The 72,089-nt window shown below is 38.8% G+C and overlaps 1 protein-coding gene across 1 annotated transcript; it reads right to left on the reverse strand.

The window, feature by feature from the left end:
• On the reverse strand, window positions 17,924-22,716 carry LOC102179815 (THO complex subunit 2). Its single transcript, XM_013965225.2, has 2 exons — window positions 18,448-22,716; window positions 17,924-18,366 (listed from the first exon to the last, which is right to left on the reverse strand). Exons 1-2 carry the CDS (start codon window positions 22,714-22,716, stop codon window positions 17,941-17,943), a joined length of 4,695 nt encoding a protein of 1,564 aa, XP_013820679.2. The 3' UTR covers window positions 17,924-17,940.

A 72,089-nucleotide genomic window follows, 5' to 3' on the forward strand; every position in this document is an offset into this window, starting at 1 on the left:
AAACATAAAAGAAAAAGTTTAATTAAAAAGCAAAGAAAATAGACTATTTAATGAAAGTCATGCAGGCTGGATGAAGCACAAACTAGAATCAAGATTACCATGAGAAATATCAATAACCTCTGATACACAGATGATACCACTCTTATGGCAGAAAGTGAAGAACTAATGAGCCTTTTGGTGAAAATGAAAGAGGAGAGTGAAAAAGTTGGCTTAAAACTCAACATTCAGAAAACTAAGATCATGACATCCGGTCCTATCACTTCATGGCAAATAGATGGGGAAACAGTGGAAACAGTGTCAGACTTTATTTTTCTGGGCTCCAAAATCACTGCATATGGTGATTGCAGCCATGAAATTAAAAGACACTTGCTCCTTGGAAGAAAAGCTATGACCCACCTAGACAGCATATTCAAAAGCAGAGACATAACTTTGTCAACAAAGGTCCATCTAGTCAAGGCTATGGTTTTTCCAGTAGTCATGTATGGATGTGAGAGTTGGACTATAAGGAAAGCTGAGCAGAGAAAAATTGATGCTTTTGAACTGTGGTGTTTCAGAAGACTCTTGAGAGTCTCTTGGACTGCAAGGAGATCCAACCAGTCCATTCTGAAGGAAATCAGTCCTGAATATTCATTGGAAGGACTGATGCTGAAGCTGACACTCCAATACTTTGGCCACCTGATGTGAAGAACTGGAAAAGACCCTGATGCTGAGAGAGACTGAAGGCAGGAAGAGAAGGGAACGACAGAGGATGAGATGGTTGGATGGTATAACCAACTCGATGAGCATGAGTTTGAGCAAGCTCCCAGTATTGGTGATGGACAGGGAAGCCTGGAGTGCCGCAGTCCATGGGGTCGCAAAGAGTTGGGCACGACTGAGCAACTGAACTGAATGAAAGTCACATAGTAAACATAATTTGATGTTACAAAGACAAAACTTTCACCATATCAATAAATGTAGATAGGCTCAACTTACCTATTAAAAAAAAAAAACAAAAAAACAAAACTTTAGATCAGTTTACAGATCAAAACCAGAAGAAGGAATATTCTTCAAGCCGCCTAATTTTATTCCTTCCTAAAGTCATTCTTTGCTCTGTGTTTTCCGGTGCTGAGCATTTGTCAATATTGACTTTGTTTATACTATAAATTGCAAAATACGTTTTCAATCCCTCAAATCTTACTGCTCCAAATTCATTTCTTCTAAAGACTGTAGCATTGGATATTTATGAGAGGAAAAAAAGGAGCAAGTGTTGGGCTTTGAGGGGGAAAAATCCAGTGTAATACATTTTATTCTTAAATGCTAAGTGTTTCCAGGCTTTCTCTTTCCATTTCTTATGGACTTGCATCATCTTTTTTAAGATTATGTGTAAAAGATTAAAGATAAATAAACAAACATGTCAGGAAAAGGTATTTCTCTAGTGAAAATTATTTTAAAGTGCTTTCATTTCCTTGCTGTGTAATCACAGGCAAATCACTAATCTTGGTCTCTTCTAGAATTCTGCATCCTTCCTACATTGCAGATAATGAAAATTAAGCTATTTTGAAAGCCAGTTAATAAGCAGTATATAGCACTGCTGCTCACAATCATATCTTACAAAATTTTCACTGACTTTTAGATTAAATAATATTACCATATGGAAAAATCAGAACATATAGATAGAGGAAAAAGCAATAATTAAATCAGTCATTCTACCACAACACTGTTGCAGATATTTCTGTGTATAACCATCTGTATTTACTCTCTCACCATCCTGGAAAAGAAATCTGTCCAACAGCCACCAAGACTGCATGCAGCCTGCTGCCCCTTCTCCATCTCTTTGATTTGTAAATGGAGATGAAAAATGGGGCTGGGGAGGACTTGAATCTCGGAGGGAAAAATCAAAGCAAAGGCTCTGGTTGTGTCATAGGCACTATCACCTGTGTATGGAGAAGGAACTGGTAGTCCATTTCAGTATGGGCTCTCTCTTCCCGGAGAATTCCATGGACAGAGGTGCCTAGTGGGCTACAGTCCATGAAGTCACAAAGAGTCAGACACAACTGAGTGACTTTCACTTCCACTTCACCTTTAGTGTAGCTCTTACCAGGCCACAAGGTTAAATGCCAAAATAAAAAGTGTTCTTAAATAAATTATAATCCCCTTGGACTTTTAATAGGGACTCATTTGTAACCCCCTAGTTTTCTATTTATATCATAGAATCAGAGACAATATATTTCTCTAAAATATTGATGCATATGATTTTTCAAATTGTGAATATATCCAATGTAAAAAATTAGATGACACAGAAAACAACAAACAAAAGGAAATTAAAACTCCCCATTTATGACCCCACACTGCCACCATATTTTACATCAACAAATCATTTTGATGTATTTTTAGTGACCAATAAAGCTTACCTTCAACTGCAAATATCAGTACATTGCCTAGAGAGGAAATAGACCATTAACCTATCAGTGTGTCTCCTCACTCTTCTCCTTAGTAAAGTCAGCTAGGATTAGTCCTTAACCACAATTAATTTTTTAATAAATGTATTTATTTATAATTAGGACTGTGCTGGGTCTTCCTTGCTGTGTGCATTTTTCTCTAGTTGCAGCAAGAAGGGTCTTCTTTCTAGTTGCAGCGTGAGGGCTCCTCATTGTGGTGGCTTCTCTTGGGTTGCTGAACATGGACTCTGGGGTTTCAGCAGTTGTGGCGCACATGCTTAGTTATTCCATGGCATATAGGATCTTTCTGGCCCAGGAATCGAACCCATGTCTCCTGCATTGACAGATAGATTCTTTACCACTGAGCTACTTGGGAAGACCCTTAGTGACAAATTATAGTGTATCATGGCTGAGTAGTAAGTATTATATGTCTAAGTGCTAATTGTTCCAGCTAACTGGAACAGTGATAAATAATTGACCAGTGATAAAAATTAATCTGGTTACTAAATATCCTTCTCTCACAATTATAACAACTTCCTTATCTCCACATACTGATATTTATTTGAATTGGACCAGATGATCCTTGAGTTTCCTTCTAGTACAAAGCTGTGGGTGTAAAATCTCTGAAAAATAATATAAAAAGAAACTAAGACATGTACTGTAAATAAGTTAGCTTTTAGTGAGATTTTTCTTAAAGTTATCAGAAAATCAATTCAAGCCTTCCCATCTAATGTGTTTTGACATTTATTCTTTTGATATAAAGTTAGTTACCATGCAAAAGCAGATTCTTAATAATTGATGTTGTTTACTTTGAATGTCATTACTCATAGAAGGCTGGAGAAATGAATCAATACTTGCTTAGCTTCTCCAAAATAAATCAGAGTTAATTGTTAAAGTAATGCACGTTAATTTAGCCTGTCAAATTAATTTCCCAGCACCTTCTTATGCTACAAGAGTCTTAATTAAGAAATAACTAACGTTACTTTCCCTTATTACAGGTATTTCTGAGCCACTGGCTCTGAACAAGGTCATTTGACTCCTTTGATGTATGTGATTTAAAGAACAACATAGAAAATCTACAAAATATTACACAGTTTGAGAGTGATTCTATTTTCTTTCTGCAAACTGTGTTCTGTTCTTCAAGATGCAATGTGGGCCTCCTATGAAGCTGTGTGGAGTTTCAGTACTGTGTGGAGTCCTTCAGAGTGTTCAGTCCCAGGTTTCACAATTTTAGCAGGTTCACTGACTCCCTTTTTCTGAAAGAGAAAAGGGAGTGATGAAGTCTATGGAAATTATAATAAGAGGAAAGTCTGAAGAAATACGGAATATTTAATCTAATAAAAGATGAAGGGATTGATACCTGTATATGTATAGCTGAGTTCCTTCACTGCTCACATGAAGCTATCACATTGTTAATTAGCTATACCCCAATACAAAATATAAGTTTAAAAAAAAAGATGAAGGGATATAACAATGAGAACATCCTCTCTTGTTTGAATGTATGTTATACACTAGAGGGCTTTATTTTACATCCGATTTCGATGGCAGAAATAGCACTGGTGATTGATAATTACAGGGAGGTATATATAAAGATTTAACATGAGAAACTTTTGATGATAGAAAGGGCTCCCTTACCCACGACTGAGCTTCCCAGAATAAGCATCCCGTGAGGGAACACTGCCGAGGGGCAGGGGCTGATGCTGAAGGACAGTTCTCTAAGGCTCACAGTCTCAGTGTTTCAAGTGTACTAAACATGGGGAAGCCTTTCCTTCTTAGTCCAGCCCGCACTTTGACTCTTGTTACCCACATTAAATGGACATTTTAAAACTCCAAAAGACAGGGACTTGTTGACAGTCCTCATAGTCCCCCATTACACGTCAAGTCATGCTTAAGAATTGCTGCTGTGTTGCCTCAGTCATGTCCGACTCTGTGCGACCTCATAGACGGCAGCCCACCAGGCTCCCCCATCCCTGGGATTCTCCAGGCAAGAACACTGGAGTGGGGTGCCATTTCCTTCTCCAATGCATGAAAGTGAAAAGTGAAAGTGAAGTCGCTGAGTCGTGTCTGACTCTTAGCGACCCCATGGACTGCAGCCCGCCAGGCTCCTCCGTCCATGGGATTTTCCAGGCAAGAGTACTGGAATGGGGTGCCATCGCCTTCTCCAGCTTAATATTTACTCATTGCTATTCTCTGTTGTTATTTGGTCACTAGGTCATGTCTGATGTTTTGCGACCCAGTGGACTGCAGCAGGCCAGGCTTCCTTGTCCTTCACCTTCTTCTGGAGTTTGTTCACACTCCTGTCTGTTGAGTCAGTGATGCTATCTAACTATCTCGTCTGCTGCCTCCACTTCTTCTCCTGCCCTCAATCTTTCCTAGCTCAGGGTCTTTTCCAATGAGTCGACTGTTTGCACCAGGTGGTCAAAGTATTGAATAGAGCTGGCCATTGCTGGGGTACAGGCCAGGTTGTTGGAAAGAAAATGTGAGACCAAGAGCATCATTCCTACTTTCCAAAGTTTACAGAGAGCACTGCAGTTCATATACAAGCGGTTGTACTCTGTCCATCCACTTGGTCTAGCACTTAACACATAATATTTAGTTAGTTTTTACAACATGATATGATCTCCTTATGACCAGAGACTCTATTTTATTTATCTTTATAACACCATAGCTTATCCAAGTGTTGGCATTTATTAGCTACTCAGTGTGTGCTTAATGGAGGAATAAATATATTCCATTCCAAGTAAACATTCCCTCAGTGCAGACACTATATCAACGGTAAAGCATAGAGAATTAAAATAAGGTTCAGTCCTTGCCTGTAAGGAGTACTAAAAAAAAAAAAAAAAAAGTCAACAGAATAAATACATGAGTGAATGAGAGCACTGTATTGGATAGAGTTTTGCCTTTTAAGATTTCTTTCAACTCCAGGGAAGCCCTCTTTCAACTCTAGGAGTCTATAAATCTGTATTCCTTTCCTCAATTAAAATAGCTTAAATGTAAGAGCAGGAAAAGTACTCATACTATATTAGGATTTTCCTAGGTTTTTAATCTAAGGTGGGTAACAGCTCAGTTCAGGTCACTCGCTCAATCGTGTCTGACTCTTTGAGACCCTATCGACTGCAGCATGCCAGGCTTCCCTGTCCATCACCAACTCCCAGAGCTTACTCAAACTCAATGTCTATCCACATCGGTGATGCCATCCAACCATCTCATCCTCTCTTGTCCCCTTCTCCTCCCTCCTTCAATCATTCCCAGGATCAGGGTCTTTTTAAATGAGTCAGTTCTTCGCAACAGGTGGCCAAAGTATTGGAATTTCAGTTTTAGCATCAGTCTTTCCAATGAATATTCAGGACTGATCTCCTTTAGGATTGACTGGTTGGATCTCCTTGCAGTCCAAGGAACTCTCAAGAGTCTTCTCCAACACCCAGTTCAAAAGCATCAATTCTTTGGTCTCAGCTTTCTTTATACTTTAATTCTCACATCCATACATGACTACTGAAAAAACCATAGCTTTGACTAGGTGGACCTTTGTTGGCAAAGCAATGCCTCTGCTTTTTAATATGCTATTAGGTTGGTCATAGCTTTTCTTCCAAGGAGTAAGCATCTTTTAATTTCATGGCTGCGGTCACCATCTGCAGTGATTTTGGAGACCCCAAAATAAAGTCTGTCACTGTTTCCACTGTTTCCCCACCTATTTCCCATGAAGTGATGGGACTGGATACCATGATCTTTGTTTTCTGAATGTTGAGTTTCAAGCCAACTTTTTCACTCTCCTCTTTCACTTTCATCAGGAGGCTCTTTAGTTCTTCTTCACATTCTGCCATAAGAGTGGTGTCATCTGCTTATCTGAGGTTATGGATATTTCTCCCAGCAGTCTTGATTCCAGTTTGTGCTTCATCCAGCCCAGTATTTTGCATGATGTACTCTTCATAGAAGTTAAATAAGCAGGGTGACAATATACAGCCTTGACATCTCCTTTCCTGATTTTGAACAAGTCTGTTGTTCCATGTCCAGTTCTAACTGTTGCTTCTTGACCTGAGAAATACAGATTTCTCAAGAGGCAGGTCAGGTGGTTTGGTATTCCCATCTCTTGAAGAATTTTCCACAGTTTGCTGTCATCCACACAGTCAAAGGCTTTGGCATAGTCAATAAAGCAAAATAGATGTTTTTCTGGAACTCTCTTGCTTTTTTGATGATCCAGCAGATGTTGGCAATTTGATCTCTGCTTCCTCAACCTTTTCTAAATCCAGCTTGAACATCTGGAAGTTCACAGTTCACATACTGTTGAAGCCTGGCTTGGAGAATTTTGAGCATTACTTTGCTAGCGTGTGAGATGAGTACAATTGTGCGGTAGTTTGAGCATTCTTTGGCATTGCCTTTCTTTGGGATTGAAATGAAAACTTACCTTTTCCAGTCCAGGCCACTGCTGAGTTTTCTAAATATGCTGGCATATTGAGTGCAACACTTTCACAGCATCATCTTTTAGGATTTGAAATAGCTCAGCTGGAGTTCCATCACCTCTACCAGCTTTGTTTATAGTGATGCTTCCTGAGGCCCACTTGACTTCATATTCCAAGATGTCTGGCTCTAGGTGAGTGATCACACCATTCTGGTTGTCTTGGTCATAAAGATCTTTTTTGTACAGTTCTGTGTATTCTTGCCACCTCTTCTTAATATCTTCTGCTTCTTTAGGTCCCTACCATTTCAGTCCTTTATCAAGCCCATCTTTGCATGAAATGTTCCCTTGGTGCCTCTGATTTTCTTGAAGCACTCTCTAGTCTTTTCCAGTCTATCATTTTCCTTTATTTCTTGGCATTGATCACTGAGGAAGTCTTTCTTATCTCTCCTTGCTAGTCTTTGGAACTCTGCATTCAAAAAGAGTATATCTTTCCTTTTCTCCTGCCTTTAATTTCTCTTCTTTTCTCAGCTATTTGTAAGGCCTCATCAGACAACAATTTTGCCTTTTTGCATTTCTTTTTCTTGGGCATGGTCTTGATCACTGACCCTTGTACAATGTCACGAACCTCTGTCCATAGTTCTTCAGGCACTCTATCAGATCTAATTCCTTGAATCTATTTGTCACTTCCACTGTATAATCATAAGGGATTTGATTTAGGTCATACCTGAATGGTTTAGGGGTTTCCCATACTTTCTTCTAGCTCAACTTCTAGCAAATCAAATGATTTGAGAAGTCAATTTACAGTTAAAGAGATGGGAAACAAAAGGTCTTGGTAGAAATTTGTGTTAAAGCCATATAAAATTTCAGTTTTCTCATATGAAGAAAAACACTTTCCAGTTCTAGAATTCAAAGTGTTTGGTAATTTTCTCTATATACTAATTGAAGAATTCAAAATATTACATATATATTAAAAATAACAAATATCATCACAATGTTCACTCTCCATTTAATTTATATTAACATGAAATTCACTCATTTATAATTCAGTTACTTTCATTTTTCCTGTTTTACAGAGGATGTAACAGGACATAGAGTTAAGGTGTTTGCCCCTAGATCATGAAATAGCAAGTAGTATCCCTCGGCAGTTGAGCACTGGAGTTTATGTTCATAATCATTTCACTATATTACCTGTCATAAATAATATTCTCCTGTAGCATGGTATGAATTTTATTTATTACATCACATTAAGATTCTTTTTACCAGCTATTGCAAAAAGCAGAATCAGTGATCCATGATTAGTCTTGCTTCTGATGCAGTCATGATCAAAGATGAGCCTAGGCTTTGAGAGGAAGTATACAAAGCAATAAAACAGAGCCCATTAGCAGGAAAACAATGGCCATTATTTTAATTCCTTATTTATTATTTATACAAACAAAGACAGTCACCACTGTCTCTGTCCCATTCCCCACCCCTGTCCAAAAGGACACAGTTATATAAAGTAATAACTGATTATTCAAACAAATAACAATGTATTACTCTACATATTCACACACACACACACAAAACCCTGCAAGTCACTGTTTTGCCAAACCATTTTGATACACTGGGGGTTAAGGTGCTTGCTCTGAAAAGCAAGGTACATTTAATTTGGGGAGTGAAAGATCTTTTTTCCCACTTAGTTTCACATATATTCTGTTTTTCACTTTGTGCTCTAAATAGTTAGTTAATTGGGACTATTTAACAGATTGCATACATGGCTGCTGAGAGTAATTGTATCTTAACAACAACTGAAGGAGTTTTTACTTAATTTGCAAGCAGTTTGGTTGAGAATGACCTTGCCCCCTATAGTTGGATTCAAAGAGTTAGGCAGAAGCTAAAGTGCTCCTGACTGCAGGAGGTGAAACTCATTCATATTCTTTTGTAAACAAATTAACAGTGAGTTGCCAATGTGTTTTCATCCTCCCCAATCACCTTAGCAACCAGGATATAGGAACAGCATGGACTTTCCTCAGAACGTGCAGTTTTTCCTAGCACAAGAAGACAGCAACAAATGGAACTGGCAAAATTCCCAATTTATTTTAATCCTTAAAATGAGTCTCAGAATTTCCATGAAACATAGATTCCCAATGTAAAAAGAAAGGGCTCATCGTCTCTTGTATATGCAATTGTTAGTTATTTCTCAGTAGGACTATACTTATTTATTTTTAAAATTTTTCTTGACATAGTTTGACCAAGTTCAAATTAATTTCAGTCCAGAAAGAAAAGGAAGACATATTTCCAAGTAATGAGGCTAGGCTCATTTGAATGGCAGGCCACTGATGGTAGTTACATTTTATTCTTCTGTGTTTGAGGAATATGAGCTCTAGGAAGTGGAGAAAGATAAAACCATATGGGAATTATGAAGTCTACTGGAGTCCTTGGGGTCAGATGGAACCTGGGATAGGACAAACCCTGCCAGAAGATTGAAGTCAGTTATCTGTAGGTAATGAGCTAGAGAGCTGTGTTTTGCGTGCTTTCCCAGCCATTCTCACCCTTCCCACATGGGAAGGTGAGAAATCTGTTCATTCGTGGATTTCTTACAGTTTTGATTGTTGCTGATCTTCTCTTAAGACAAAGAACTAGCAAAACTAAAGCACAAATGTACTTAGGAACTATCCCGTAGGACCTCAACCACCTAACCTCTCTACCTTCATCTTTAATATTTATCTTCACTCTTTGATCCCTGAAAGATTAGTTCCTCTAGTAAATGTTCCACACAGTTCAAATATCAGTAGTAAGAATTTTATGTCCACACAGTTAGCAGATGGTTTGTCCCAATATCCAAAGTTTAAAAAATAGATTATCAAAAGAAAAGGCATTTTTTAAATGTCTTCATCATTGTTGTGTTTCAATCTGGAAATACTTGTATTTTATTGCTACATTTGAACTAACTTCTAGTTAGTGTCTGTGTTTAAAAGTTGTAAAAATAGTTTTACTTTGTTTAGTGAATTGGGATAGCATGAGCTGCTTTTACGCATTTTCTGTCTTGCATTGATGTGAGGAGAATCCATGCTGGCCTTGTTCGAGAAAAGATTTTATAGCATGTATCCCTAGTACCCCCACTCCTACCTTTTAAAATAGTACAAAGTCTGGAGTTTTAAATGCTGTCATGAAATGCAAAAAATAAAAACTATTAGATGCTGCAGGTACCCTTGTAAATTTGAAAACAGCTGGTGATATAAACCAAGTCTTAAACTAGTTCTTAAACAAGTTTGTAACATGAATCCTGTATCTTAGGTTAGGTTCTCCAAGAAACAGATTGAGACAGATTTTTATGCAGGAGTTCATTAGAGAGTAACCTTGGATTAGCATCAGTAAGGAATAACAGAAGCAGGGTTGGAGAGAGGGAGAAGTTGAAAAAGATTGCATGAGAGCCTCAGCAAATCCCACACGGAACCCTGAATCTTGAATGGCTCTTCAGAGGTCACCCAAATTTACTTTTAACATACCACCACCATCACCAGCCAACATGAAGCAGTCACTAGATGTGGGTAGCCAGGGGGGATAGGTCCTAACATTGGGCAGTGCAGCTCCCTTCCATTGAGGCAATTCCTAGAAAAGAACTTAGCTCTATAACAAAATCAACCACACTCATAATAGCTAGGGAAAGGAGGGCATTGATCCTGACATGGGAATCTGGATTTCAGAGTGCAGTATCCACAGATATAGTTCAGAACTTGCAAAATTGAGATCCTCTTGTTTCACATAAGCTCACCATCTAAAATAATCTTTTCTAGGATTCTGGGTTGATGTATGTGCTTTCCTTATAGCTCAGTCAGTAAAGAGTCTGCCTGCAATGCATGAGACCTGGGTTCGATTCCCAGGTCAGGGAATCTCTTGGAGAAGGAAATGGCAACCCACTTCAGTATTCTTGCCTGGAGAATTCCATGGACAGAGGACCCTGGTGGGCTACAGTTCATGGGGTCGCAAGAGTCAGACAGGACTGATGTATAAGAGGGAGGTTAGGTGGAAACAGCTACAGCCCTCACCACTGAAGCTGGTCTTGGGAACACAACTGATACTCATCTCCTTTCTTTACTATCCCTTCTAGATTCCCTTCCATCTCAAATAGCACATCCCCTGGTCCAGTTGGTTTACGTCATGAGGAAATCCAAGCCCTCATTCCTAAAAGTTCTGATCCTCTGATCACCATGCCCTTCTCAAACTGTGGTGTCAGTACTTGACAATTTACAGTCAGAATTGGGTAAGGAATAACAAGAAACACCATGGTGGATCTCCAGGCTGCCAGAGGTATTTTTGCCTCCCCTAATATGTAATGGCAGTATCATAGACTCATCATCATCATGGTCCATTATCTCAGCCAGGATGGTAACTTGTTTTCAGGCCTTTTGGCACAAGGAATCTGAAATGCTAGTTGACTGAAAACAGAACTTAAAAGTGTTATTGGTAAAAGCATTCATCTTTGATAACAGAAATTTTAGACCTGCAAAGTTTGTCATTATAGAGTCAGAGGCACAAATTCTTCAAGGGGCTCTGTAGGACTGATAGTAAAAGGGGCTACTCACTATCTTCACATCTTTTATCCCCTAGGAACATAGCACTGTATAATGATCACTAATTTAGGATGTGTCCTATGTCCTAGAGGATGACACCCCATCTTTGAAGAGTATTATCTTCAAGCTTAGGTTTCAGCTATAACTTCAAAAGGCAGTTCTATTACTCTAAAGGTCTGGTAGCTTTTCAGTGGTATGGTCTGTTATAGGAATAGTGTATTCTTTTGTTATAAGTCCTCTGCCAAACCTCTTTTGCTTTTAAGTTGTCCTTGGTCTGAAACATTGTCAGGTGTAATACCATGTATGTGAATCAAACATTATGTAAATATTGGAGATGGCTGAGGTCCTATAAATGGAGAATTCAATCTGATACCTAGAAAATATCCTGATTCTAGTAAAGATAAATTGCTACATTTTCCAGGAGATAACTGAGTTGGCACCAAGTATCTTGTTGGTATCCCTTAGAGATGGTACCATATCAAGTCTTAGTATTGGTCTTTGTTGCTGTCTGGTTGGACATCTGACAGCAATAGGTAGAAAGGTCAGCCATAGTCATGGCAAGGCCATGACATTGGGTGGACCCATGCCTAGTGTCTATCCTGACACCATGAATACCCTGTTCATGCTCTGTTTGTGCCAGCACTGCAGCTACTGATAGCAGGCTGGCTGTCACATGTCTGCCAGTAGCAGAGAGTCATTCTGTCTGTCTAGCTGTTTGGAGCCTCTTTCACGGTAAATGCTCCCTGGTAGGCGTAACAAGTTATACATGGACCTGTCACTATGACAGGCCCATCATCAGGCCTTTTCCTCAGACTTCTGATCCCTCAAAGTTTCCATTTTTCTCCTTACAATTTCTCATCAAGAAGCCACACCAATGCCATCCAACTATCTCATCCTCTGTGGTCCCCTTCTCCTCCTACCCCCAATCCCTCCCAGCATCAGAGTCTTTTCCAATGAATCAGCTCTTCGCATCAGGTGGCCAAAGTATTGGGGTTTCATCTTCAACATCAGTCCTTCCAACAAAATGATCTTCCAATGAACTCAAGACTGATCTCCTTTAGGATGGACTGGTTGGATCTCCTTGCAGTCTAAGGGACTCTCAAGAGCCTTCTCCAACACCACAGTTTGAAAGCATCAATTCTTCAGTGCTCAGCTTTCTTCACAGTCCAACTCTCACATCCATACATGACTACTGGGAAAACCATAGCCTAGATGAACCTTTGTTGGCAAAGTAATGTCTCTGCTTTTTAATATGCTGTCTAGGTTGGTTATAACTTTCCTTCCAAGAAGTAAGCATCTTTTAATTTCATGGCTGCAGTCACCATCTGCAGTGATTTTGGAGCCTGCCCATCCAAAAAAAAGTCTGCTACTATTTCCCCATCAATTTGCCATGAAGTGATGGGACCAAATGCCATGATCTTAGTTTTCTGAATGCTGAGTTTTAAGCCAACTTTTTCACTCTCCTCTTTCACTTTTATCAAGAGGTTCTTTAGTTCTTCTTCACTTTCTGCCGTAAGAGTGGTGTCATCTACATATCTGAGGTTATTGATATTTTCCTGGCAATCTTGATTCCAGCTTGTGCTTCATCCAGCCCAGTGTTTGTCATGATGTATTCTGCATAGAAGTTAAATAAGCAGGGTGACAGTATACAGTCTTCATGTACTCCTTTTCCTATTTGGAACCAGTCTGTTGTTTCATGTCCAGTTCCAACTGTTGCTTCCTGACCTGCATACAGATTTCTCAAGAGGCAGGTCAGGTGGTCTGGTATTCCCATCTCTTTCAGAATTTTCCACAGTTTGTTGTGATCCACACAGTCAAAGACTTTGGCATAGTCAATAAAGTTTTTGGGGAACTCTATTGCTTTTTCCATGATCCAGCGGAGGTTGGCAATTTGATCTCTCATTCCTCTGCCTTTTCTAAATCCAGCTTGAACATCTGGAAGTTCACAGTTCACGTATTGTTGAAGCCTGGCATGGAGAATAATGAGCATTCTTTACTAGCATATGAGATGAGTGCAATTGTGCTGTAGCTTGTGCATTCTTTGGCATTGCCTTTCTTTGGGATTGAAATGAAAACTTACCTTTTCCAATCCTGTGGCCACTGCTGAGTTTTCCAAATTTGCTGGCATCTTGAGTGCAGCACTTTCACAACATCATCTTTCAGGATTTGAAATAGCTCAACTGGAATGCCATCACCTCCACTAGCTTTGTTCATAGTGATGCTTCCTAAGGCCCACTTGACTTCATATTCCAAGATGTCTGGATCTAGGTGGGTGATCACACCATTGTGATTATCTGGGTTGTGAAGATCTTTTTTGTATAGTTCTTCTGTGTATTCTTGCCACCTCTTCTTAATATCTTCTGCTTCTGCTAGGTCCATACCATTTCTGTCCTTTATCGAGCCCACCTTTGCATGAAATTTTCCCTTGGTATCTCTGATTTTCTTGAAGAGATCACTAGTCTTTCCCATTCTATTGTTTTCCTTTATTTTTTTGCACTGATCACTAAGGAAAGCTTTTTTATCTTTCCTTGGTATTCTTTGGAACTCTGGATTCAAATGGGTATATCTTTCCTTTTCTCCTTTGCTTTTTGCTTCTCTTTTCACAGCTATTTGTAAGGCCTCCTCAGACAGCCATTTTGCTTTTTTGCATTTCTTTTTTTGGTGATGGTCTTGATTCCTCTCTCCTGTACAATGTCATGAACCTCTGTCCATAGTTCATCAGGCACTCTGTCTATCAGAATAGTCCCTTAAATCTATTTCTCACTTCCACTGTGTAATCGTAAGGGATTTGATTTAGGTCAAAGCTGAATGATCTAGTGGTTTTCCCAACTTTCTTTAATTTTAGTCTGAATTTGGCAATAAGGAGTTCATTAGCTGAGCAACAGTCCATATATAGTCCATATATAGCATTAATTTGGGCCATTTCCCTTCATATATAAAGTAAGTCCTGGGTTGATGCCTGAAGCTCTGTCCTTGAGAGAATTTTCACTGGTCACCAGCTTTTATGGCCACAACTGAATGGGACTATAGTAAGCAGTGGTCCACTTTCAGATTAAACATAGAGATTGAAAAGTGAAACTTGCTCAGTCGTGTCCGACTCTTTGAGACCCCATGGACTGTACAGTCCTTGGAATTCTCCAGGCCAGAATACTGGAGTGGGTAGCCTTTCCCTTCTCTAGGGGATCTTCCCAACGATTACCCACCCATAAACCAAACTAAGACTTTTTCCTTCTTCATCAGCTAATCAAAATGCTGTAGGTGTGAACTGAGAGAGAGGCATGAATGTAACTGTTGTAGATGCCTATGGATCTGGGTCACCTGCTGTTTGTCTGCGTATGCTCAGTCCTGTCAGATTCTTTGAGACCCCATGGACTGTATCCCTCTAGGCTTCTCAGTCCACGGAATTTCCCAGACAAGAATACTGGAGTGAGTTGCTATTTCCTACTCCAGGGAATCTTTCTGACCCAGGAATTGAATCTGTATCTTTTGCATCTCCTGCATTGGCAGGCGGATTCTTTACCACTGCACGACCTGGGTAGCTAGGGCCACCTGCTAAAGCAGGTTATTTGTGCTGCGCAGCCCTGCATGTGCAGAATCCTGGATGGACATTCTAATAAGAGAGAGCTGCTCATGATGGAATATTGCAGGACTCTTACTCTTATGACTTTCTGAGTTCAAGAAAACCCAGCTTGGATTTCCCTGGTGGCTCAGTGGATAAGAATCTGCCTGCTATGCAGGGACACGAGTTCTAGCTCTGGTCTGAGAAGACCCCACATGCCTCGGGGCAACTAAGGCTGTGGGCCACAACCACCAAGCCTGTACTCTAGAGCCCATGAGCTGCAACTACTGAGCCTGCCTGCTGCAACTATTGTAGCCCATGAACCTAGAGCCTATGCCCCACAACAAGAAAAGCCGCAGCAATGAGAAGGCCATGCACTGCAATGAAGAATAGCCCTCACACATCGCAACTAGAGAAAGCCCACATGCAGTAACAAAGACCCAGCTCAGCCAAAAAACAAAGTTGGTTTAAAATAGAAAAACCAGCTTATCATGGACAGCCCTTTTATAAATGATGGACCATGTGGTCATGTGATATTCCATGGTCAGAGAGCCTAACTCTATCAGACCCAGTAGTAAGCCTGGAAATGTTTTGAGAAGATTGGTGATTCCCTCCTGCGAATAGCATGATCTTATTCCAAAATGCTGATGAACTTCGTTGTGATTTTTCTAGTGGAGCTTACCAGAAATTCCACATGAAATTGTTTCCCATCACAGCTACCTTTATGTCTTTAGAGTGGCACTGATCTTTGCCTTTCTTCCTGAGCTTGTTATCTTTGTTAACTTACAGTATTGGCAGATGTGGGCAATTTCAGCAGCTTTCACTTGACCTTCCCAATTAAATAACTGTTATTCTACAGGTCTAGTATTAGGGTTCTTACAATTCCTTTGTGCGTCCATTCCAATTATACATTTGGGGAACTGGTGACATCACCCATAGGTGGGTGTATAGAAAAAGGGACCTACTGTAAACCAGACCTGTGATAGGACTCCACTTATTACTGGGCTCCTCTATGCCCCTACTCTAACACAAGAGCTGTAATGGTACTTGAGGTCCCTCGGTATTAATATTAACTCAAACCCCATGTTCAAGAATCATTACAATGTCTGGATTTTCTCTTTCTCATAGTATAAGTTTACCCACGTAAAGCATCATGTCCTTTTGACAAAGAACCAGAAGAATCATCACCATGTCTACTTGCAGCAGCAATTCAAGGCACTTCCTTATGGGGACCCAGCCTCTACTTTCACCAGCGACTTCTGGGTCAGAAAACTGGCTGAGTTTGAAAATGGCAAATAACTGTGAACTTATGTTAGGACAGCGTCCTCAAGCTCCTGATCATTTAACTTTGATTTCTTCAGATTGTATACATTGAATAGTTTCTGTTGGCCCATCTCTGTTGGCTCAGATGGTAAAGATTCTGCCTGCCTCCTTGGGAGACCTGGGCTCAATCCCTGGTTCAGGATGACCCCATGGAGGAGGGCATGACAACCCACTCCAATATTCTTGCCTAGAGAATCCCCATGGACAGAGGAGCAGAGGAGCCTGGCAGGCTACAGTCCATGGGGTTGCAAAAAGTCTCACATGACTAAATGTCTAAGTACAGCACAGCCCTAGTTACGAATGTTTCATTAATCATCTCCACAGTTTGTTAATCAAGCCCCCTGGTGCCACTCCATCATGATGATTGTACCCACATTGTTTCTGACTGTTAAATGCCACCGCCTGTTTTTTTTAATCTTCTGGTCCTATCAACCCTATTGCTATGAGGAAACCTACCAGGAACACTGATCTTTTCCTGAAAGACCCTAAGTTATTCAGTGATACTGGGGTTCCTCTCACTGGTGCATTTCTTATCATATTGGTAAATAGTGTGTTCTCTGGGCCCTCCCACAGAACTTAGTCAGCTGCTAAACATTTGGACCTTATATAACATATCTATTCCTGTGCACTCACACTTCTCTAAGCCTTTTGATCTCTACTGTTCGCATGGCAGTTTGGAATTTCTAGCTTAATTAGTAAGGGTCATCCTTTTTTCCAGGATTCTAAAAACCCACAAGCCTCCTGGCACTGATTCCCAGGGTCCTGGCCAGCATATTATGTCCTGGGTCACATCCAAGTCAATACTATACCCACCAGTTCCTGATAGTATGTTTCCTAAGTCCTATGACACTCTCTTCCCTCCCTTAACAAGCCCAGCACTTCCCAGACAAGATCATCTTGTCTCTTGACTGTAGTTTTTGTTGACTGGTGGCCAAGAGAAAAGGTGTAGACAGATTGTAAGGGAGGAAGCTGCATATTTCTTTGCCAAACAATGACTTTCGAATTGTTTCTCAAGCAAAGTGAAAGTGAAGTCACTGAGTCATGTCCAACTCTTAGTGACCCCATGGACTGCAGCCCACCAGGCTCCTCCAACCATGGGATTTTCCAAGAAAAAGTACTGGAGTGGGTTGCCACTACCTTCTCTGTCTCAGTCATGAAGCTGTCATAATTACTGGGCAAGGGAAATTTTGATGACACATTTAGGGACACATTAAGAGATAAAACTGGTATCACTGTTAGAACATATGAAGATCATCTTTCCCAGGAACTGAAATTAAAAGTTTTACAAGAAACCAAAATTCTCAAGCAATAAAATCATACCAATATTGTAAAACTCATAAAAGTTAGCACACAAATACAGCCTACCTACAAAATTAAGGGACTTGTTCCAGGACGTGATGTCCTCTCCTTTCTGAGAAAGAAGGATGACTTAAAACAGTTAGTGAAATTTTTATTAGATGCTGCTTCTGGATGGCAAATCTCAGGTAAAAATTGTATACACCAGGACCTTGCTGCAAGAAACTGCCTGGAGGTGAAAATAATGTTCTGAAAACCAATGACTTTGGAATGTCTCATCAAGAGGATGGTGGTGTGTATACATCTTCTGATTTAAAGCACCAGAAGCTCTCAATCATGGGAGACATCATTCTGAGAGTGATGCATGGAGCTTTGGCATCCTTCTCTGGGAGACCTTCAGCTTAGGGGTCTGTCCACACCCTTTTTGCCACCAGAGGAGATTTTATCCATCTTTTCAGATTTAAATGAGTTGCCACCTTTTTCTTTGCCTGAAGATTTTGACTTATTTTTTTCCTTGTCTCTCTCATTTGGATAAGGAGACTCACATGGACTTCCACTTTTGTGTTTTGAAACCCCCATTGTTCCATTTTCCTCTTTCCGCCTCTTGGTTAAGTCTGGTGGCACTTCTCGGTCATTGTTTGAGTGATCCCTTTTCCGCTCTTTCCTGTCCTTTTCATCTTTTTTTTCTCTTTCTCTGGATCTTTCCCTTGACTTGTCCAAATCTTTCTTGTCCGTTTCTCTCTCCTTATTCTTGGACAGTGGTAGAGGAGTATGATTAATGTAGAGCTTTGCTGAAGACTCCTTGAGTTCGATGAGACTGTCCTGTAGACAATGAATGGAGATGACAGGTGAGCTGGCATAGTTCTCAGAACCCAGAGGAACTTTGGGAAGTATGGCTGTAACCTTTACTGTTGAGGAATGTGATGGAGAAGGATGGGTATCAATTTTGCGATGTTTCTGTTCCCTTTCAGGCTCTGCAATATCTGATCGGGGAACAGGTGACTTCAAGGACCCAGAAACTGGTGTTTTCTCTCCTCCTTTAACATTTTCCTTTGATTTCATTTCCTTTGCTATATCTCGTTCTCTGGACAGCTCCTTCTCTCTTTCCTTTTCTTGAGTTGACTTTGATTCTACATTCGGGACAGTGGTCTTGAATTTTTCATCTTTAGCTTTTTCTTCCTTCTTGAATTTTTCTTTCTCTTTGTCAGATTTAGGTGTTCTTTCCTTCATCTCTCTTGCTTTTTCATCTTTATTTGGCCGTTCTTCCTTTGGTTTTTCTTTACTATCTTTACCAAGTACTCGGGCCTCTGGAGTAGTAGCTGGAGTCTTTTCTTTTTTCTCTTTTTCTTTCTCTTTTCCTTTCTCTTTGTCATTTTCTTTAACAGCTTTGCTGCTGTTAGAGCCACTATTTCCATTACTTGAATTCCCTTTTGGTGCGGCACTAGAAGCTTTATTAACAGCTTTCACACGACACTGAGATCTCTCCCTCGATTTATCAGTGTCCTCGATACTGCTTTCGTCCAACTTAGATACACTTCTGATCAACGAAGAAGAAGGCCCACCACCAGGCCCATTTTGTACACTGGCAACTGCATTCCTCAGAGGGGGGTCTTTGTGATGAAACTCATTTTCAGGTATCATGTATGACTTTCTACTTTTCAACTGCCCAGAGTAGCCCATAGCCAATGCATATAGATCTGGCCTCTTCTCTTTTTCCTCTTGGCAGATTTTATGCACTCTTCTTTCCAAAGCCTGACCCAGATTCAAAACTTTGGGGTACCAAGGAAGTATTTTTGTTAGCACAATCAAGATATTCCTGATGTGAGTATATTCGCCTGTTTCAAGGCAATGTACTGATGCCTTGGTTAGTTTGTAATGCCATTTGTGTACAACATGTCGAAAATTTTCATAGTCTAATTGATCAGCTTTATTTCCACCATCAAATCCAGTTGCTCGTAATATAGTAAGGAATCCTGGATAATTTCCACATTCCTTTTCATATATGGCTCTATCACTGTGCCACCTGGTCACAGTCTCTAACATGCAGCAAAGGAATCTCCCATATCGACTAGCTTCGTTTTCAGTACAGCTTGCGACTGTGTAAATTATATCAGAGAAAACGCGATCATAGCAAAGAAGTGTGGAAAAATTTGGAGTTTTCTGTTGATGTACCAATTCAACAAAACGAGCACAGTAAACAGCATCAATTGCGGAAAAAATACATCGAGGAAATATACACAACTGTAGAAATTTTGTGATGGTCTCATTTTTGGTAGATTTTGCTAAAAGCCAGTTGTCCTTTTCCAGTTTCAGTCTCTGCAGAACTCGCTGTACATGTTCCATCTGTTTCTTTTCTTCTTCGAGAAGCTTGTCCTGAAGGGCAGTACATCGCTCCTTCTCTTTTTTCTTTTTATTTGGAGGCATTTCCTGATTGTCATCAATTGCTTTCATCTGGATTTTAAGTTTATTGACTTCCCGTTCATAGCTGGTATGTGGAACTGCAAGGTCATACATTGTCAATGACCAGAATGTGGCACAGAATTGAGGGCTGATGTCATCCCAGACTTTGGAAACGTGTAAGGAAACCACTGCTTCATGAACAGGAGCCATCACCATTTCACATGATGTGATGTACTTATGAACTTTATGCTGCTGTTTACTTCCCTTCTCTGATTTTTTAAGTTCATCATACTTCGATGAAATATGGTGTGCATACATTGGCCTAGACAGGAAAAATGCTGCATCATGAGGTGTGTGAAATTCATTACAGAGCACATCAATTGAAGGCACTTGCTTTATATAATCTTCTGTGCTTAGATTAGATGCTAAAAACCCACCAAATTGTACCAGGGTATCATGGCACTGATCATAGAGTTTTCCCACAAGTTTTAAATGTTTCTCTCCACCTTCCTGAAAGATTATCCCATTCCTCTGCTGAGCCATAAGCAAGCAGAGAGGAAGAGCAAGATCATGGTCTAATAGTGCATCCTTTAATCTCTGGGAGGATTTTTTAGTGTTTCTTATCTGGCCAAAATAACCACCCTCAGCTTTTAGTTGCTCTCCACCAGTCATGGCTTCTAGTTGCTCCATTGTCATTTCTTCTGTAATTTCTATTCCTGCCATTTTTTGTATCACTTCTTTCAGTATAAGCAGGTCAAAACTTTTGCCTGCCTTTAGCTGATTAGCCACATACTGAAGAAGACCAGCAAGATCAATTGGATATTTACGAAAAACTGCACCACAGAAACTAGCCAGACTCTGAAGCCAACTTGAGATTGTTGTGTCGTCATGTTTCATTTTCTCCTTTTCTGGATTAGCTAAAGCTTCAATGATACAATAGGCCAAGACATCATAATTCAACGAAGTGAGGTATTTCAATGAATCGATTACAGGTGTTATCAAGTTATCATACTTCTGTATTTGTGACAAGATATAATCAAACAAAATGGTTGGATTGCTGTGGCTCAACTTCCCAATTTGTCTTCCAGAAGGCTTCACATTTTCCTTGGTTAGACGCTTCATGATATATTTGGCTCTGTCTATTGTTTGAGCTTTAACTTTTACTAAAAGTGCATGACTGTTGTAAGTTTCATTCTTCCACTGGCCATACAGACGATATCTATGCTGGTATGGAAATATTTTAAACATTCCCCATAGTTCCTCAGACATACAAGCATTGCAGTCCATCAAAGAAAGAGATGGAAGTAATACCTGGTCAGTAATGCTAAGCAAACAGCTAAGGATAACTTCCGTTTTCTCTTTATCTTGTTTGCTTCCATCAGACTGAAACTCCTTCATAAACGACTTGCCTATCCGTACCACTTTTGCGAATAAAATGGGATCGTGAGAAAGGTGGGGACCAAGGTAACAGAACATATTGAAGACGTCTCTCCTCAAATCTTCAAAGCTCTCTGCTTGTTTTGGTGCTCTCTTATTTTGCAAAGCACTAACAGGTGAGCCTTTAGCGCCTTTAGGAACACCAACTCTTCGGTAGAGAGGCTCGATAGTTATATGAATAAGCTTGCAAATAGCAAGGGCTATTAGTTTATGTGAAGCTGCGTAGTATGGCGGCATCTGATCCATAATGCTCTGCGCATGCTGCCAATCCCCAATCTTTAACAAGGCTTCCAACAAACCAAGTTTTTGATTGTCAGGTGGTTTCTCCACTTTTTCCTCTTTTTCCTTTTCTTTCTCTCTCTCGTCAATTTTATCAGAAGACAATACAACCATTGTAAGTTTTCTAACGATCTGCTTAGCTTCTACAATTTCTTGTTTGTGTTCATCCATAATGCAATTATCAGCTGGAAGAAGATGTACATAAAGATCATCTAAATCAATAAGGTTAAACTGTAGAAGTACTGCTGCAACTCTGTATAAAGATGAAGGAGTCTCTCCAATTGGTTCCTGATAAAACTTGAATTTGAACCCAAGAATATGACACAGTGTTTGCGGTTCACACATACTCATGTAAGATTCTAATAAAGATATAAAGAAGTCATCGTGTTCTGGCCTGCATTCAAACACTTCTAAAATGACATCCAGAACTCTATTGGGATCCAGATTAAAGCATCCTATTAAAGATTTTATATTTTCTAAGATGAAATCACTAGTAATATTTCCAGATAAATCTTGCCCCAGTTCAGCAATCAGCTTGGCATAACCTTCATTTTCTTCTCTTAACAAATTAAATTTTTGCTGCTTATAAAAGAGTTTTGTCTTGATTTTAACTGACTTTTGATTGAATTGCTGTGATTGTTTGATAAGCCCTAACGATTCCAATGTTTCTGGATCCAAGCGTTCCTTTAGAACTGTGTCTGAAACTAAATACAAACATGCTAATACCAATCGTGTAAAATAGTCTCCTTTGCTTTTTTCTTCTAAACAATTTGTCTCAATATCTAATATGCAGAATACATCAGCAAGAATGGAGGGCATATCCTCACGAAATTCACTAATGTCACTAAGAACATTAGATGCCTGTTCATGCTTTAGATTTCCTTTAATGACATGGTATGATAATTCATAAAGAGCTTGCTGGAAATCTCTATAAGTTGAACTATCGTGGCTTTTATTTTCACTGAGGATCCGGCATAAACGTAAAAATTCGCCTCTCCCTGATTTCTCCCAGTTCTTTATCCACTCTACGGGAATCACCACAGTTGCGGCCGCCATCTTCCCCTCACTAGTAACAGAGGCGGAACCGGAAGTTGTACGGCGCCGGTCCGCAGCATGGCGGTGCCTGTCTCTGCAGGCCGATTGCTCCGGAGACTGCTCAAGCAAAGGGGGAATGAAAAATTTTCAATGGGGAGAATTGAGCCGTTGATGAATAACCAGATTGTCCAGAAAAAATCTAGGCCATGTTTTTTAGTGTGTAAACTCAAATATCACCATCACAGATCTCGGGGTCTCTCACTCCTGCCTAACCAACAAACTCTGACGTTAGTAAGTAGAGTTGCCTGGTAGAAGTGGAGAATGCAACTTTGTCCAGAGATCCACTACCTTTAGAATTAACTCTGCAAGTTTTTCTGCCCTTTCACAGCAGGAGGCAAATATATATATAGCCACCCAGTAAACCATCTAACTTTCATATTTTTCCCTAAATTAAGTATTAATCACTCTCAGCCTTTATTATTATTCTCTAATGAGTATGGAGAATATATTCATTTTCCTTTACCCTATTGAATTTTTGCTGAGACTTCTGTAGTAAGATTAACAAAAGAAAAACAATCAAAAGTTTAACATGCATACTTCATGGTATACATGGGAGATACTCAGGGAAAAATGAGTAATTTTCCAAGGTAGCTTAAATTTTAGAGTTAAATACCATCTTTACTGGTTTCCCTGGTGGCTTAGCAGTAAAGAATCTGTCTGCCAATGCAGGAGATGCAGATTCAGGCTGCAGGCCGGGAGGATCCCTGGAGGAGAAAATGGATACCGATTATTCTTGCCTAGGAAATCCCAAGAACAAAGGAGGCTGGTAGGTTATAGACAGTGGGGTCGCAAAGAATCAGATATGACTAAGTGACTAAACAACAACCACCATCTTAATAGAAAGGGGAGGGGAATATGGGATTCTTAGGGAAGAATAAATAATTTTTAGGATGAGTGGGCCTTTTCTGAAGACTAGATGTTTAGGAATGCATGTAAGAATTAAAGATTTTAAAATTAAAAAAATAAAAAACTAAAAAAAAAAAAAAAGACTAGATGGTAGGTATGATAGTCTGTGACAATGTTTGTCAGGTTGTCACCTTCTATTCTTCTCTCCTTTGATGAGTCAATCTCCCCTGACTGATGCAGTTCCCAGGGAGGGGATCTATGACAGTCAAGTCTCTTTTGGAGGATCTGTCTTTAGGCAAAAAAGGGAGTTCAGAGAAAACCTCTTCCTGCATTTGCTGTTTTTCAAGTACCTACAGCTCAAAATAATCAATATACCAAAGTGGCATATTTTAGGGTGGCATGCGCTGAACTTTTGCAATTGTATTTTGGAGTGACATATTCTGCTACCTTTTAAAGGCACCAAGGACCTCCCAGGTGATACAGTGATTAAAAAAAAAAAAATCTGCCTGCCAATGCTGGAGACACAGAGATGCAGATCAGTCCCTGGATGGGAAGATCCCCTGGAGCAGGGAATGGCAACCCACTCCAGTATTCTTGCTAGGAAAAAAATCCCATGGACAGAGGTGCCTGGCAGGCTACAGTCCATGGAGTTGCAGAGTTAGACATGACTACGCAACTGAGCAAACACGGCACAACAAAGGCATTACTAGAATGAATCATTTGATTCCCCTTTTCTTAATATTACTGTTCCTTCCTGAAATTTATAATACCTGGGACAGTCCCTATTCCCCTCCAAGTTTACCACCTTGAAAGTTTAACAGTTTCGCCACTACAGCAGGCCAGGGTACCCATAATCTACCAGCCAACTGGTAGGTGACCCAACTCCAAAATCTTCAGTCTCCTTTCTAGGATGACTCCTGACATTAACAACCGTAGGTTGAATCCCATTGCATCCAGGTGGGTTTTTGGAGAAACTCCTATAACTAACACCCACAAGGAAGTGAAGGAAACAGGGTCGGGTTGAGGGAGAAATTAAACTGATAACAGTTGCAAAGGAAGTCTCAGCTGATCACATGGGGAGCTCTGAAACTGGAATACTCACCCCAGTAGTATATGGGGGAGGTGAAGAAAGGGGATCAGAGGTTAGTTTTGTAACTTCCTATATTTAAGAGTCATTGGATGTGTATTGCTTAGAATATTGGGAAAAGCAGGTCTTTTCACTTAAGGGCAATTCTCGGGGAGAGACTGCTGGGAGAGCTCTCAGGCCTCTCACAGCCCTGGAGGTTAGGAAAATGAGAGTTTCTGTCTGGAAGGGGAATCTGGGCCATGCACCAGACACTTTACTTTTGGTTTTGAGAGTCCTATGTGATTTGGGGGCAACGTATTAGATAGATTAATGTTGTTAAAGCTTGTAAGCTCTTAACCACACACAAATGATATAAGGAAAGATAATCTAAAGCTATGTATGGCAAGGAGATCCAACCAGTCCATTCTGAAGGAGATCAACCCTGGGATTTCTTTGGAAGGAATGATGCTAAAGCTGAAACTCCAGTACTTTGGCCACCTCATGAGAAGAGTTGACTCATTGGAAAAACCTCTGATGCTGGGAGGGATTGGGGGCAGGAGGAGAAGGGGACGACCGAGGATGAGATGGCTGGATGGCATCACGGACTCGATGGACGTGAGTCTGAGTGCACTCCGGGAGATGGTGATGAACAGGGAGGCCTGGCGTGCTGCGATTCATGGGGTCACAAAGAGTCAGACATGACTGAGCGACTGAACTGAACTGATGGCAAAAGGGAAGATTCAACCTAGAATTATAAACTACAGAAAACTCAGAAGTACATAACTTAACACCCCTGGATAATCAAGGATGGACTGTGTTGGGGAATTATCAAGTGCCCTTGTGCTAAAGCATGGTTTCTTATTTCATAAGTCACCAGAAATTTGAATTTTGTAAGAGGAAAGGAAAGCTTGTTCTCATCTGACTTTCCTGAAGCCTTGTGGTAAAGTAAGAGTTCATGGTGAGATTCTTTGGCAGTTAAAAACAAAAAGTCAGATTTCTGAACATTTACTGAGTGGTCAGTATGGAGACCTCAGATAAGCAAATGCACCATCTGGAGGTTTGATTGTGGCTTATTTAAATCCAGAAAGGGCCTGAAAAGTCTGTATACAACTTTAGTTGTGTATTCTGTAGGCAACTGTAAGTGTTGCATAATCTTAATTTTATTCTCTATATCATGTTGGTGCATATGTTTGCCATGATTAGACAATGGCCGGCAATAAATAGACTTGAAATAGTGGATTAGGAAGTACTAGTTTTAACTCTTTGATGATTTCTATTATGATAATAGAAAAGGAAAAAAACACAAAGCATCCCAAAGAAACTGTATAAGCAGCTAAACTAAATAACCAAAGAGAAGAAGAAAGAGTAGATTTCAAAACAAGAACTTAGGTCTGTGCACAGTTGTCTTCAGATCAGTCAAGTTGTGTTAAAGGGAACCCAGGCAATAGAAAATGTGGGACTCTCCGATCATCCATTCTCAGGCTAAAAATCATCTAATTAGTTTTTTTAAAATAAACTGACTTGAGTTTGAGATGGAAATAATTATCTAAATTCACTTGGTAATAAAGCAAGTTAGAATTTATTGCATTATCGTAGCTGTACACTTAGACTTGTAACTAATTTCCTCATTTAGACATCCATTTATTAACAGTTTAATTGCACAAAAATGACTATGTCACTAAGGTATTCATTTCCTTTCCCCTTGTTCACTCACACCTACTATGTTTCAGACATTGCCTGGTATAAGGGATAAAAAATGACTAAGAAACAATTCCTGTCCTCAAGGAACTCACTGTTTAGTAAGGTAGATAGACATCAATATGATACAAGCTACAGAAAAATACAGGAAAGAGAGTGAGTCATTAAATAGAATACTTATTGACTACCTATCATGCTCCAGGTTCTAATATTGATGAAATAGGGATAAAGCATTATACGTATTCTCAGTAAACTCATGGGAGGGAATATCTTGCCTGGGCTCATTTGTCTTTGAACGGGAAGGGACAGATCATCATCAGACTGGAATGATGTGTGAGAATATGTAAGTTTTAGTAATTTCATACTTAATGATTTCAATAGTCCAACTGAAATAGATTTCTATCTTTTCATAGATAGAAATAGTGCCAAGGTGAATTTTGGCTTCCTCAGTAGTACTTATTCATCTGGTTATAGGAGCTGAGAAGAGAAAATTGTAGATGTCTAGGCTGGAATACTGCCATAGTGGTGAAGATAGAAAGGGAGTATGGGAGCTGAGGATACTGGCAAGAGAACAGTTCAGTAGATTACTGTGCTCTTTGTAGCCGAACATCAGAGATTATAGATTCTAAGCAAAGTCAGGAACAAAGTGAAGGTGACAGCTGAGATATTGGAAAAAATAAATCAAGTAAATTTAATTTGATGAGACTAATGCGTATGCTAGGGTGATGGAGTAAGAGCTGGAAAAATATGAGATTGTTCTTTGATGGCAAGTTAATGAAGCTTCATGTTTCAAAGGAGGAGACTTCCAAGTCATGATAAGAGCAAGTGAATGTGAAAGCCAGTGGAGTTACAGAGATCAAAGCACCATGAAGGGGCGAGGGCATCAGAGAACTCATCCATTTACAGCTGAGAGTAGGCAGAATGATGGTGCAAGTTGGGGTGGAGAGGAAGGAAGTGGTCCTCAGCGGAAGGATGATCACCACCCAGTAGCTCACGTCTCAGGGATCCTCAGAATTACACTGGTTGGTACATTCCCTTGCCTGGAGGAGAAGGTAAAGATGCCAGTGAGAATTCTCTCTGGGAGGCCAAGTTTTATCTTGGCCCATGCTCTTCTTGTCAGAAAGATCTAAGGTCTCTAAATAAGTATCAAGGAGAGATAACTTACTTCTCGATGCAAAACAGGAAGTTAGCAGTATAACCTGAAAGATCTCTTTACTTTATTGTGTTAATTTCCTCTTTAAAAAGTATTTTCTGCCTGGTTGCTTCCTAATTAGAAGGATGTGGGGCAACAGAAAACTCACTATCCTGGGTCTCAGAAAATCTTTATAACCCAGTTTTATCTCCTGGATGAGATATCACATAGACATTTCACGTAATATCCCTTACCCCATTCCAGAAAAAGTAACAGCATTTGGAAACTTATCTGAGGTAGGAAGAAATACACTGTATTAAAGAAACTAAAAGAAAACCACTGAGATTAAAGGGAGACAATGAGGTGGAACTCTACCTCAGAGAAGGGTGAGGACAATCAAATAAGTAGTGGGCATGAGATTGCTTTTGTATTATAATACCCAAACAGATGTTATCATTGTGCTTATTTTTTTGCAAGTGAAATGCTGAGAGTTACTTTAAGCTTTCTGTATCATTCAGGACACAGTCAGAAAAACACAAACTACTCTAAGACTTCCAAACAGAGGGGTTTAATTACACTGCTTCCTCAATTTGGGTCACCAATAAATGACAGCTTGGGACAAGGATTTGAGCACATGTGATTTTTCTAAAGGTGTGCTCTTTAAGAAAAGTGAAGGAGAGAGCAAATCAGGATAAAGAAGAAGAACCAAGCGAACATGGGACTCAAGCCATGCGCAGCCTTGGCCTGATCCACAGGGAGTGGTCTCTAGGTCATAAACCCTGCAGAAGAATTGTCCCTCCCTTGACAAAAGAGGGTCAGCATTTCATAACCATCAGCACTGGCTGCGGCGGCTCTGTCAACTCCATCAGACACGTCTCAGAGAAGGAGGCTGGCTTTGAACTCTCAGCAGTCAAAACTCATAGTAGCAGGGCAATGGGTACCTCAGGCCAGTAAGGAGACCTAGAAGGAGCTGCACTATCTCCTGAAACAGCTGGTGAAAAAACAGAGACACCTATGAGTGGATGGTGAGGCCACCCAGAGTTTGGCAAAAGCAGAAAGAAGCTATCATTCCTAGGCCTGGAGGGAAGCAGAAATGATATAAGAGCCCACAGCCAGGATGTTTTGTGGGATGCAGACACGGCAGACATTAACCAGAAGGAGCTGGGACCATAGGAAGAGGAGCTGCCTGGCAGAAGTCAGAACTAGGAAAGAGATGCTGCCACGCAGGCATGTGTGCTAAGTTGCTTCAGTCATGTCTGACTGTTTGTGACCCTATGGATGGTAGCCCATGGTTCCTCTGTCCATGGGATTTTCCAGCCAAGAATACCGGAGTGGACTGCCATGCCCTCCTCCAAGGGTTCTTCTGGAACCAGGAATCAAACCCACGTGTCTTATGTTTTGTGCATTGACAAGCAGATTCTTTACCTCCAGCACCACCTGGTGCTGCCATAAATGCCATGAAAATCAAAAGAAAAAATAAAAAAGAGGGAAAACATCACTGCCATCTTCCTTCCTCTGACCCCACTCTTGCCTCCCATTGGATGAATGAACCTACCCACAGCCTGAGGAAGGTCATTCCTTGCCATTCAAACCAGGGCAGGAGAAATTTGAGAAATAGACTCAAAGTCAACACATTAACTGGGCACCCACTAGAGAAACTGAGAGCAGCTACTGTTAGGAAGGTGAGGGCCATTATTTGAGGGCAGAGTGTTTAGATATAAGATTCTCCACATTTAGTGAATCTTTGGATTTGCATAAGGAAAGCTGGTTAAGACATGGAGTCTCTGAAGAGGCAGCTACCCAAACAAAACCTGGGGGATGCAGAGCCAATTTGCAACCCCAAAGGTTGCTCTGCATAAGGAAGTAGATTTATGAGTACAGTGCTTATTATTAATTTCTAGTGAATATTCTGAGGATATACAGGTATCCCCTCTAAATTCTTACCTTTGCTACTTTCTAAAGGAGTAAAATTCTATTTATAGGAAATTGGTTGGGGAGAGGGGTGGCAGGGAGAAAAGATGTCAGTCATCTTTGGGAAAGAAAAGAGAATTGTTAGAACCATTCCTGATCTTGAAAACCTATATCAGCAACACAGCTTTAGCAATAGCATAGAGGGTTCCTGGGGAATGGAAATCAAAAGGGCAGTTGGGTAAAAAAAAAAAAAGATATAACAAAATAAAATAGACCAAGACAGCACACAGGTTTTGGAAACTAAATAACCTATTTTTGTCATTCATTCCTCAATTAAAATTGATTTCTGCATTTCAAATCTGCCCTTTTATTTTATTGATCACATTGCCTCTTTTCATAAAAAAATATGCTATCACATTTCTCCCCAAAGTGACTCTGAAAATGTGCACTATGTGATAACTTGCAAGATACTCATTTACACTTTAGAGAAATGATCTATAGACATTTTGATGAAATGCTTTATCCCAGTCTCATGCTTGGCTGGTGATATTTTACAGGTTCTTTTGCAAGTAGGTTCATTTAAAAAAAAAAAACAACAATTTTTTTCAGGTGGTGATGAGAAATGGGTAATTTATAACTTGATAATATCATACCTAGGTGCTTCATTGTCTTGGGACTCATATATCTTGATTGAATATAAAACATCACTATTTGAGTCTTAGAAAGTATTTGCTAATAGCTATTTTTCTTCCTTATTAATGAGAATTAAAGGATTCTGGAGGCAGAAAGTTCTAATCAATTCAAGCATTACTACTTGTTTCCCTGAGGAGCCTTTCAAAGATCAAATTCATGTTTTCATGCAAGAACTTTCTGAAGAACTTGAAGCAACTGTTAAAGCATCTGAGAGTTTAAATGGTTCTTTCTGAGGAATATTAAACATTAGCTTTCTAAAATTGCATGATTATAGAAAGAATAAAATAAATTCATGTACTAGAGTGGACTGAGGGTTAGCAAACAAGTTCCATATAGGAAGAAACATGGTTAGCTTTTTAATTTTTCTGCTTTAGGATCTCCCCTTTCACATCCCTAACATCATCATTCTTTCTTTCATCTTAATGTTACACAATGGTAGGAAATGACATGAAAGAGAATGCTGAAGAAGTATCAGTAGAAAAAAGCTGCCAAGAAGAGAGTGTTGTGGGATTTTAAATAGACTAGAAAAGGGACATGGGTCTGCCTTACATGGTGTAGGGAGTAGAGTTTTGAGCAGAAAGTCATATTTTGAGGTCATCTAGTCTCTCTTACACCCTTTAAGTAAAATTGTACCTGATATAGAATAGAACATGGGAAACATAAGAAAAAGCCCCTAAAGTATTACTTAAATGTTCTCTCTGCTGGCACCCCTATTCCCATAATCATAAAAGCCCCAAATACATGGCTTGATTTCTACAAGTTACTGAAACCAATTAACCCATGAATTTTGTTACCATCTCATTAAATGGGAACACAAAGAGATTTTTTTTTTTCTTTCAAAAAGAAGCCTCATTCTTGGATCCTATGGCTTTTATCCAGTTTTCCAGAAGCTGTCCTTCCCTCACTCTGGCTTCTAAAGTCCATCACCTTCATCAGCCACATATATCTACCGGGCTTCTGCCTTGTGGGACACAAATTGACCTGTGCTATGTGCATGAGTGTGTGTGTGTGTGCTCTGTCACTTTAGTCTGTGTCTGACTCTTTGCAACCCTATGGACTGTAGCTTGCCAGGTTCCTCTGTCCACGGGATTACCCAGGCAAGAATACTGGAATGGGTTGCCATTTCCTCCTCCAGGGAATCTTCCCAACCCAGAGATCAAACCTGCATCTCCCACATCTCCTGTATTACAGGTGGATTCTTTACCCACTGATCCACCTGGGAAGCCCAACCTGAAATATGGAGGATACAAATAAAGGGGACTGGGCTCTGCCACTTAGGAACTCCAGACCTCACCACCTCAGTATGACAGCCTGGTACCCTCCTCTTACACCTTTTAGTGATTCTACCATCCTTGAAGCTTGAGACAGCTGTCCCCTTTCTATGAGTTCTCCAGTATGAATCTCCCTTACTTTCTGGAATTAGGAACTACAAAAATAGAGAAAGAGAGTTATCATAGGACAGGAGATAGAGTAGCCAGGAGATACTTTTGAAGTAAAAAGACATGAAAAGCTCAGCCTGGAAGAATCAGCCAGAATGGTTCAAGCATGGAGGGGTAGGAAGGACTGTCTAATGATGGAAATGATACATGAAAGGGGCAAAGGTGTGGAGTCAAAAATCCAGTCTGTGTTTCGGTTAAACCACTTTGAAAAAATTCTGTGTAGGAAAATAATGATGGCATAGATTAGTGGCTCTCAAATTTTAAGTCAGTGTTGTCCGAGAGAAATGTGTGTGTGTTTATGTGTGTATGCAATCGTGCACTCGGTCATGTCTAATTCTTTGTGACCCCATGGACTGTACCCTCCAGGCTCCTCTGTCCATGGGATTTCACAGGCAAGAATACTGGAGTGGGTTGCCATTTCCTTCTCCAGGGGATCTTCCCCACCCAGGAACCTGTGTTTCCTCCATTTGGCAGGCAGATTCTTTACCACTGTGCCACCCAGGAAGCCCAATGCAAGCCATATATGTAATTTCTAGCAGGCACATTAAAAAAATGAAATAGGTAAAATTCATTGTAACAATACATTTCCTTTAACCTGCCCAAAATAATTTCAACATTTTATTAATTTAGAATATCATTTACATGACTTTCATATTCTCTTTTTGTACTGGGTCTTTAAATTTTATTGTGTTCTTGATATTATAGTCCATCTCAATTTGGACTAGCCACATCTCAAGTGCTCAATTACCACAGGTAGCTACCACATTAGACAGCACAGCTTTGATATATGTCAGAATCTTATTGAAATACAGTTTTCTGGTTTCGTCCCAAGGATTTCTGATTCACGAGATCTGGGGTGAGGTCCAATAATTTGCATTTCTAGCAAGTTCTCAGGTCATGCAGATGCTCCTGGTCTGGAACCACTAGTTTGCATAAGTGGCTTTCAAACCTGGCTTCAAATTAGAAATACCTAAGTTAAGGAAATGGCAATCCACTCCAGTACTATTGCCTGGAAAATCCCATGGACAGAGGAGCATGGTAGGCTACAGCCTATGGGGTCGCAAAGAATCGGACACGACTGAGCGACTTCACTCTTCACTCACTCAAAGAGCGGAGAAGGCAATGGCACCCCACTCCAGTACTCTTACCTGGGAAATCCCATGGACGGAGGAGCCTGGTAGGCTGCAGTCCATGGGGTCACTAAGAGTCAGGCACGACTGAGCAACTTCACTTTTGCTTTTCACTTTCATGCATTGGAGAAGGAAATGGCAACCCACTCCAGTGTTCTTGCCTGGAGAATCCCAGAGACAGTGGGCCCCCGTCTATGGGGTCGCACAGAGTTGGACACAACTGAAGTGACTTAGCAGCAGCAGCAGCAGCAAGTTAAAGAGAAACGCTTATCCTCCAGTCCACACCCCAGGTCACTTAAACCATAAGCTCTAGAGGTCAGGTCAGGAAAAGTGCTCTTTCAAAACATTTCCCAGGGGATTTTAATTATCAGCCCAGTTAAAGAAATACAGAAGTGGTAGGAGAAAGTACCAGAAAGATGTATTAGGAGGGCTAAAATTTTAAAAAGAGAAATAGACTAAATCTAATAAGTAACAGGGAACCTCAGTAGGCATTTAAACAGGGCAGTGATATACAGCGAAAGCATTATTTTGTTGAGTTGCCTGCACTGGTAATGACCTGCATCAGGAAAGGGGTTAGAGCAGGATTTAAAATTGTTCAAGGGCTCCATGAGTTTGGGGCAATGGAAGGAGGACGTGGATGAGGGTCAAATAAGAGTTAGATACAGTGTGTTCAGTTATATGACTATACTACAGAGTGATGAATGAGGGGTATAATTTAAACATCAAATTGTGCAAATTGTGCAAATTATGTTCATTGTTTAATAGAGCAACAATGTAGCAGTCACACACCAAAATGCCTACAAAGGCCATGTAAGAAAGGTAAGAAAAAAAAAAAAAAAAGGAGAGGACCATTAGGAGTAAATTCATATGTATACATCCTGTGAATGATGGAAGCTGATTACATTTCTTGGGCTCTATCTCTAGAGGCCATCTGCTCATTACAGGACCCACTATATGCCCTACCTTTCTTGCCCCTAACAATTTTTTTTTCCCTTGGACCAGACTGGAAATTTCATTAGGACTCCTAGTCTCTAGGCAGTAGAGTCTTTGTCTGAGCCTCTGACTTCAGATTGAAACTTTGTGAAAATAGATTATCAAAAGTACTTAAAGTCAGTAGAAACTATAAACAAAAGCCAACAAAAGTCACCTGTTCCTTGAGAAATGATCCCCAGTTTGGGAGATGGGAGTGTGTGGGTATGGATGAACAAGTATAAATTCATGATGAAAATAAGATACCACAACCTGAAACATTATGTCTCAAATGCCACAGGCACACACTCTGGAACATTAACTGTTGCATATATGCCGCAGAATTTAGATCACAGGAAAGCACTAGGGGAAAGTCACAACAATAAATGACACTCTGGTATCACAGGGTCTACCGCATCCCCTCACTTATGCAATTTAACCTAACAGGATTGAATGCTGTTGCTGTTCAGTCACTAAGTAAGGTCTGACTCCATGGACTGGAGCACACCAGGCTCTCTGTCCTCCACTATCTCCTGGAGTCAGCTCAGATTCATGTCTATTGAGTCAGTGATGCTATCTAACCATCCCATCCTCTGCCACTCCCTTCTCCTTTTGCCTTTAATCTTTTCCAGCATCAGGGTCTTTTCCAGTGAGTCAGCTCTTCGCATCAGGTGGTCAAAGTATTGAAATGTCAGCTTCAGCATCAGTCCTTCCAATGAATATTCAGGACTGATTTCCTTTAGGATTGACTGGTTAGATTTCCTTGTAACCCAAGGGACTCTCAAGAGTCCTCCAGCACCACAGTTCAAAAGCATCAATTCTTCAGTGCTCAGCCTTCTTTGTAATCCAACTCTCACATCCATACATGTGATGAATGGGTCACATGTATGTGATTCAAAAAAAAAATAGATTTTGTTATATGGACCTTTGCTGGCAAAGTGATGTCTCTGCTTTTTAATATACTACCTAGGTTTGTCGTAGCTTTTCTTCCAAGGAGCAAGCATCTTTTAATTTAATGGGTGCAGTCATCATCCACAGTGATTTTGGAGCCCAAGAAAATAAAATCTTTCACTGTTTCCATTTTTATTTTTTCACATCGATTTGTCATGAAGTGATGGGACCATCTTAGTTTTTTGAATGTTGAGTTTTAAGCCAGCTTTTTCACACTCCCCTTTCACCTTCAACAACAGCCTCTTTAGTTCCTCTTCACTTTCTGCCATTAGGGTAGTGTCATATGCATAACCAAGGTTATTGATATTTCTCTCAGCAGTCTTGATTCCAGTGTGTGTTTTAACCAGCCTGGCATTTTTAATGATGTACTGTGCATAGTAGTTAGATAAGCAAGGTGACAATGTACAGCTCTGATGTACTCCTTTCCCAGTTTTGAACCAGTCTGCTGTTTCATGTCCAGTTCTAACTATTGCTCCTTGACCTGCATACAGGTTTCTCAGGAGGCAGATAAGGTGGTCTGGTATCCCCATCTCTTTAAAAATTTTTCACAGTTTGTTGTGATCCACACAGTCAAAGGCTTTAGCACAGTGAAGCAGAAGTAGATGTTTTTCTGGAATTCCCTTGTTTTTTTCTAATCCAATGGAGGTTGGCAATTTGATCTCTGGTTCCTCTGCCTTTTCTAAATCCAGCTTGTACATCTGGAAGTTCTTGGTTCACGAACTGTTGAAGCCTGGCTTGAAGGATTTTGAGCATTACCTTGCTAGCATGTGAGATGAGTGCCATTGTGTAGTAGTTTGCATTCTTTGGCATTGCCTTTCTTTGGAATTGGAATGAAAACTAAACTTTTCCAGTCCTATGGCCACTGCTGAGTTTTCCAAATTTGCTAGCACTTTGAGTGTAGCACTTTCACAGCATCATCTTTTAGGATTTGAAATAACTCAGCTGAAATTCTATCACCTCCACTAGCGTTGTTGGTTGTAATGCTTCCTAAGGCCCACTTGACTTCACACTCCAGGATGTCTGGCTCTAGGTGAGTGACCACACCATCATGGTTATCTGGATCATTAAGACCATTTTTTGTACAGTTCTTATGTATATTCTTGCCACCTCTTCTTAATATCTTATGCTTCTGTTAGGTCTGGTTAGGTTCAGTTGGGTATATCTTTTCCTTTTTCCCTACCCTTTAACTTCTCTTCTTTCCTCAGCTATTAATATTTGTAAAGCCTCCTCAGACAACCACTTGGCCATCTCTCATTTCTTTTTCTTTAGGATGGTTTTGGTCACTGCCTCCTGAACAAAATTATGAACCTCCATCCATAGCTTTTCAGGCACTCTGTCTACCAGATCTAATCTCTTGAGTCTATTCATCACCTCCACTGTATAATCATAAGGGATTTGATTTGGTCACATCTGAATATCTTATTGGTTTTCCCTACTTTTTTCAGTTAAGCCTGAATTTTGCAATAAGGAGCTCATGATCTGGTTGAATACATGCTTTAAAAAAATAAGTAACCAACAACAAATATCTAAAATAGTAATTATAGGTATCAGCCAACACATGTCTAAATCAGTTGCTTCATGTGAATTGTAATTTATTTCCATCCTTCCTCCTCCTTTCTGTGTAAGAATTTGGGCAGATTCTACAAAGCCTTTTAATAGGAGCTTTGATAAGATTATTAATGAGCTTTTAAGATAAGCTTCTATTACCATTACTCTGGGCTTCCCTTGTGGCTCAGTTGGTAAAGAATCTGCCTGCAATGTGGGACACCTGGGTTTGACCCCTGGGTTGGGAAGATGTCCTGGAGAAGGGAAAGGCTACCCACTCCAGTATTCTGGCCTGGAGAATTCCATGGACTGTATAGTCCATGGGGTCACAACGAGTCGAACACAACTGAATGACTTTCACTCTCACCATTCCTGAATTCTGGGTTCTCTCTTCAGCTGGTATTTTCTTTCTGTTCCCTTGGCTCCACCTTTTTCTTACCTATGTATATTTTTTGAACTTTTTATTTTGTATTAGGATGTAGCCAATTGACAATGTTATAATAGTTTCAGGTGGACAGCAGAGAGACTCAGCTATACATATACAAGGATCCATTCTTCCACAAACTCCCCTCCCATCCAGGCTGCCACATAAGATTGAGCAGAGTTCCCAGTAGGTCCTTGATGGTTATCCCCCAGCAACCATAAATGAGTTCTCTGGGTCTATGAGTCATTTTCTGCTTTGTAAGTAGGTTCATTCGTATCTCTCATTCAATTCTTAAAACATTCCCACTGGGCCTATTAACAGACTGCCAAGTCAGATTGGCAATTAAATTGAATCCTTGAACCTAAGTTTTAATCCTGAAAAAAAATTTTTTTTCTTTCTACAGCATGCCCTCTAAAATTGCTAGCTGAAATATTGCAGGGGGCCAGAGATCCTATTTTTGTGAAAGTATTTTATCACACTCTTAGACCCGTGGTTAGCTTGCTGCAGAAAACCTCCACATTCATCTAGAAATTCTTCATGCTATATTCATTTATATTGTTAATATCTAAACTTCTATTGGTGTTTACCCACAAAGTCAAAGTCACTTTTGATTTAGGGGGAAAGGATTAGTCTGAAACCTGTTAACCTCAGTTAAACATTCTGGATCCTACTAATCTCCATAGTCCCATTAGCTCTTATTTAGAAGTTTATTTCCTCCCTCTGTTTCTACATGTCCTATTTTCAATAGTGATTGAGAATGGCCAATCATTGTGGTATGAAAAATAATTTCTTATCCTTCCTACTTACTAAATTTCAGACTAAAACAAGAAGCTATTAGTTTTCACTACCACTTCAGCTTTTCAAAGTTAAAGTTAATTTGGATTATAAAGCTTAAAATACACAGATGATGAACAAGTTCACAATTTTAAATGACATTAGTAAAGATGTTTCATCAAGCCCTTGTCAAGACAGAAATGAATCAGAACATTTACACTGAAAATGAATGAAACTAAAAGAATTTTTTAAAAAAGAAAAACTAATTTCTTAGAAATTCAAAAAAGCATTAGATCTACTCTAAAGATTTCTTCAGATGTTCAAGCCTGTTATAACTCATCTAATAGTTCTAGTGCAGTGCAATTCAGTAAATATTTCCCAAAACAAAGCGAGTTTCATTGGATTTCTTCAAGGCACTGTGCTTCGTATGTCTGGAAGATGCTTTCATCAGAGCTTAAATTTTTGGAAAAGAACTGCTTCTGCTGAAACTCTGAGTAGGTGTTAGAACATTCACTCTGGGCAAACATCTTACAATGTAATCTGTCAAAAAATAGCTATAGCAGATACAATATCCCTACTTTCATGTAATTAGTATTTGGGGGAGCTTACTAAGAGAATTCATGTATAGATCAGCACTCATGAATATTAAACATAAAGGATAAAACTCTTACAAGTAATCGCTGCCCTATAAGTACTTTACTTGGTTAAGCAAATCTTGTGTATTTATCAGCCAGTTCTCAACTGGATCTTAGTTCTTTTCAAATGAGCTAGCTCCCACTTGGATAGCATGCAGATCACAGCTTGATTGTGAACCTACGCAACAAAATTAAGCTATACAAATAATAGTCCTCAATACGGTGCTGTTAGAAAGGCCTTAACTTATACTGCAGTGTGGAATAGAGCCTAGAAGGCTTGCATGGTGAATTATGCTTCAAATTTGAGCTGATTGTTAAAAAGAAGAACAAATTTTGATTCAAAGTATAGAGAACAGTTACTAATAAATGGAAAATCTACATCTAAAGCCTAGTTATGAAATATGACATTTAGGACTCCAAAACCAAAGGAAAATTAAAAGAACCCCCTTGTTAATTTTTAAATATTTATACCAGGTCTGTAATGAAGAATCTATATTAGTTACTGAGAAATAAAAATAAGCCAGGCTACAGGCAGTTGTACCTTACTAGAATTCATATTATCTGTCTTTCTTCAGTTTCTTCTTCTTCTTCTTTTTTTTTTTTTTTTTGCTTCTATATATGCCAGAACCCCTCAAAGTACCTACCTTCATTCATCTAACTGATTGTTATTGATAGGCTTAAAGCAAGATACATTCACTTATTTTTGCTAGATATTGTTGTTACCTAGCAAAATGTCTAGCACACAGTAGATGCTCAGCAAATATATGTTGTGAAAAGTTTAACAAATGGATATGTGTGTGTGTGCTAAGTTGCTTCAGTCGTGTCTGACTCTGAAACCCTATGGACTGTAGCCCGCCAGGCTCCTCTGTCCTTGGGATTCTCCAGACAAGAATACTGGAGTGGGTTGCTATGCCCTCCTCCAGGAATACAGGTGATATTATATAATCTACACAGAGTTAATGGAGATTTATAAAAGAATATCCACGATTCCATGACTTCTAAGTTGATTTGTGGGCCCTCAATGCTTGAATAATATATTTGTGCAGGAACTAAGTCTGAATATGGAGGAAAAAAATCCTAAACTGGGACTGTGACTTGACTATTAAGAAACCAGGTTATTCATAAAACTGAGGGGAAAATAGCTGTGTGCAGCATACTAGTACTGCCAAACAATATGCAAACCTATAGCAGATTGTTTTTTTTTAGCCATCCAAGCATTACCAACTGGCCTAAAATTTAAGCCTCTGAGAAGCCATAAATTCTTTTTGCATCTGTGCCCATAGAAACTGACTGGTATTATTAAATTGGCAAGTAGTTTTGAGGAGGGAGGTTGTTTCTTTTAATTTAAAATTTAACACATAGTTAATGTAGAACATTTGAAATATACAGGGATCTTTGAAAAAATCTAAGGCATTATTCTTCTATATGCAAGGGAAATATTAACATTTTAGTGATCACTTTCCTTTTCTTTTTTAATATGTGTAAGATACAACCCTCAAAGACAAGGCTCACTTCAATTAGAACTCCTACAGGGAAGCCTTCTCATACAGATCTCTCTAGGGCTTCCTTTTTATGTATTGACAGCCAAAAATACATAGGAAAAAAGAATGCAAGGACATGTATCATATGTTAAAAGTATTTTTGACAGAGAAGGAGAGTAGAATTCATATTTTATTGTACACATTTTGTTTGAATTGTTTAAATGAGATATGTTTGCAGATTGCTTGTAAGAGAAACCACTTAGAAAGAGCTAAGCAGTAATTTAAAATGAGGGTAATATCATGCAAAAAATATAAAAGTATTATATAATCTAAATTAATTTTCTTTTTGTTTTCACTACCAAAATATTCAAAATTTATTTTACATCCTATTGAGATAGTTAACCTATAGTGAAATCTCATAGATGTGTTGTGTTTTCTATTTTTTTAAGTTTATTTTTAACTGAAGGATAATTGCTTTACAATACTGTGTTGTTTTCTGCCATACATCAGCATGAATCAGCCATAGTTATGTCCCTCCCTCTTCAACCTCTCTGCCACCACCCACTCCATCCTACACCTCTAGATTGTCACAGAGCACTAGTTTGAGTTCCCTGAGTCATACAGCGAATTCACACTGGCTATCGATTTTACACTCCTTGGAAGAAAACTATGACCAACCTAGACAGCATATTAAACAGCAGAGTCCGTCTATTCAAAGCTATGGTTTTTCCAGTAGTCATGTATGGGTGTGAGAACTAGACCGTAAAGAAAACGGAGTGCTGAAGAACTGATCCTTTTGAACTGTGGTGTTGGAGAAGACTCTTGAGAGTCCCTTGGACTGCAAGGAGATCCAACCAGTCCATTCTAAAGGAATATTCATTGGAAGGACTGGTGCTGAAGCTGAAACTCTAATACTTGGGCCTCCTGATGCGAAGAACTGACTCCTTGGAAAAGACCTTGACGCTGGAAAAGATTGAAGCGGGGGGCGGAAAGGGCACAACAGAGGATGAGATGGTTGGATGGCATCACAGACTCAATGGACATGAGTCTGTGTAAGCTCTGGGAATTGGCAGTGGACAAGGAGGCCTGGTGTGCTGCAGTCCATGGGGTCGCAAAGAGTCGGATGCAACTGAGCAACTGAACTGAACTGAACTAATCTATTTTGCATATGGTAGTTTATGTTTTCATGCTACTGTCTCCATTTGTCCCACCCTCTCCTTCCTCCCACTGTGTTCACAAGTGTGTTCTCTATGTCTCCATCTCTGTTGCTGCCCTGCAAATAGGTTCATCAGTACCATCTTTCTAGATTCCATATATACGCGTTAATACACGATATTTGTTTTTCTCCTTCTGACTTATTTCACTCTGTATAATAGGCTCTAGGTTCTTCTACTTCATTAGAATTGACTTAGATGTGTTCCTTTCTATGGCTGAGTAGTATTCCACTGTATATATGTACCAAAGCTTCTTTAACTATTCATCTGTCGATGGACATTTGGGTTGCTTCCATGTCCCAGCTATTTTAAATTGTGCTGCAGTGAACACTGGGGCACATGTGTCTTTTTCAATTATGTTTTTCTCAGGGTATATGCCCAGTAGTGGGATTGTTGGGTCGTAAGATAGTTTTATTCCTAGTTTTTTGAGGAATCTCCACACTGTTCTCCATAGTGGCTGCATCAATTAACATTCCCACCAACAGTGCAAGAGGGTTCCCTTTTCTCCACACCCTCTCTAGCATTTATTGTTTGTAGATTTTTGAACAGTGTGAGGTGATATCTCATTGTAATTTGATTTCCATTTCTCTAATAATGAGCAATATTGAGCATCTTTTCATGTGTTTATTAGCCATCTGTATGTCTTCTTTGTAGAAATGTTTGTTTAGGTCTTCTGCCCACTTTTTGATTTGCGTTGTTTGTTTTCCTGGTATCAAGTTGTATGAACTGCTTGTATATTTGCAAATTGTTGCATTTTTTTGAAAAATGCAATCCTCTTTTCATTTCCTACTCAATCGTCACATTTACATTAATTTTTGGCACTTATTACTTTGTTTTTACTATAATTTACTTCAGTAATTTTTTCAAGATTTTGTTTATTTGAGAAATAGATGGACTAATAGATTAATTAAATTACGAAGCCAGAAAAAAATTCAACTTACCCTAGCTATGGAAAATCAAACCAACCAACTCATGTAATGTTTAAGACTCTATGAAGAAAGCTGCTGAGAGTACCAAGGCCTTTTTCCACTGAAGATGCCAGCCCCAAAATTGAAATTATATTTCACCAACATCAGTAAGCCACATCCACAAGAACCTGTCCCACCTGATCTTTCAGAATTTTTTTCTCCTACAAAGTTTCCCCATCCAGAAACCTACAGGAAATGAATGTCTCACCAGAGCTGAGAAGCCAACAGCCATATAGAAATTTCCCTCCCTGCTCTGCCTCCCTTTGGAGATGTTCTTCCCTTTATCCCAAGGGCTTTACTCCAGGAACCACGTCCTTCGATGAGCATATTACATTCCTACTTCCATTTCCTACGTGTGCTCCTTCTTCTGTTTCTACACTTCTGTAGAACTCCACCATTCCTTTGGGTCCTCCAGCTTTCTTTGGTGGGTACACCACTTCCCCAAAAGTCCTTCTTTCTGCCGCTTCCCGTCCTTCCCCCCACCCCTGTCCCTTGCAGCCGGGCAGAGTTGCCATCTCCAGTGGGTTGGCCAGAAACTCCTTGTGCGTTGGTTCAAGTCTTACTTACTCACTGAATCCTATGCTTAGTGCTGCACTCTGTTCTGTGGTGAAGGCTGGAGGAGCCCCCTCTCCCATTTGGGATGATAATCTATTAAAGGAGTGCCAAAGACATATGTTTGTGATCTCATGGCTGGAGCAGTTTATAGGAATACAGTATTTTCCTTTTTTGATTTCAGAGTGCTTCCTCTAGGAAATTTAGACATGAATAAGAATTGAGGGAAGGGAATGCAACTGAAACAGGAGATAAATATTGTGCTCTGTGCAGACCTCTCAGTCTTGCCTGTTCCTCACTTATGTTCAAGAATTTGATACTCATTTCACTAGTTGTCTGACACTCTGTTCCCTGAGACTTCATTTTATTCTAGCAGAAGGCTCATTCTCTCATGCAATCAAGCCTCAGGGGGAACTGCCCATTAATTTCCCAGATACACCTAAAACTGATAGAATCCAAAGGTGTACTCCATTAGGCTCAAGCCAAAAACTCCATTAGAGACAAAAATAAATGTGTTGAATAAATAAGGAGCAATGTTATATCATTGAGTGGGAAATTAAATATTATTCACAAGATCAATTTTTTTCTGAATTAAGTACTGACTTCAGTACATCTATTAAGTGTTACCAGCTTGGGGACCACAAAATAAAGTTATAGTACTTTTAATATTTAAGCTAATATGACTCTGATCCTTATCATGCTCACCTTGAAAATTCATGATTGAAAACAAATTTTTCAGCCTGAACCTAAGGCATGTGTACCTCTGAAATTCTGGCAAGTTTGATAGTGTGCCTTGATTACCTTCCCCATAAAAATTATTTGGCCAATAATTATAATTTAACCAGATTAATAGAGGGAAGATAGTCCCTTTATTCATAAACTTTTCATATGTTTGGCTTATAAACTGATTCATGATTAAAGAAATGACTATTACATCATATATAATTATTAGTCATGTAATTATTGGCCAATAAGATCAACATCATTATTAATAAAATAAATAATTTACTTCTTTCTATAAATTGCTGCATTTAGTTAACACAGTGTCATTGACTACATTTATATTTTAACCTTCTAGGAAGCCTCCTGAAAAAAATTATTTATCATATAATTGACATGATATTGTATTACTTTTAGGTGTACAACATATTGATTTGCTTTATGTATCCAGAGATTTAATTTAGTAAAATACCCTTCCTTCTTATATTTTATGGTATCTCTTAGTTGATCAGTTGATAATTAGTCATCAGCAAATGAAGACTGAAGACCCAACCCATTTAGAAAGGAAAATGAGTCAATAGCAATCTAACTCTGGAAAGCTCTTTAACAATCATCATATTCAAAAGTCAAAGAAGAAATAACATTTCAGTGAAATGAAATCTGCTTTAGCATAATTGGAAGCCTCAGGGTAAACCTTTACTTATGTATTTTACAATGAGTAGAATTTTAAAACATTACCAAGTTAATTTTAATGTTTTAAAATGCCAGGAGGGTAGGGATATAGTGGCCTTAAAAGTCCTTATGAATGGGTGGTTGATCTTTTCTAATAATTCATTAGAAAATATGCTCAATTTTTAATGGTAAGAAAATGTCATTAAAAAGAAATATCAGCTGCTCAGTTTTATGTTTAAAAAAGAAGATGTCTAATAGACTGTAAAATAAAAGCATGCATAACCTTTTAAAAAATTATCAAAAGCATTGTCCTTGATGTTAGCCTGACATTTTTTTCCCTTTGATTAGTAAAAAATAACACCATGGACCTATATAACACTCTCCTTCAAAGGGACCAAAAAACCTGCTTTAAAAAAAAAAAGTCATTATCCCATTATCTTTACAAGGATGAAAGTACAAGGGACTTGCTAATGAATAGAATTGCTATCTAAAAAAAAAGTAACAAGTCCACCTGTGATCCACCCTTCCCAGCCATCTACACTGATAGTCCTCCCCACCCAGTTCAGTGTTTCTTAACAGGCCACAGTATAACATCAAATGCAGCCTCAAATGACTACTACCAGAAAGGCATTTGGTCCTGAAACTTTATCAACCATGACTCCAAAGGAACTCTTCTTAATCGGGAACAAGGAATTTCAAGGCGTATTGGTTCTGTCTTTCATCTTTTCTCTATTTATTCAACTAAAATCTATTGAGCCCCTAGTATGTGTAAGGCTCTGTGGTAGGTACCATAAAATTAATGCTGAGTGAGATCCAGTAGGGCCCTGCTCTCATGAAGCTAACACTAGGTATTAACTAATTAATTACATATTTTTTAAGTAAAATTATGAAGAGTATTATGAATTAGAAATAGCAGGCATTATGAAAGCATAGTAAGGGTAAATCTGGAGGACCACAGATGTCTTCCTTGAGGCAAAGACATTTGACCTGGACTCTGACATAGCAGGAGTTAACTAAGTTAAAATAGAAGGAAGAGCATTCCAGCAGAGGCTACAGATTACTCCACTATCCTGTATTAGAAAGAAAAGCAAAATTGATTATTGTTGTATTGAGCAAGACCAAGAACACAATGTCTATAAGTTAGACCAGTGATCCCCAAGCTTTCTGGCACCAGGGGCTGATTTCACAAGAGACAATTTTTCCATAGACTGAGTGGAGCTGGAGATTATGCTGCCACTGATCTGACAGGAGGTGAAGCTCAGGTAGTAATGCAAGCCCGTGGGGAGTGGCTCTAAATACAGATGAAGTTTTTCACTTGCTCACCTTTTGTGCAGCCCACTTCCTAAGAAGCCACAGACCAGTAATAGTCTATGACCTGGGGACTGGGTTTCCCTGAGTTAGACAACAAGAAAGTGTTTCATAAAAGGTAAAACCCTGAAAAATAGGTTTGTAGTTACTTTTATTAATTAGTATTATTGTTGTTATTGTCTGATATTAGCGGAGAATCAGGGCTGTATTTTTCTCTCACTGTCTTTAAGCAGTAAGTTAAATCACCCTTTTCTACCTCTTGGCAATGTCGTAAACAGGTACAGTAATTGCTTAGAAAACTAGTTTAAGACTAAATCAAAATTTTCATACCATATCTAATTCAGTATTTACTCCTACAATAAAACCTCTACTCTCTTATGCCTGACTCCATCCTCTCAGGTCAGATCTGAGGCTTGAGAAAGTTTGCTGGCATTTTATTCTTTCTCTCTTATGTGATCTGGCACTGGCACTGCTGGGGTTTGGGGGTAGAAGAAAGTTGGAAGATGAGAATAGCTGATGGAGAGAGGTTTAAAGAAAAGGTCAGAATCTTGCTTGTCTAGTGCTATTATAACCCACCAATGCCCTCAGCTGTGGGAAGTTCTAAATGCAGGCTCTTTCCTAGAGAAAATTCGAGGATTGTCTGGAGAATCCCTCTACAGGGTCCCTACAGGGCACCGTCCCCTGACACAGGTCATGACCTTTCCTGCTGACCTCTCATGACTCCTCTCAGCTCTGCTGCCTTTCCCCTTCTCTCAGTGGTGAACCCACAGACTCTTTCAGCTAAGACTTTCACACTTCTTAAAACCACCTCCTTCAATAGAATTCGGCCAAGAAGGAATAAGTGGGTATTTTCACTTGACCCATAGAAATTTGCATTCAGGCTGCTGATGCCAAAACTGCCTTCTTTGTTCCTCCTGCTCTCATGGTTAGCTCTAACCTATCTCAGACTTCAGCATTCCTCAGACCAAATGCAGGTGCTAGGCTCTATGTCAATATACCTTTCTTGATGCTCTCAAGTTCAGCAAGAGAAACATAAGGCATAACAATGCATCACTTCAGTTCAGTCACTCAGTCGAGTCTGACGCTTCACAACCCCGTGAATCGCACCACACCAGGCCTCCCTGTCCATCACCAACTCCAGGAGTTCACCCAAACTCATGTGCATTGAGTCGGTGATGCCATCCAGCCATCTCACCCTCTGTCGTCCCCTTCTCCTCCTGCCCAAATCCCTCCCAGCATCAGGGTCTTTTCCAATGAGTCAACTCTCTGCATGAGGTGGCCAAAGTATTGGAGTTTCAGCTTCAACATCAGTCCTTCCAACGAACACCTAGGACTGGTCTCCTTTAGGATGGACTTGTTGAATCTCCTTGCAGTCCAAGGGACTCTCAAGAGTCTTATCCAGCACCACAGTTCAAAAGCATCAATTCTTTGGCACTCAGCTTTCCAACTCTCACATCCATACATGACCACAGGAAAAACCATAGCCTTGACTAGATGGACCATTGTTGGCAAAGTAATGTCTTTGCTTTTTAATATGCTATCTAGGTTGGTCATAACCTTCCTTCCAAAGAGCGTCTTTTAATTTCATGGCTGCAGTCACCATCTGCAGTGATTTTGGAGCCCAAAAAAAAATAAAGTCTGACCCTTTTTCCACTGTTTCCCCATCTATTTCCCATGAAGTGATGGGACCGGATGCCATGATCTTCGTTTTCTGAATGTTGAGCTTTAGGCCAACTTTTTCACTCTCCTCTTTCACTTTCATCAAGAGGCTTTTTAGTTCCTCTTCACTTTCTGCCATAAGGGTGGTGTCATCTGCATATCTGAGGTTATTGATATTTCTCCCGGCAATCTTGATTCCAGCTTGTGCTTCAACCAGCCTATGATTTCTCATGATGTACTCTGCATATAAGTTAAATAAACTGGGTGACAATGTACTCCTTTTCCTATTTGAAACCAGTCTGTTGTTCCATGTCCAGTTCTAAGTGTTGCTTCCTGACCTGCATACATGTTTCTCAAGAGACAGGTCATGTGGTCTGGTATTCCCATCTTCTGAAGAATTTTCTACAGTTTATTGTGATCCACACAGTCAAAGGCTTTGGCATAGTCAATAAAGCAGAAATAGATGTTTTTCTGGAACTCTCTTGCTTTTTTGATGATCCAGCAGATGTTGGCAATTCGATCTCTGGTTCCTCTACCTTTTCTAAAATCAGCTTGAACATCTGGAAGTTCATGGTTCACGTATTGGTGAAGCCTGGCTTGGAGAATTTTGAGCATTACTTTGCTAGCATGTGAGATGAGTATAATTGTGTGGTAGTTTGAGCATTCTATGGCATTACCTTTCTTTGGGATTGGAATGAAAACTGACCTCTTCCAGTCCAGTGGCCACTGCTGAGTTTTCCAAATTTGCTGGCATATTGAGTGCAGCCCTTTCACATCATCATTTAGGATTTGAAATAGCTCAACTGGAATTTCATCATCTCCACTAGTTTTGTTCATTGTAATGCTTTCTAAGTCTCACTTGACTTCACATTCCAGGATGTCTGGCTCTAGGTGAGTGATCACACCATCATGATTATCTGGTTCATGAAGATCTTTTTTGTACAGTTCTTCTGTATATTCTTGCCACCTCTTCTTAATATCTTCTGCTTCTGTTAGGTCCATACCATTTCTGTCCTTTACTGAGCCCATCTTTGCATGAAATGTTTCCTTTGTATCTCTAATTTTCTTGAAGAGATCTCTAGTCTTTCCCATTCTGTTGTTTTCTTCTATTTCTTTGCATTGATCACTGAGGAAGGCTTTCTTATCTCTCCTTGCTATTCTTTGGAACCCTGCATTCAAACGGGAATATCTTTCCTTTTCTCCTTTGCTTTTTGCTTCTTTTCTTTTCAGAGCCATTTGTAAGGCCTCTTCAAACAGCCCTTTTGCTTTCATGCATTTCTTTTCCATGGGGATGGTCTTGATCCCTGTCTCCTGTACAATGTCATTTTTGCTGACTGTGTAGAGCTTCTCCATCTTTGGCTGCAAAGAATATAATCAATTTGATTTTGGTGTTGACCATCTGGTGATGTCCATGTGTAGAGTCTTCTCTTGTGTTGTTGGAAGAGGGTGTTTGCTATGACCAGTGCATTCTCTTGGCAAAACTCTATTAGTCTTTGCACTGCTTCATTCTGCACTCCAAGGCCAAATTTGCCTGTTACTCCAGGTGTTTCTTGACTTCCTTCTTTTGCATTCCAGTCCTCTATAATGAAAAGGACATCTTTTTTGTGTGTTAGTTCTAAAAGGTCTTATAGGTCTTCATAGAACCGTTCAGCTTCAGCTTCCTTGGCATTACTGGATGGGGCATAGGCTTGGATCACCATGATATTGAATGGTTTGCCTTGGAAATGAACAGAGATCATTCTGTCATTTTTGAGATTGCATCCAAGTACTGCATTTCAGACTCTTTTGTTAACCATGATGGCTACTCCATTTCTTATAAGGGATTCCTGCCCACAGTAGTAGATATAATGGTCATCTGAGTTAAATTCACACTTTCCAGTCCATTTTAGTTCACTGATTCCTAGAATGTTGACGTTCACTCTTGCCATCTCCTGTTTGACCACTTCCAATTTGCCTTGATTCATGGACCTGACATTCCAGGTTCCTATGCAACATTGCTCTTTAAAGCATCAGACCTTGCTTCTATCACCAGTCATATCCACAACTGGGTATTGTTTTTGCTTTGGCTTCATCCCTTCATTCTTTCCTGAGTTATCTCTCCACTGATCACCTGTAGCATATTGGGCACCTATAGACCTGTGGAGTTCCTCTTTCAGTATCCTATCATTTTGCCTTTTCACGCTATTTATACTGTCATGTCATAACAATACATTTATGCTGTTAAATAAATGTCCAGCTGGGAAATAAGATTCAATTCTCTTCTCCTGAAACAAAATAAAAGCCAGCACAAACAAACAACATTAACAACAAAAACAAATCTCTTTAGAAAGCCCCTGGTTTTGTCTTAAGAGGGTAAAGACTGTTACACAGAAAACTTTTTCTCTTTTAAATTTCTCACATTTTATTACATAGTTTGTTTTGAAGTAATAGACACAAAATGATAGATAGACTTTTTAGCAAGCCCTCATGGAAATGTCAACTGTACCCTTCAGCTGATATTCTGAAACAATGGGAAAAGGACCTTTTTACACTCTGTTACAGAAATATCAGTTATTCTTATTTATCATTTTCTTTTTATCATCACTGTTTTTAGTGTTGTCACATTTATTGTTTAGGGAACACTAAAACACAACATTGTAAAATTAACATCTTTCCCACTGAAAGCTTATATAGTGGATGCTCGCTAGAGAGCCCTTCATAACTGAAGGACTTATTACCCCAGCCTCTGGGAGTACTTCCAGCAGGGAGCCTTTAGTTGTCCACCTCCTTCAGAAATTGTACTGACTGAAGAATCACCTCATTCAAAGGTATCACCTTCCTCACCTGGAGAGTCCTCAACCAGTCACTGGTTAATACAGAGACACAAGGCTTGGTCCTCTTCTCCCACTTGGAGGGACTTGAAAGAGATATCTCGGCTTCAGAGGTCCTCATGGGTTGCCTGAGGCATTCTCTGAGATCACATTGTAGCCCAACTCTTTTTCAATACAGTCGTCCTGTGACTTCATCCCATCTACCCAGTAGATCCCAGAACCACTCTAACACATTTTCTACACACTAATCTCCATCTCAAGATCTGTTTCTGAGGCCACCCAACTTGTGACAGATCATGATTAAATAAAAGATGTCCACTATTTCCACCTCTACTAAACATTCTGCCTGAAGGTCCTAGTCAGTGCAAAAAGACAAAAAAGAAATGAAAGATATAAATATTGCAAAGGAGAAAATAAAGTTCTCATTATCTATAGACAACATAATTGTACATAGAAGATCTGAAATAACCTTCAAATAAAGTATTAGACTAAATAAAAAATTTTAGCAAGATTGGTGAATAGTATAATGTTTATATTTCCATCAAAAATTTCAAAGTTTTAAAAATATGCCATTTGCAAAAATAAAAATAACCCAAGAATAATCAATGATTTCAAGATAATCATTCAGTAAACCATAGAGTATTATTGACAATAATTAAAGAATACCTAAGTGAACAGAAGAGTAAATCACAATTATGTATTAGAAGACTTGATACAGAGATGTCAGTCTATTTAAATTGTTATAGATTCAATACAACATCAAATGTATCCATCAGTAATTGTCATAATAAAACTGTGTAACAAGTCATCCCCAAACTCAGTGTCACTGGACAATATTTATTTCCCTCTTGTGGATCTATGGATTAGTGCTTGATCTAGGTGAGATTTAGCTGGATCAAAGTTGGCTCCAGAAGAGGGTTGGACCAGGTCTATTTCACATGTCTTTCATTGCTAGGAACCAGTGGCTACCCAAGTTCTCATATAATGGGATAAATGCAAAAGTCAAACCCAACTGTACATGCTTATTGAAGCTTCTTCTCATGTCATGTCTATAAACATCTCTTTGACTAAAACCTGTCAGATGGCCAGATCCAACATCAAAGGGCTGGGGAGTATTCTTCCCCCCATGAAGGTTGTGGGGTCGGGGTGGGGGAAGAGAAGAATGAATGCATATTTGCTAAGCAATAATTCTATTTACCACATTCATCAAGCTGAACACCTTTCAGTACTTTTCTGTTTGTATATTGTTAACAATAAAATTCGATTTTTAAAATGTCTACATGGTTATAATATTGAACAGAAAGGTCTAGAAAAGATTTTAAGGTTTAACAAATTAATGTTTTTATTTAGTGAGCTTTCACTGAATTCCTACTTTATACCAGGGCTGGAGATAGTAAGCTAGCTGGGTGACTATCTCATAGAATAAAGAGGATAATTTCCATCAAGAATCTAACAATTAGGTTGAGAAAAATAAATGTTCAGAGTAACAGGTCTGAGTGAGGAGAGGATTGTTTCCATGTGAATAAGGGAATACTTAAGAATATTTTACCTGATACATCCACAGAAAATATCCACAAATTTGAAATGTCACTACCTCATTGTTACATTTTTACATTAAAATTATTTTTAATGGGAATATGGCTATCTTCTGAAATTTTTATAACCAGAGTAAACATACTATTTTATGTTTTGCTTTTTCATATCTCACTGATGAATAATTTTCCATTTATCAGGATATTCCACATTTTTGAAATCTTAAATGACAATATAGCATCCACTGTTATTTGTGGATCACTCAGTTATGTTCAAAATTCTTCAGAGCCAATTTATTTCCAAATTTTCACTGTTGAAATTTTCCACTTCAAAAGTGTGTTTATGTGCATGTACCCCAATGTTCATCGCAGCACTGTTTACAATAGCTAGGACATGGAAACAACCTAGATGCCCATCGGCAGACAAATGGATAAGAAAGCTGTGACACATATCCACAATGGGATATTACTCAGCTATTAAAAAGAATGCATTTTAATCCGTTCCACTGAGGTGGATGAAACTGGAGCCTATTCTACAGAGTGAAGTAAGTCAGAAAGAAAAACACCAATACAGTATATGAATGCATATATATGTGGAATTTAGAAAGATAGTAACGATAACCTGATATGCGAGACAGCAAAAGAGACACAAAGAACAGACTTTTGGACTCTGTGGGAGAAGGCGGGGGTGGGGTGATTTGAAAGAATAGCATTTAAACCTGTATATTACTATATGTGAAATAGATACCAGTCTAAGTTCAATGCATGAAATAGAGCACTCAAAGCCGATGCCCTGGGACAACCCTGAGGGATGGGATGGGGAAGGTTTAGGAGGGGGATTCAAGATGGGGGACACATGTACACCCGTGGCTGATTCGTGTCAATGTATGGCAAAAACCACTACAATATTGTAAAGTAATTAGCCTCCAATTAAAATTAATTTTTTAAAAAGTGTGTGTGTGTGTGTGTGTGTGTGTGTTCTCATTTTGGGTCATTTTCTCAGAGGGTATTTTTTAATGTTTTAAAATAGATTTAGATTTATAGGAAAATTGTGAAGATAACTCAAAAATGTGATTTATGTCAAATGCGTACAAACCTTTGTTTGTGAAAGGGACCCTCAAGGGAGAGAACACTCTCCATATGGTGGGTTCTCCATCCTGGAATCTGTCACCTTCAGAGATCCATGAAATTGTCAGAAGTCTGAATAACCATCTCAAACTCTGATTTATTGCTGCACTTGAGGCTTGAATCTTCAAGCTTATCCAAATGAGTCTTTCCTGCATATATTTTATGTGATCATATTTGTTGGAATAAATGATAGAAAAAAACATGATATGCCACTAGCATTCCCTGAGAATCTGCCAAGTGTCAAACACTGTATTAGACACCTTACCCAGGTTATATCATTTAACACCAACAATAATGCTACAATAGAGATATTGGAAGGCCACTGTATTTGAAAGGAAGAGAGTCCAAAGTATGTGGTTTTTAATAAGGGAGTCAGGGAATTCCTGAGTTGCGGAGCTGCAAATTATACTGCAGTTCCACTCCAAATGAAATAAAGCTTGAAATATTATAAATCAGGTCACAGTCAATAATTTTTATTTCATAATTTGTTAAACATATGCACTTGAACATAGTGACCTATGGCAGGGGGACAAAATATTGGACTCCACTATGGATCAGATTTGTTGAAAACCTACATTTATTTGTAGCCTAAATCTTCCAATAAAGTTAAGGGCACATAGAGTTTTTTACCAAAGGAAACATAATTTGCACACTTCCCATGTTTTCTTATTCTCAACAGAGACTGAATTGGTCATAAATATTTTATGAAATCTTCAGGCATTGTAGCAGAGATGAATTTTCATATATATTAGAACTTAACTAGAATAAAGCATTGTAATATTTGGGCTTTATGTTTGCAAAAGTGATTCAATGATGTATCAACATTGAAATGGGCTTAAATATTCCTTGGGACAGCACATGAGATCAGTAGGATAACTAAGGACCTGTGTTAGCAAGGAACACAATATTTTGTTCCTTTCATGTCTTTAAGGCCATGCTTGAAAAGTGAAAGTGTTAGTCACTTAGTCGTGTCTGACTCTTTGCAACCCCATGGACTATAGCTCACCAGGCTCCTCTGTCCATGGAATTCTCCAGGCAAGAATATTGTAGGGTGTAGCCATTCCCTTCTTCGAGGGATCTTCCCAACCCAGGGAATGAACCTGGGTCTCCAGCATGATGGGCAGATAGATTCTTTACCATCTGACACACCAGGAAAATTCAAGTCCATGCTTGCTATTCCTAGATTTCATATGTGGAAAACATCCATACATTTTTCTGGATAGTTTGTTTTTTAAACACTGCCATTTTATTTCTAGATCTGATAGAGTGCTTGATGGACTATGGATGGAGGTTCATGACATTGTACAGGAGACAGGGATCAAGACCATCCCCATGGAAAAGAAATGCAAAAAGGCAAAATGGCTGTCTGAGGAGGCCTTGCAAATAACTGTGAAAAGAAGAGAAGCAAAAGCAAAGGAGAAAAGGAAAGATATACCCATTTGAATGTGGAGTTCCAGAGAATAGTAAGGAGAGAGAAGAAAGCCATCCCCAGCAACCAATGCAAAGAAATAGAGGAAAACAACAGAATGGGAAAGACTAGAGATCTCTTCAGGAAAATTAGAGATACTAAGGGAATATTTCATACAAAGATGGGCTCAATAAAGGACAGAAATGGTATAGACCTAACAGAAGCAGAAAATATTAAGAAGTGGTGGCAAGAATACACAGAAGAACTGTACAAAAAAGATTGTCATGACCCAGATAACCATGATGGTGTGATCATTCACCTAGAGCAAGATATCCTGGAATGTGAAGTCAAGTGGCCCTTAGGAAGCATCACTACGAATAAAGCTAGTGGAGGTGATGGAATTCCAGTTAAGCTGTTTCAAATCCTGAAAGATGATGCTGTGAAAGTGCTGCACTCAATATGCCAGTAAATTTGGAAAACTCAGCAGTGGCCACAGGACTGGAAAAGGCCAGTTTTCATTCCAATCCCAAAGAAAGGCAATGCCAAAGAATGCTCAAACTTACTGCACAATTGCACTCATCTCACATGTTAGTAAAGTAATGCTCAAAATTCTCCAAGCCAGGCTTCAGCAATACATGAACTGTGAACTTCCAGATGTTCAAGCTGGTCTTAGACAAGGCAGAGGAACCAGAGATCAAATTGCCAACATCTGCTGGATCATTGAAAAAGCAAGAGAGTTTCAGAAAAAAATATACTTCTGCTTTATTGACTATGCTAAAGCCTTTGACTATGGATCACAATAAACTGTAGAAAATTCTTCAGAAGATGGGAATACCAGACCATCAGACCTGCCTCTTGAGAAATCTGTATGCAGGTCAGTAAGCAACAGTTAGAACTGGAGATGGAACAACAGACTGGTTCCAAATAAGAAAAGGAGTACGTGAAGGCTGTATATTGTCACCCAGCTTATTTAACTTCTCTGCAGAGTACATCATGAGAAACGCTGGGCTGAAGGAAACACAAGCTGGAATCAAGATTGCCAGGAGAAATATCAATAACCTCAGATATGCAGATGAAACCACCTGGCAGAAACCACATGGCAGAAAGTGAAGAAGAACTAAAGAGCCTTTTGATGAAAGTGAAAGAGGAGAGTGGCTTAAAGCTCAACATTCAGAAAACTAAGATTATGGCATCTGGTCCCATCACTTCGTGGGAAATAGATGGGGAAACAGTGGAAACTGACAGACTTTTATTTTGGGTGCTCCCAAATCACTGCAGATGGTGATTGCAGCCATGAAATTCAAAGATGCTTACTCCTTGGCTGGAAAGTTATGAGCAACCTAGACAGCATATTAAAAAGCAGAGACATTACTTTGTCAACAAAGGTCCATCTAGTCAAGGCTATGGTTTTTCCAGTAGTCATGTATGGATGTGAGAATTGGACTGTAAAGAAAGCTGAGTAGCCAATAATGGATTCTTTTGAACTGTGGTATTGGAGAAGACTCTTGAAAGTCCCTTGGACTGCAAGGAGATCCAGTCTGCCCATCCTAAAGGAGATCAGTCCTGGGTGTTCATTGGAAGGACTGATGTTGAAGCTGAAACTCCAATACTTTGGCCACCTGATGTGAAGAGTTGACTCATCTGAAAAGACCCTGATGCTGGGAAAGATTGAAGGCAGGAGGAGAAAGGGACAACAGAGGATGAGATAGCTGGATGGCATTACTGATCAATGGACATGGGTTTGTGTAAACTCCAGGAGTTGGTGATGGACAGGGAGGCCTGCCATCCTGCAGTTCAAGGGGTGGCAAAGAGTCAGACACGACTGAGCAACTGAACTGACCTGAACTGGTTTTATTTCTAGTAGCATGTTGTTCAGTCTCCATAAACTCATTTTTTTCTCATTTCTTTTCCTGTGGTTAATTTCTAGTTGTATGCCATTATGGTCAGAAAAAATCTTAGAGAAATTTCTATACTCTTAAATTCTTTGTGGCACCATGTATTTCTTAGCATTTATTTTAGTGGAGCCAAATATATCTCAGCCACTACAAACTTCAGTTAAGTAAATAGCAAACAAATATTTGCTATGATTGCAGAAAGAAAAGTAGTTTCCACAATTGATTATGAAACCCTAGGCCTGTCATTTTAGGAGACTGATCAGGGTTTTTGTTTGTTTTTTTTTTTTTTAATCTAAATAGGGTTTTTAAAAATGTACAAAGCACAAAAGCTAAAATTTGTCTGATGGGAGTATTCAGAACCACAAAGGACTTCTCCCCTTAGGTGCTAAACACCAGAGTCGGGAAGTGTCCCAACTATACTGTGAGAAACTGTGCACTTTGTGGTGGAGGTTGGGAACATGTAAGAATAGGTTGCATAAGTGAGAAAATTCTGCTTAACAGAAGAGCAGAAGACTTCTGAGAGCAAGGATGCCATATGTTAATAACAGTTGCTGTGATCCTAGTATTCATATCTCTTTAAAAGTAGAGAGAGACATAAATGAATATTATATTCCTCCTGGGTCCAGAGACTATAAAAGGGATATTGCTCCTGGATTAATTTAGAGATTACAGCTTAATAAACTTCACATATGTTTTGAGAAAATTCTATAGCCTGATTTTATCTTTTAAAATTTAAAAATATATTTTCATGTCAATAATTATAAATCTTTATTATCACTTGTATATGCTTCCAAGTATTCTCTAGTGTGAATGAAACACATCTATCGTTCCTCTACCTCTGGTTTGATAGACTCTTCCTCAATTTTCATTGCTGTAAACACAATGGCAACATAATAAATTAATGATATAATCCTGATCATCTATCTTCCTATTTCCTTGAAAAATTAATGAGTCAAAGATCATGAATATTTTTAAGCTTTTGGATATAAACTTCAAAGTGTCCCCCATGAAATTTTATAACAATTTATACTATCAACAGCAACATATGGAGGTCTTATTTTCTTACGTGGCATATTTCTGAGACATAAAGTAATATGTGGATAAATACATAATTACTTATGATTTTTATCTAAAATGAGAGTGAAGCATCTCCATTCTCCCAATGTCCCATTCAAGCTGACATTGAGGAAATATAAATTGCTTGAGTTCGCTCAAATATGAATAGACTGCCTTAAATATATGCCACTCAAATTGCTTCTCAAGATGTATGCAGTTCCCAAGGCTCCATTGTTTACAGAATCTATTTGAATCTTCTTGTCAATACTCAGACAGTATTCACGACACCATGCAGTTCTGAACTTACCCTTGTGAGATGTCTTAGAAGTGTCTGTTCTCTGCTGCAGCATCCCATTCTCTTTTGATCTGCAGAATTCCTAAACCAATTTTGGCATGAAATGTGTCAGTGTGGTTGTGGATATCTGGACATCGTCATGGGAATTTTTGAAAACAAAATTAAAGTGGCAGAAGTCATAGCAGTTTGCTAATATGTATTTTATGCAGAAGCTGGGTTTTGACACCTTTGCAACATCGGTTGATATTCTGAAAATTAATCATGCCTGTATTTTCTTATTTTCAGTATCCCTTATTTTAAAATTTTCTACAGATCTCCTTGATAGCAAACAGCAGTATCCCTGAGCATGTTTATTTTGGTAAGGTTTTCTTTAATAAAGAAAAAAAGTCTTTTCAACTCTAGGATTTCCCCAGTTTGGATTTTCTGGTGGATTTCTGCCATCTGGGTGACAGTTGAGACCTTTCCACAATGCAGGGAAAACAAAATAGAAACTGAAAATAAACTTTGCCAAAAGGTCAAGGCCTAATAACAGAGAAATGAGAATAATTAGGCAAGTGAAAAACAAATAAAAATACCTTACAAGCTTACATTAGTTCTTTGCATTTCCTTTCTTGGCAAGTAAGACAATTTACTGAAAGAAAACCACGTAGAAAAAACACAATACTGTGACCTTTAGTAAATTAAGAAGTGAAATGTTCATGGCACAGAACACTCTGATCTCAAGGAGGGAAACAAAAGGAACTATAGTGGGCCTTTTTTTTTTGTCTGCCATGTGAGGCAAAGCAAGGTGGAAAAAGACAAACCCTAATCCTCAAAGTCTGGGCTTTTTCTCTTAGAAATTCAAAATGATTTACAGTTAATTTTATCTGTCTTAAATCTTTCCACAAAGGAACCACACAGATCTCTAGGCAATTTCATGCTCACTATAGAGTTGAGGAAGCTAAAACACTATTAAAAACACAATCAATCAGGGGCAGAATTGATCACAGCACCCTGCTTTTATTTTCTCCTCGATGGGTCTCTGATAATTTGGCATTGGGAGTTTATCCTCTTTACTGAGAAAAGGAAGAAAAGGGGGCCTAAAGGAATATTTGCACCCACCTTCATCTTCAATTTAAATCAAAGCATCATCTCAGAGGGCATGATTCAATATATTTTCTTAATTAGAATTTTTTTTCTATTTTTCTCTTTCTTTTGTTTGTATAAATCCTTATGTTTTTCTCCCCACCCAAATTTTTTTAAAGGGTAAAGAACTTACCTTAGGTGTAAAAGCAAAAACATATGAATTAAGATTACCCAGATAATATAATTTTGTTGTTGTTGTTCAGTCACTAAGTTGTCTCTTACTCTTGTGATCCTATGGGCTGTAGCACACAGGCTTCCCTGTCCTTCACTGTCTCCTAGAGTTTGCTCAAATTGATATCCATTGAGTCAGTGATGCTATCTAATCATCTCATCCTCTGCCTCCCCTTCCTCTTTTTGCTTTCAATTTTTCCCAGCATCAAAATCCTTTCCAATGAGTTGGCTGTTTGCATCAGATAGCCAAAGTATTGGAGCTTCAGCATCAGGGCTTCTAAAGAATATTCAGAGTTGATTTCCTTTAGGGTTGATTGGTTCGCTCTCCTTGCTGTCCAAGGGACTCTCAAGAATCTTCTCCAGCACCACAATTTGAAAGCATCAATTTTTCGGTGCTCAGCCTTCTTTTGAAGTAATTATTCATAATCTCCAGAGCCCTACGTAATTGTCCCCTGACTAGTTTTCTGAAATCCTCCATTCCTACTCTTCTTCTTTTTTGCTTTACAAATTTCTGAGCCTTCAACCCTCCACACTCGTTCCTTAAAGACTTCAGGCTTTTAGACATCCTGTTCTGTCTCCCTGAGCTTTCCTGGTGGCACAGTGGTAAAGAATCCGCCTGCCAGTTCAGGAGACTCCGGAGACTTGGGTTTGACCCCTGGGTTGGGAAGATCCCCTGAAGTAGGAAATGGCAACCACTCCAGTACACTTGCCTGGAAAATTCTGTGGAGAGAGGAGCCTGGTGGGCTACAGTCTATAGGGTTGCAAAGTGTCAGACCCAACTGAGCACATAGGCGTGCCCAGGTTCTGTCTGTCTAGAGGACTATGTCCTGATTGTTCCTGTGACTATCTCATGTCATTCAGATTGGAGCTCAAACCTTCCTTTTGCAGAAAAGTTGTCTCTTTCATCTTTTGTCCTCTGAAAAATTATAATTTTCAAACAGTCAAAATCAAGATTCTCATCCTAATCCCGAAATAGTATTAAATGTTTAACCTACTAATAAGAAAATAGTAAACAAGATAAAGGGCTTCCCTGGTGGCTCAAACGGTAAAGAATCTGTTTACAATGCAGGATACTTGATTTCGATTCCTGGGTCAGGATGGTCTCCTGGAGAAAAGAATGGCTACCCACTCCAGTATTCTTGCCTGGAGAATTGGACAGAGGATTCTGAAGGGCTGCAGTCCATGGGGTCACGAAGAGTCAGACACGACTAACACAGTCAGAGTGACTAACACTTTCACTTCAAACAAAGTAAGGCTTTTTCTAAGGAGAATTTGTGGAATAAATGCTTATTTATTTCCTATGTTAGACACAAAAATAATTATATCCTATAAGGCAATGAAACCATGAAATTAAGGGCTTCCCTGTTGGCTCAGACAGTAAAGAATCTGTCTGCAGTGCAGGAGACTCAAATTTGATCCTTAGGTCGGGAAGATCCCTGGAGAAGGCAATGGCAAGCCACTCCAGTATTCTTACCTGGAGAATTCCATGGACAGACCATGGGGCTGCAAACAGTTGGACACAACTGTGCAACTAACACTTTCACATTCTCTGCCTGATAGAACTCATGGGTATTTCAATTGGACAGTTATAGTCATGTTAATATATAATTTTGCAGAGTCTGGACCCTAATCACTAGTAAATTCTAAGTCAAAGATCTATTCTTTCGTATCCTTGTTCCCTGAGCCCTCAAAACAATGCTGAACATATAGTAGGTGCTCAGTAAACATTTGGGGAGGGGTGATAGGGTGACCAACAATATTTTAGAAAAAGTAGCTAATGCATATCAATTAGAAAGCAGAGGGAAAATGAAAATATGATTGAAATGTGAAAACATGAACAAATAAAGAAAAAAAACAAAAGGTGAGATACAGTAACGCTAAGTAACACACATACTATGTGTTTTCAGAAGCACTGTCAAGATGATAACATCCACAGAAAATATTATAATTTCCAACTCTTCAAAGTTGACAAACACCCCAGAAATATTTATGGCTAAATTTGGTACTAAGGAATCTCTGTAAAGATAGCACCCTTATTAACTAGCTTTTAGGGAGAAATATAAGCTATGTTTTTTTAATGATTGTGTTACAGAATTTGTATTAGGATTCATGTTTAAGAGGCAGTTGAAGGTAAAATTATGAATGGACACTTGAAATTTACTTAACACAAAAACCATTTAAGTACCTACTTTGTTTAAGGCAGACTATATCTCATGGTAGTTTATGACCTCTGGCTTTTGTTTTTCAGGAAAATCCCTTTCTCCTGGTCTGATGAGTGGTGGCTAGCCCTCAGTCATTTACGTATTTGTAAAGGCATGGCATTTGCCTGTGGTGGAACAGGAAAGGAGTCAGCACTCCCTTTCTGTTTAATTTTTTTGCCTGAGGCTTATTAACTCACTAGTATATGGAAGATGCAATAGAAATTCCCCAGAACATTGAGAATTTATACTCTCTCTCCTGGTGAAATGATGACATTTTTCCCAGTAGTGCTTCCTTCTTTATTGTGTTCTCTGCATTTAGCTCCTATCATCCCCCAAATTAACTCACGGATATCTGAAAATAGACTCGGAAAAAGTGAGGGTGGATTTTGTAAGACGTATGATTCTTTAAGGAATTTTGCAGCCTTTCCCCAAAAACAGAAGTAAACAAAGAAGGAAGGAAATATTAGACTGATGAGCCTGTTTAGAAAGAAAATACTTTTTATCCCATTCAAAATTCTTAACAATTTAACATTTTCTGTATGTGTATATAGAAATAAATAAGCAGCTTGATACTATTATTTATTCAATTCCTGCTTAGCTTTATAAACTTAAAAGCTAGATTAAACTTAAACATTATTTAACTCATCTGGAATTGTGCGGTTGGCATTGGGTTTGTAGGAAGAATTCAAACACAATATAAAACTGCTACAATAGAAGAATTTGCATTTCTTTCCTTGTAATCATGATAAATATTTTTTTCTAATTAGGGGAACAGTTAGTCAATATTAAGCTTTTCAACTGAACTTTCATTTCCAATAAAAGTGAAAGACAGAAATTCCCAAGCCCTCTAGTAATTATTTGTTTTATGGTGCTTAATCATTGGCATGACATTTCTGTGAATAATGGTTAGTTTATTTTTAAGGGGCTGAAAAGCTTTTTATAGAATCTCACAAACAATCCTCAACAAATTAAAAAAAAGGCAAGTTGCAGATAAGTTGTACCAATGTGATTTTTATGTAAAGTTTGAAGACATACAAAAGTAAACATTATTTTAAGGGATATTGCATAAGTCATGAAATTATTAAGAAAAACAAATGTCACCACAAAATTCAAGATAATTGATATCTCTATGAGGAAGGGAGGGCTATGTAATCATGGAAAGCAAACAGGAAGCTTCAAATATACTGAAAATGTTCTAGTTCTTAAGCTGGTTGGTGGGAATGGATATTATGTATATTAAGCTTTACATTATATATGTATGATAATATTCATAGCTTTTAAAAATGCCTGTATTTCTCTTTCCAGTGTCTTACTTCCATTATTATGGTACACTAATAATTCTAAATTTCTTTATGTATAAAATGTTAGTGCCATACAGGATTTTTTTAAATTGATGGACTAGTCTCCAAAAAAATTTCAGTCTATGCCCTGCAGCCATGAGCAAAATAGAATCAGAAAACCTCACCAGGTGTGAAAGCCTGAATGTGCAGCATAACCTGAGGGCATCAGTGGGATTTATGTAGGTAGCCTAGAGTCTCAGGCACCTGTGCAGAAATAGATAAAAACATCTGAACCCACCACCCCCATATAAAGCTGGCACTTTGGTAGTACTATGTGTATAAAAACAAGATGATCTAAATGAAAACCATTTTAGCAATAGTAGACTAAAAAGAAAACTCTGACTTCTGTGTTGTAGTTAACAGGAAAAAAATACCCATAGGATTTAGTAAGGACAAAGCAGCCCACAGAGGTCTAGGATCACACGTCTAGGTGGTCCCAAAATATTCCAAGCATTATCTTATTAAATAGCAGTAGATGATGTGGTCTCCTCAGCACTCTAGCAGAAGTAAATGCTGATTTTCTCTCCACTTAGTCCTCTTGGAATTCCTTCATAAAATTGTAAAAAATTAAGAACTGATAATTACCAACACACATACACAAGGAAATAGGAGTTAAGAGCCACAACAAGCAAGAAAAGCAAAGACTTCAAATACTGAAATTGTTAGATACTAAATGTAAAGTAAATATATGTTTACTGTGTTAAAAGATATAAAAGGCAAAATAAAAAAGACAAGTTAGGAGAAAGAGAATATAAAAAATTGACCAAATGTGTCTGAAAAAATAGAATGTTTAGAAATAAATATATAATAATTGAAATAAAATAGAGGGATAAAACAGAAAATTAAGCTGAATTAACAAGAAAATTAGTGAAACGGAAAGTAGACCTGATGACATAATGTGATAGGTGCCATGAGGAAATAAACAACAGAGCCACGTGAGGAGGATCAGGAGTGCTGCTGGAGGGATGGGCTGAGTGCTACTTTAAGGGCAATCAGAGTAAATGTCACTGAGAAAGAGGTGAGGGAGACAGCCAAACGGATACGGGGGTAACAGCATTCCAGAAAGAAGGAACAGCCGTTAGTTGACAGCAGAGCCACATCAGTGTAGTTACAGTACATAGAAGTGACTGAATGCTGGGGATAAAACAATGATCCTTTAAGCTTCCAGAAAGAGAAAAAAATATTGTCACAAAGTATATGGATTCATAGTGACTCCAGATTTCTCAATAGCAGGATTTTGAAGCTAGAAAATTCTAAGTGAGCCTTTCAAAAGTCAAAAGGAAAAATTTACATAATTCTACCTAACCAAACTCTTCCAATCAGTGTAAAATACATTTTCAGACATGCACATCTTAAAAATTAGGTAAATTTGTTTGTTTTCTACCTCCCTATCAAAAATCTTTGGTAGACTACCATGTAGTCTATCAAAAGAAGGAAATCAACCAAGAAAGAGGAAGCTCTAGTACAAAAAATAGGCGATCCAGCAGAGGAGCATGATGAGGGGAATCCCACGGATGGTGCAGAAGAAAGATTCCCAGATGGCAGCTGAGCACCAGGTAGAGAGAGCCCCCAGTGTGGTTGGGGTAGACTTGATGGCTTTGAGAAGGACTTCTGAGAGAACAGCAGACACACCTGGCACCTTCAGAAGAGATCTAGGAAGCTGGCAAAAGGCTGAAACTAGATTATGAAACAAAAACAAGCAGACACATTAGTCCTAGGCAAAGAGCAAATTGGGTAGAAAAGACAGTCATGGTTCCCCACTGCCTCAGCTATGAATGGGGTTCTCATATGATGCAAATACAGCTGTGGGCTGGGAAATAATGCTTGAAGGGCTGAAGGACAACAAACTGGGAACTGGATGCGAAGAGATAATGTCTGAGCCTGAAAAATCAAGAAGTAGCAGCAAAATTGTGTTATTCAGAGAAGTTATAATGACCAAATCTCCAAAATGAATGACCTAAAAGAGGCAAAAATACATAGAGAAGGTGAAGGTTGTGGAGACAATGGAGAAGAGGGAGGAATACTGCTATTTTTCTTAAAGTGTGATAGTGCTTTTAATAAAACATAGTGAGAGCCACATATGTAAGTGTAGATTTTCTAGTAGACACATTTTTTTTTAAAGTAGAAAAGAAAAGGACAATTAACTTTAACAATATATTTGATTTAACCCAATCTATCCAAAATATTTATTTCAACCAGCAATCACCACCAAAAACTTCATTAAAGATCTACTTAGCTCTTTTTTCCCATACTAATTCTGAAATCCACGGTGTACTTTATCCTTGCAGCCAGTGTGAATTAGGACTGGCCGCATTTCAATGCCACTCAAAGCTAGAGCCACCTTATATGAGAGTAAAACTCTGAATTAGATGAATGGTTTTGAAGAAAATTTTTTAAGTTGTAAAGGAGCACTGATGTGGAATTCATCTGCTTATTTTGTGAATGTAGAAATGCACTAATGCCATCAAAACAGGGGACCAAATAATTGAAAAGCCTAGGGAAAATGGAAGTTCCTTGAGAAAACTTCATGAAAAAGCCAAATGCGGATTTTTCATTGGCCATCAGGACATGGGATCTCACCACTCCTATAAACCATTCTTAATAAATTTTATGTTTGTTTGTTTTTTACCACCTATTCGCTTTTCCTTGTAGGTGAATAGATGTAGATGAGTAACTTGCTCAAGTTTGCTAAGTTAATAAAGCAGCAAAGCTAGATTCAAATTCTGACACCACTGACCACAGTCTTCACCACAGCACCCTGCATGGGCAATTCCATCTGAATGCATGGGCACAGTTTAGTTCATTGAACATGATATCTAAATAAGTACTGATATTTATTCATCTTGATCTGAATGTAAACTAACATAACAGTGACAAGATCAAGAGCGTTTCTACTTCTTATTCTTGATGAAGAAATTCAGGGTAAATATCCCTGTTTTAACTATTTGAAATAATTTGTGACTTTGATAAAGTAATTTGTTTTTTAACTATGCTGCTGCTAAGTCATTTCAGTCGTGTCCGACTCTGTGCGACCCCATAGACGGCAGCCCGCCAGGCTCCCCCGTCCCTGGGATTCTCCAGGCAAGAACACTGAAGTGGGTTGCCATTGCCTTCTCCAATGCATGAAAGTGAAAAGTGAAAGTGAAGTCGCTCAGTCGTGTCCGACTCTTAGCGACCCCATGGACTGCAGCCCACCAGGCTCCTCCGTCCATGGGATTTTCCAGCCATGAGTACTGGAGTGGGGTACAGCCATTAAAATATTTTGAAATAGAAAAATTGTGTTTCTCAACAAACTGTGAATGTCTTTCAAGAATTATGCAGTTAGACGAAATTTTTACAACTAACAAATTCAATATAGCAAATCAATTCAACTGTATTGACTTTCTACTATTGTATAATAAATTACCCAGAAATGTCATAGCTTAAAACAACAAACATTTGTTATCTCACAAATTTTTGTGTGGTGGTCAGGAATGAAGAGGCAGCTTAACTGGGTGCCATCAAGGTATCAGCGAGGGCTGAGGTCATCTCAGGGCTCCATCAGGGAGGCTATGCTTGCCAACCCACTCATGTGGCTGTTGGCCAAAGGCATCAGCTCTTTGCTTCCTGGGCCCCTCTGTTGGGCTACTCACAACACATAACTTGCTTCCTCAGAATGAGGACTTTGAGGGGGTGGGACTGGAAGCAAGATAAGTCAGTCTTTCCATAAGCTGATCTTGGGAGTGACATCCCATCACATCTGCTGTCTTGTGCTCACTAAAAGCAGTCACTAGCTCCAGTCCACACTCCAAGAGAAGAGATCACAACAAGTGTGAGTATCAGGAAAAGAGACTGGCTCCAGTAGGGCCAGTCTAGAGCCTGCCAACCATAATGATAATACTTACTCAACACTCCACTCATGGAAAGATGCAGTTCCTTATTCATCCATCAGTAATCACTGAGCTCCTATTTTGTGCCAGGCCCTAGAAATCTGGGGGGGGGGGGGGGGGTGCCCAAACAGATACTCTCATAGCCTTCCTAAAACCTACAGTCTAATGTCCTCAAAATTAAGTACCTAAATGGTTTTGATCAAAAAGAATCAAATGTTTTGAACAGGGAGAAAGCATAGTTCAGGAGCTTCTGTCTCACTAACTGCCTTTTCCCAACTGCCATACTTATAAAGCAAATATGAGTGCTGCTGCTGCTGCTGCTAAGTCGCGTCAGTCGTGTCCGACTCTGTGCAACCCCACAGACGGCAGCCCAGCAGGCTCCTCTGTCCCTGGGATTATTCAGGCAAGAATACTGGAGTGGGTTGCCATTGCCTCCTCCGAAATACGGATGATCTTTCAGTAAAGATGAAGAGACACCCTGGTCTTCTTAGGTCATAATTGTCTTATCCCCTTGCTCGGCTCTACCAGTTTCCTAGCTCAGTGAGAGTCTGAGTGACTTCCTTTAATTTCTGTGCTGACATTACAATGTTAAGGCCTGAGGGTCAGATGCCTGAGTTCATCCAACTGTAGAAAGAAAAGCGGCTCAAGAATTTAGCCTCTTGACTGTCCCTCTAGACTGTAAACTGACAGAAAAATATATGAGATCAGCTCAATTCAGATCCTATGACTCTTTGTCCTCTAAACAAGCACTTGGTTTTTGGTTGAAACCAGAATGATTCCATGATTTCAAAATAAGCGCATGATCAGTGGTTGAAGGTGCCTGCACAATTTTTTTCTAGAATTCTTCAAGTTCTTTCTGTTAACCTTATCAGGCTCCCCCGTTAGTAAATATTTCATGTGGTGCCGAGTGTCTATATTCTTATACTCTGGTCCATTTCTTAAGAGTGTGCACCAGTGAGTTTTATTGTCAGATTAGATATCACCACACCTTCAGATTTTCAGTCACCAATTTGAGTAGATATACAGTAGCTTTGTGTACAAATATACCCAAACACACACTCTCCACTCCTAGTCATCAACAGAGCTTGCATCAGAGATGTCTTAGCCAGACTTATTTTCCACTTAGTTGGGTTTGAACAATCTGAGTGTTTCAAGGTTGTAAAAAAGAATGGCTTATACAAAATTAAAACAGATAATTAAGCTTTGAATAACACCACTGAATGCATGAGAAGCAAGTTTATGTTGCAAATCATTTAGTATAATTGCAGATAAGGAAGCTGACATATCTAATAAAAAGAAATATGCCATATATTTGTGATATCCATACATGTTTTAAAAGAAAAAACTGACTCTATTTTCATAGGTTCAGATGGCATAAAGTTCACTAAGACTTGAAAATCCAGCTGCTCCAGAATCCAGCAGTGGCTTCGGTTCTGAGGGCTCTGCTACTGTATTCCATCTCTTATCACGGGAATATACATGTACCTGTTCATAACTCAGCAAGTCACAGAATTTATTACAGAATCTAGTCTGTGAATGAACAATAATCTCTACTTGAACAAGTTTAAATGTTTTCCTCCACTTTAGTTAAAACTATTCCTTATAGACAGACTTTTTTTTTCTCCTAAATAAGTAAGATACTGACAATCTCATCCTGAAGATGTGCTAATGGACCCTGAAATGAGAATTCATTTTACTCTGATTTATTAATAATAATCATAGTTTAAAAAATCATTTCATTTACTTCTTAAAATTAATGGCCAGATAATTCATTAATGAAAGCACCTATGCTGCTGCTGCTGCTTGCTGCTAAGTTGCGTCAGTCGTGTCCGACTCTGTGCGACCTCATAGATGGCAGCCCACCAGGCTCCCCCGTCCCTGGGATTCTCCAGGCAAGAACACTGGAGTGGGTTGCCATTTCCTTCTCCAAGGCATAAAAGTGAAAAATGAAAGGGAAGTCGCTCAGTCATGTCTGACTCAGCGACCCCATGGACTGCAGCCCACCAGGCTCCTCTGTCCATGGGATTTTCCAGGCAAGAGTACTGGAGTGAGGTGCCATTGCCTTCTCCGAAAGCACCTATAACAAATATGAACTCCAGAATCAACCACAGAGTATTTTGAACCACAGAGTATTGAAAAACAAAATAATGTTGAATTCGATGAACTCAAAAAGTGGGGTATCCTTGGAGCATATTTAGTTACTACTAGTGATGATGTATTGGCAAATATTTGTATACAAAACTAGAATTTATCCCAACATGGCATGAGTAATTATAAAATAAGAAATATGTGATCATATGTTTTATAGTAACCTATAAGGGAAAAGAACACACACACACATAATTGAGTCACTTTGCTGTACACTTGAAACTAACACAACATTGTAAATCTTGACGTCAATAAAAAAAGTGTTGAACATGCCTTAAAAAAAAGTTGGCAGTCTGTATAATCCTTGCCACTTCTGGATAATGTCATAATCAGAGATAAAGACATAGAAACGCATTAAGATTTCCAAGTAATGCACTGTGATTTTTGCCTTTTTTTCATTTATTTACTTACCTTTTTTTTTTTTTCATTTATTTTTCTGACCTTTTATTGTATGAGATTCTACTGCAATTTAAAACCCATATTTTAAAGGAGTGATTTAGGGAATATCTTACCAGTTGTGGGCTTTTTGAGAGGCCTTTTGAGACAAACTAAGTTACTAACTAGTTCAGGGTTAGAAGTTTTATATGTTGTGACAGCTTCCCCTCCCCTAGCAGAATAGCCTGGAAATACATCAAGATGATATCTGAAGAATGATGTTGAGGTCAGTTCACTATAGTGTGTCCATTTCTGAAGTAGGGATCTGAGAAGTAATATCTGAGAAGATTGGACATTATGGGTAGGAGAAAAGAAGGTTAGTGTTTTGGAAATGCTTCAATAGGAACTTGTCTGAATGAAGCCTAAGAACACAAATACACCTTGTGTGTGTGTGTGTGTGTGTGTATGTGTGTTTTCTTTTCTCTTGTGGCTTATTACAAGTTTTTTTTTTTTTAATTGTGTCAGGTCTTAGTTAAGGCATGCAGGATCTTTAATCGTAGCGTGTGAACTCTTAGTTGCAGCATGTGAACTTAGATGCAGCATGTGGGTCTAGTTCCCCAACAAGAGATTGAACCCAGGCCCCCTGCATTAGAAGCATGGAGTCTTTAGCCACTGGACCACCTGAGAAGTCCCTATTACAAAATGTTGAGTGTAGTTCCCTGACCTATATAAGTGGGACCTTGTTGTTTGTCTATTTTATTATAGAGATTTATATTTGGTAATACCAACATTGTATATTTTCAAATGTAAAAATTACTGATACCTGGATATGTGTGTGTATATATATATATATTCAATTAAAACAAACAAACAAATGTGATCAGTCATTGAAGAAGCCTATACTTTTTATTTCTAGGATACTATCTCCTATAGAAATTCACACACTACACACATATGTGCAAAGATATTCATTACTGTTTTTTTGCAAAAACAAAAGGCATATTAAAATTTAAAAACTTGAAGGAAACCTAAACTTCTATTGGTAAGTGAATGCTTATAATGATTTAACTTCTATTAATAGGAGAATATTGCTATAGAATATTCTACAGCTTTTGTGGAATATAGAGTAGGGCTATATGACAAAGCAGAATCTATTATAATTTGGAAAAAAACACATGTTGCCTAACAATATGTATATTGTGTCCCTTAAAAATAGAAATAATATATCATTATCTTATTTAAAATAAGTAAAGCATACTATAATACAATCTAATCAAAATATCTATGTGGGCAGAACAAAATTAAAGCTGATACATATCAGCTATTAAACTGTTTACCTGAGAGGAATAAGATTAGAACAGTGGGCAAGGAGGTACTAACTTTCACTTTTTTACTTTAAGTGCTTCCATATTTTTTTTCTTTTACAAAAGTACATATTACCATTGCATTACTCTCTGCAGTATCCAGCACTTCACTCTTTATAAGTTAGGACCTTGCACCCCGTTATTTGCATATATAGTTAAGTACAGACATGTTGATACATAACCTATGAATCTCAGTGATATTAAATAACAGTGTTACAATAGCTATAATGAATATTAAAATACTTTAATATAGAAAATTATTATATATGTGTATATATATGTATATATATGTTTAGCTTGTGCATTAATCCTGAGACCAAAAGCTGTAAGTAGCCTATGGCATGGTCCACTTGCCTTTTAAATCAGGAAGAGTGTTCTTCAAAGGTAACTGTTATCCATATCTCTATCAATAACTTCCTACAAATCAGGGCTTGATTTATTATTTCATTATTTAAGAAAATGATGGATAAAATGTTAATGAAAATTACATTTAAATGTTTTTCACATATATAGCCTTTTACTATAAATAGGACAAAAAATTGAAGAACTATTCTATTTGAAAAGATACCTGACTCAGCAAAATCACATATATCACTGATGGTCAAATGAGCCTCCAATATACATCTTCAGTGTTTCACTTCCACCTTACTCATTAACAAAAGCAAAAACAGTAACTAATGTTCATGAGGATCTATTCATTCAGTAACTGCAACCTCAGGTTGGCTACAGATGCAAGAGTTTGGTCAAAATCAATGAGGCATTCGATTAGATTCAATTAGCTATACGGAATCTGCCATCATGAATACTATATATGCTGTTACTATTTGTGAAAAGTGTGCTTCACATCCCTTATAACACACACACATATTTTCCAAAGGTGATGGTTAAACATTTATCAAAACACTGCTGAGTTATGGTCGCATAAGTAGTGTCCACCCAGTTCAAAACCTCATTAGTAGATACTATCATCTATCTGCTCAAAAGAACTCAGGCACTGAGTATGACCAAATCGGCATAGGTAGGTTCCAAACAATGAGATGGTAACAAAAGGCTACACTTTAAGCCCAGCATCCACTTTTCTACTTGGCTGCATGCTTTTTAGGACTAGTTGCTTAAAATCAAATTCTTTTACGAAGGCTATGAATAGGCATTCTTGCACAGGACTTAATTAAAATTTCACACACCTACGAAAAGCTGTTTTGAAAATAAGCCTTGGGAAAATGGATTGGATTTTTAAATAATCACAAATAATGATTCCATGTTAAAAGAAGTGAGCTTTATTTTTAAATTGAATTAGATTTAAACTCCAGAAAAAAATATTCATCATATACACACTTTCACACAAAAAACATCAAGGCTCTGGGGGAATTGGGGAGAGGAAATGGGTTTGGGTTTGGGATTTGGCAGTGCTAATTTGAGGAAAGGAAATCGTTGAAGGCTAGATATACACTCTCTTACAGTAAAACCTTTTGATGTCAAATTGGGGAGCTAGATAAAGCACAATAGATTTACTAAATTTTCTTTCATTATCTTGGTCGATTGAAATATGAATGAGATTCTAGGATTTTTCTTTCTGTGTGCTCCAAATGCAGAATTCTTATAAACACACATGAAAAATGATGGAGGAAATAATGGAGACATGTACCATCAATAACAATAAAATAGAATATAATTACCTTGTTATATTTAATATGCAGCCCTGCTTTTGCATATTATTTGGTCCAGAATTGATTTGAAACCAACCAGTGATTTGCTGAATTCCTCTCATGTATAAATTCCAAAGGCTCAGTATGAGCAGCAGAGCCCAGTGAGCTTCGTTCACAAGCTGAGCCTCCAGTCCTCTTGCCTTTAGCTACTATTTAATACTAGCTGTTTTTTCTTTCCAGTCCTCCCCCTTCTCTACCTCCTCCAGGTCTCATTTTGAAAACCTACCCCATAGATATCCTATTCAATCTTTCTGAGTTGCCTTGGCAACTCTCAAAGCTGGGATAGCTCACGGCCTCCCAGTCTAATTCTATCACATCCCTCAATTAGTTTAGTTAAGTCTTTTATGGGCAGTCAAATATTCTTTAGAACTGTAATCAGGAGTTGGCTCACTCTAAATTGTGTTTAGAGATTGTCACAAGGTGATTTCCTATGCACATCCTCCCCGGCTCTCTTCCTGCAAGGTTCCTTTCCTTAAAACCAGAAAGCAGAACCAGACTGTTAAAACCCATGTTCTTGCTTCCCTCCACTATCTTTTGACTTTACCTTGAAGATTTACTCTTTTTTTGAGTCTTTTGGCTGCCATGCCCTTTGGCATCTTCTGAAGCTTGGCAGCGTTCCTTGGTTGGCAGGATTGTCAGGTTTTCAACATTTAGGTCCTTAGATGAAAATCATAATTGTTCATGTTTCCAGCCAAATATTTCATTGCATATGATGTTTGCTCTTTGCAAAGAGGTAGATCATTCTTTGTTTATATTTTGAAAAGAGAAAACTCACCTCTGGCCCACCTTTCCAACCAAAAGGAGCTACCACACAAGGGACAGCGCCACCTGCCAACAAGGTCTCTCTAAATTATTTCATCAAGCCTTGCTAAGGAAGGCTGCCCAAACGCAATTACCTCACTATTCAGATTTGTAGAGAGTTGTGCTAGCTTTGAAAAAAATCAGATGAAAACAAATTTTTGTCATGAGAATTTGATGGCACTCTTGAAAATCTAGTTCTGATTATTAAGACACTTGACATAATAAGGCACAATGTGTTTGTGCTCAATTGTGTCCAACTCTTTGTGAACTCATGGACTGTAGCCAGCCAGGCTCCTCTGTCCATGGGATTCTTCAGGCAAGAA

The sequence above is a fragment of the Capra hircus genome, chromosome 1, assembly GCF_001704415.2.
Source record: "Capra hircus breed San Clemente chromosome 1, ASM170441v1, whole genome shotgun sequence".
Taxonomy (NCBI): domain Eukaryota; kingdom Metazoa; phylum Chordata; class Mammalia; order Artiodactyla; family Bovidae; genus Capra; species Capra hircus.

Excerpts from the sequence above, each read along its gene's own strand:
- LOC102179815 (XM_013965225.2), bottom strand. The coding sequence starts at position 22,716 with ATGGCGGCCGCAACTGTGGTGATTCCCGTAGAGTGGATAAAGAACTGG. Across the intron at positions 18,367-18,447 it reads CACATTCCTCAACAGTAAAG|GACAGTCTCATCGAACTCAA; the intron begins GTTACAGCCATA and ends CATTGTCTACAG.